This window comes from Anopheles ziemanni, chromosome X, assembly GCF_943734765.1.
Source record: "Anopheles ziemanni chromosome X, idAnoZiCoDA_A2_x.2, whole genome shotgun sequence".
NCBI classification, from domain to species: Eukaryota; Metazoa; Arthropoda; class Insecta; order Diptera; family Culicidae; genus Anopheles; species Anopheles ziemanni.
Window position 1 is genome coordinate 6,524,139 of NC_080707.1, and position 71,115 is coordinate 6,595,253.

General features: G+C 46.2%; 5 protein-coding genes across 5 annotated transcripts; 3 read left to right on the forward strand and 2 right to left on the reverse strand.

Moving 5' to 3' along the window:
* The first annotated feature begins 11,838 nt into the window (after positions 1–11,838).
* On the forward strand, positions 11,839–13,127 carry LOC131291364 (uncharacterized). The gene is made up of 3 exons (XM_058320564.1): positions 11,839–12,317; positions 12,387–12,575; positions 12,647–13,127. Exons 1-3 carry the CDS (start codon positions 11,839–11,841, stop codon positions 13,125–13,127), a joined length of 1,149 nt encoding a protein of 382 aa, XP_058176547.1.
* A 1,400-nt stretch (positions 13,128–14,527) lies between these two features.
* On the forward strand, positions 14,528–15,974 carry LOC131290644 (lysoplasmalogenase-like protein TMEM86A). Its single transcript, XM_058319807.1, has 6 exons — positions 14,528–14,554; positions 14,703–14,872; positions 14,931–15,121; positions 15,186–15,301; positions 15,375–15,476; positions 15,545–15,974. The coding sequence occupies exons 1-6, from the start codon at positions 14,528–14,530 to the stop codon at positions 15,683–15,685; spliced, it is 747 nt and encodes a 248-aa protein (XP_058175790.1). The 3' UTR covers positions 15,686–15,974.
* A 532-nt stretch (positions 15,975–16,506) lies between these two features.
* On the forward strand, positions 16,507–17,984 carry LOC131290626 (mitotic checkpoint protein BUB3). Its single transcript, XM_058319788.1, has 2 exons — positions 16,507–16,917; positions 16,996–17,984. Exons 1-2 carry the CDS (start codon positions 16,723–16,725, stop codon positions 17,782–17,784), a joined length of 984 nt encoding a protein of 327 aa, XP_058175771.1. The 5' UTR covers positions 16,507–16,722; the 3' UTR covers positions 17,785–17,984.
* An 11,469-nt stretch (positions 17,985–29,453) lies between these two features.
* On the reverse strand, positions 29,454–30,849 carry LOC131290646 (homeobox protein MOX-2-like). Its single transcript, XM_058319808.1, has 2 exons — positions 30,802–30,849; positions 29,454–30,053 (listed from the first exon to the last, which is right to left on the reverse strand). The coding sequence occupies exons 1-2, from the start codon at positions 30,847–30,849 to the stop codon at positions 29,454–29,456; spliced, it is 648 nt and encodes a 215-aa protein (XP_058175791.1).
* A 9,529-nt stretch (positions 30,850–40,378) lies between these two features.
* Positions 40,379–60,493, reverse strand: LOC131290942 (dopamine receptor 2). The gene is made up of 4 exons (XM_058320133.1): positions 59,559–60,493; positions 59,094–59,519; positions 55,689–55,773; positions 40,379–40,468 (listed from the first exon to the last, which is right to left on the reverse strand). The coding sequence occupies exons 1-4, from the start codon at positions 60,491–60,493 to the stop codon at positions 40,379–40,381; spliced, it is 1,536 nt and encodes a 511-aa protein (XP_058176116.1).
* Between the last annotated feature and the right edge of the window lie 10,622 nt (positions 60,494–71,115).

Here is a 71,115-nt window from a genome sequence, read left to right on the forward strand (position 1 = left end):
TTGTGTTGAGACGGTGACGGTTAGAACGTGTGAAATTATAGGTGACCACTCGTTTGCGTGTGTGTGTGTGTATGTGTGTGTGTTGATGGCTTACCAAGCCCGTTCGCCTCCGGTCGGTAAAGGTGATCACTGTTGGTTGAAATCGGTTGATGGACGCCTTTGACCCGCTCGAGGTTGCGTTGGCCCGTTCGACTGGTGGTGATGCTTTATGATGGCCCAATTTGGCTGCGGATTTGACACTTCACGCAACAGCCCAGGACGCCGCGTTCGGGAAAGGAAGCTGGGAATCACGACGGGATTAACGGGCGAGCGCCTGACCGGTCGACGAACACCAGCAAGCAAGCGAGCGAGCAAGGGACACCAACACACACTGCGCGTCGAACAGCTGACGCATGAATGAGGCGGCGGTCCGCGGCGCAGCGAAAGAAGATCGGACAAAAGCCACCGAAGCGAATGTCCTTCCGGGGCACCGGCGGATTCCGCACACCTGGCCCGCGACCCTGGCCCGCGAGTGGCACTTTCGGTGAAACCGCGATATGCAGCCCGAAACGGCTTCGAAAGGTGCAGCGAGGCCTTTAGCGAACGAGAAGCACATGTGTACACCGCACACCAGCTTGCCTGCCGCGTTTTGGCGGATACACACCACGAGCACCACGCGCGCGCCGTTCCCAGCGAACAGAACAACGCTCGCTCACACACCGTTAGCGACAAAGCGCGAGCACACTGTGCTCGCGGTGGCGGCGGCGGCTGCTGGTTGGCGTTGACCGCTCTTTTGTGTTCTTCTTCTGCCGGTTTCTGCCTTCTAATCCTCTAACATCCACACACACGGAACGCGGGGGGGACCTCTCGGCCGGACCAGTGAACGCATCCCGCGTACGGTGGTGTGCGCCGCACAACAGTCAAGCGCGCGCGTTCGAACACTTTCCGCTCGGTGGACGGCCACGACGGGCCGTAGGGGAAAGTGTGGCAAGCTGCCTCGTTGGGGCCAAATGTACCGCCACCTTTTAAACCGAATCAATTTCAAACTAAATGTAGTAATAGAATATCGTCACGGCTCTACAATTAGATTCAACGGAGTAAACATAAACTTTATCATGTTTATCATGTCATTAGACGTGTTAGAATAAAATATCACAATCACGCAGACATTAACCAAGTACCTCAATATGTTTCTTAACCAAAAATGGAACATTCTGATTGTGGAGTTAATAATCAAAACATCCTCATCAAAGAGGCAATATGCACCGGTTTACGTGAGGCAGAATGCACTGCTGTGAATGTTTCCAAACATATTTCCAAACATATTGAAATATATGATGTGAATGTCATTATATCTAAACAAATTTGGATACATTTTATTTTACGGAAGGAAAAAAGTACTATTAAAAATCCCTCTTTCGGTAACAATTGGTGAGTTGTACTATCAATTTACTGTTTTTCGGTAGTAAAAGAGAAAATACAGAATCGATGTGTGAAAGTTATAGTTTTTTTTTCTTGGATGGACTGCAAGAAATTAATATGGTTCGCTTAGGGTGTTGCATTTTGCCTCACATTACCTTATCCCCATTATGTACGAGACGCACCGAAACGATCGCGCTTTTGTAGCGCTCCACAGCGTGGTAATTCGGTATCAAATCGCGACACCACCATCATCATCATCATCATCATCACTACCAGCGTTGTACGTCGTTTCACCTTTTTTTTTCGGCAACGCAGCGTGCTGGGAGATTACTCTCGAGAGATCAGGTTTTTCAGTATCGTCGTAACTTTGTTCCCTTCCCGGATGGTTCTGCTGTTTGGGATACTTTTTTTGCTACATGCTTTATATGCATTCGCATCGAGGAGGACGGATATTGTGATGTGGCGATTTTCCTAACATGCTTTTCGAAAATTTACCTTATTAAAATTCGACTCAATGTGTGCTATAAAACACGCAGGTAAATATAACTTTTCCAAATGTGAATGATCAAGGAAACTGAAAATAGTTCGTCGTGATATTTAATGTTTCGTTCTACCTTTTTAGCCCACCGTCTACGGGATGAAAAGAGTGAGGAACACCCTTACGCCGGCCGTCTCACAGTAGGAGTCTTGCACCGATTTACGTTCTCCAATGACGGATTTCCCCAGCCGATGCGCTGGCTTTCGGTTGCATTTTGTTCTTTAGTGTAGGAACGAGAAAACCTGCCGGTTTGGACCGCGATTTTCGTTCTTTTGTACCCCGTGCTGAAAGAGACTTAAAGAGAAGCATGCACAGACAAGAAGGAACGTGATATTCATCGATGGTGGCTGGAAATAGTCCTTGTATTCGCCAAGGCACTGGAGCTCATAGCACAGAATAAAACGGTTGCCACTGTTTTGTACATTTTCCACATTCCTCGTCATGTTTTATCATTACAAGCGACTTAGAAGGACCAAGGTTGACATTTGGAAAGGTAAAAACATGGCAGAAACGCTGCGATTCTTACTTTGTCGCATGGATTTTAGCTATATGAAGTGCGGAGGTATTGTGGCAGTCACATCATATCCAAATGCAAAAAAAGAAGCCCGTTCTATTCTGAAACATCAGTATAAATCAAAGACAGGCGACATAAAAACAAAATCATGTCGTTCCACGTCATGAGCGTAAAATGATCACATTAGAACTACAAACAGTAGTGTCGACAGTTTCGGCGTGCAGTTGATATACCATTTTTTTACTTGCTTCCACAACACCATCTGATGATCTACGAATTTCCATTCGTTTCAGCCATTCGCTACACCGTGTTGCATAATTGAGCACAGCTACGGAGTGAAAAACTGCACGAAACTGGGAACCCCAGTACACAAAGTTACCCCGGAAGTTACAAGCCCAAATAGTAAAAACATAACCGAAACGGTGACTTTGAATTAGTTCACCTTTATGGTTTGCTAGTTTGATTCAAATTCTTTTTGGTTCTAGTTGGCGCATTTTTTTAAATGTTCCGTCCAATCGTCGAAAGTTAATTTTGTTTGTGATCTATGATTCAATTGTTATTGAAGTTTGCGAAAAAGAGGTTAAGGAGTTGAACATGCAAGTAAACATTCAACGTTGATGCCGGTCGGTATGTTCCACGTCACACAAATAGAACTCACGGTATTACGATACTTCCGGCTAGCAATATGTAGAACAACATTCGTTATATCTTATCAGCTTCCAAGAAGTACAGTTAGTGTCTGCCACACTCATTAATTTGTCGGGACAGCGCGCAAAATCCAGCCGGCTAATCGCATCCGATTGTTGGACAATGTCAATTACACCAGCATGACTCTTGTTTACTTCTTGAGCGTTTCGGCATGATATATGGGCGTTCAAGCGCCCCCGAGGCGTGGCGGCGTCGATTCTGCACGCATGCCGAATGTGATCGTGGATAGACACTGTTAGGAATTAGGGTAACCGAGCCGGGCCGGCGGTCAGCCGCTTATCGGCCAACGAGTTCATGCGATACCTTCTAATGGCGCAGGATGAACAAGGTAGTGTACGTATGCCCTTCAAAGGCACTGCCCAAAAGCGGATCTTATCAAGCAATTAGCGTTGCTAACGGACGTTGGTGACCCAGAGAAAAGTATCTGGCTTGTCATCGTCGGCAACTGGCAGGCTCGATTGGATGGGACGAGAGCAGAATACAAAGTTGCCAGTGCGCGCGCGCGTCTTTTATGCCCCGTTATCTAGCAAATGCACCGGCAAAAGTGCAGTTTTCAAGAAGCTGCTAGATATCATACTCCTGATACCGGTCGACCGCACGAGCCATTATCGAATTTTTGCAAGCTTAATGGCACGCGTTGTTGAAGAGGCCAAAGGTGATAAAAACGACACACTCCACGCGAGAGATAAAACTTACTAGGAGCCTCACCCAGCCTTCGCTACGTTTGTACAATTCCGGAACAGCAGCAACGAACGAGAATAAAAAAACAACGATTCAGAATAAAGAATCGACGGGGATGATCCCATCTTCCTTGACATCGTTGGATCGATGGTAGGATTATCTTGAATCACGCGGGAATCAGCAACAGGAAGAACACAAATCACTCAAAGCCCATATCACTTAAGCCGGCTCAGACCACGAGGGTGATTGCACTAAGCTGTAATTGAACACAAAAAAAAAGATATCCTAATGGGAACCTTAACCCTAACGCCACCCTTGCGACCTTGTGTATCAGATAAACGAAATCGTTAATTTATTGTGCATTTGTGTATCAGTACTTTCCGACCACCTCAGCCCCTGAGGCTTCCCTTTCTGGCTCTGCCCATCGGCGGTGGTCGGCGCCACACCCGAAACCCATCTGCTAGAGTCGCCGGTCGGCAAAAGAAAACACCGATACTCCAAGCCATCCCCCCGGGGGCACGGGGCGTGATTACTCGGAGCCGCGAGTGCTACTTCATGCAAGGGAAGCTTACCGGAAGGATTAGCGATACTCCAATCGCCCCCGGCTGCCGCACATCTCACGCCCGGTGTATCTGTAGGCGAACGAGAGGGTTACGGTTTCAGCCATAACTCGCTCGTACGCGGATATCGCAGTCGACATCGGTATCGACGCGCCTCATTGATTGCATTCCGCCAGATAAGAGATCTGTAAAATTGGTCACTCCGACCCGCGGTGTAAACTAGTCCCCGGAAACAATGTTTAGCCGGTTTCGCGAGTTCGATTGGATAAGAAGTCCAGCTATACAGGCCTACAACAGAGCCTCGCGATAATGAATACAAAGCCAACGCAAATGTCTGTGCAAAATGTCGATCTTCTTCAAATCTCCCGGTGCAATCCTGGCAGCCCACCAATTGAGATTGGCCAGCAGATTATGGATGGTCCAAATGTTGCGCCACAAGGTTCGCGTAGTGTAGTATGCTAGTCATCTCCGATTAGATCGCTATCATGCGGCACGGTGTCGGGCTGTAAATCTGTTGTGATCCAAAACAATCCTGGAAGGGGGCAATGGGGGGGTGTGTGTGATACCACCGTGTCGGTTTTTATTGCCCTTCCTTGGAGGATGGGTGCCTTGCTAGATCCAATATTGACCAGAATTTGCGACTTTGCTCGTACGGTGTTAAACCCTGCGAAGGCAAACCTCGAGGTATCGGGGAGTTAGATGGGACTATGCTAGTCTCCCCACACTGACCTACATAGGACGCAAGGGGGAAAACCCTCCGACGGCGAAAGGGGAATGGACGTAATTTGTTTTTAATTGAGTCCCAATCCCGCCCGTCCATTGGCGTGGGTCCAAGCATCGTGTCCTATAGCGCTTTCTCCACGGGTTCGTGAACGTGAGAGTTCGCTCTGTTTCTTCACACTACCACCAAGCAGAGGTAGGCTACAAAAGTCAAGAATCGAATAGAGAAAATCCTAACGCAAGACTTTCCTGTTCAAGGTCTTCAAGTCTCCGTGCGACAGTACACATTTTTGAGGATTGCTTCCGTCACCCAAGGAAAGAATGGAGCGTTTCCGTGTCCAATGGATCGAACCGATGGGGAAATGAAGGAGGAGACAATGGATGAATGAGAAAATTCGTGTGGAGAATTGGTGGCAGCGAACCTTTCTGGAACGTGCATCCCGACCACACACACTCTCTCAACCGTATCGTGCTACGCTAGAAACGGAGGATGGAAAATTGCATCACGTTGCGAAATCCTACCGGTGTCACCCAGACTGGTGCAATTTGAGTTTCGAAATTGAAATTATCCCTCCTTGTCCAACCGAGCACGGAGTTTGTGCCCTTGCGCTGGAAAATGGGGTTCACCCGGATGATTCATGGCATTTTACCTTCTCCACCTAGGGTTTTCCACGCCGGGTCGGGCAGGGAAGCGCACGGTAAAGTGCGACATTTATTAGATGGTTTTTTCCAACTTTTCCGCGAACCTAAAGGTCCTTGCTGCGACCTTGCTGGGGGGTTTTCCGTCCCAGGGTCAAGCGTGCAGGATGTAGCGTTCGATCCAGCACGCTGTTGCGCAACCCAAACCCCCCCTTTTGCGTTACCGACCGACCCGAGTTTTCATCGCCCGAGCGAAGGAACATAATGAAGGAAAGTTCCAGTTCGCCATCCTGCGCGAGGTGAAACCTGGACGCCTCAGTACACGATGTAGGAGCTACGTTCGCAGGTATGCCAACTTTAAAGCTATCGGCAACAACAACAGAACAGCCATTTTATGGATTCTTTAACGGCAATTCGCACCTTCCTGAACTGCATTCCCGGGTTCTGAGGGGGTTCGTCCAACCCGCTGCACCACGGTGGAACGCAGTAATTATAGGACTTTGTTGTCTCAGCCCCGGAAACCGAGTCGCAATGAGGCAAATAGGCTCCTGTTTCAAACATCGGCTCGAATTTCTCCGTGACGGTCCAAAATAAAAAAAGGTGCAGTGATGGCAAACCGGTCACAGACCAGAAGGTTTCTACTTCTCGCATTCTTCATTACCACATCTATAATTGGTTCTAAATTCATTCAGTTGTCACAGGAGTAGTAGGTCGCTTACATGAGGACAACAGTATTTAACATTTAATAAAGGCTATTTCGGAGCTATTCCTTCACAAAAAATCAATCTCGTTATAAGCAAACGCATACGGATTATTCTGAAAGGCTGTTTGTTATTTCTGCTGTTCTTCCAATACTGTAGATTCTGCTAAATGCACGACGACGTACAAGGTTCGCCTTCCCTGGCTAAGCCCTTCGGAATTGGGTTTCCGGCTGCAACGGTATCGGTCGAAGGACTTAGCACTCCCATTCTACACAGTTTTCTAGCTGCAGTGCTCTGACCATTCCTTGGAGACTGTTCGACGGAGTTTGCAAAGTCGACTCGTTATTTTAACTAACCACTTCATCCACCATTTCACTCGATTGTTGTTAGGTTGGGAAAGCTTAGCGGGAAAATTATTTTCCATTTTCTCACCCGATGGTGCCCGTTGGAGCTCGAGGTGGAGTGTTGCTTCTCCTAATAGTGAACTTTCAGTCGAAGAGATTGGTTACGCCTGGTCGCGGTCGGAAATAAGCAAAGTAAAACAATAACAAGGAAAGGCAGACTTGCAGACTGGCAGACCGACAACTGCATACAGAGTACATACACTCGAACACACGCACACATAGTAGCTACACCGACTAATTAAATGAACTGCAAGAAGGACTCTACGGGAGTGATGAAACGAGACGATGACGAACAGAAGTAAGCGATGAGCACTCATTATTGTTTGCTAGTTCTAAAACATCTAATGAGCAATGCAAAATGGTGATGAAAAGTATACTCGGGTAGCATAGCAACCGACACTGATTGGAAGTGAGCAGGACATAGCTAGCATCTACACCGGTCAGCAATCCAATGGTCGGCGTTCTATAATCTACAAAGCGACAACGAGAATCTTACGGAACAGGAAGGGTACAACCATTACAGCATACCAACGTAGGACTAGCATGCAAACGGAAGAAGCGAGGCGCACGTACGTCTCTACGCACCATTTCGAGCTTTTCCTTTTGGAGTACATTAGTCCGATTGGGAATGGGCGAGAGACCGCACTTAAAAGATATACGTCGAGGAACTAATTGCATCGAGCGAACTGAAAGTATGCCCCCGAATGAGCTTTAGAAGTGATTAATCCAATCGTTGATCAAATAAATACTCCAAGTGGTTGATCGATTAAACAAACGAAGATATTCAATTTTTATAAGATTTTGATTATCTCCAGGGAGCCTCCGGATGAATGCGACTGTACAGATACCGAACGAGTAACGAGAGTTTCTTGTTTAGCTTCTTAGTTCCATTAGTTCTAAATCGTGTTTGACCCATAAATAAATGAAAATACAACATAAAAACTGTAGTAATATTAAAAACAGGGTTTTTGGGAAGCTATGTCTTTGCTTGGCCTTCGAAACTGGTATTGGGATGAGCCGTGCAAGAAGAGGTGACATTTTAATCTCTAGTTATTTAACCATAGTGGTTGAGACTCGTCTCGTAACCCTTTCGCCTACAGTTGCATACATTCCGGTAGGTTTGCGAGTACGGAGTGACGTGCGTGCACCTCGCTGGTGACTCACAAAACGTGCACTCCCGGAAGGACACCCCTCCTCACCGTGTGTTCCACCGAAAGGCTTGGGAAATGGGTCCGTTTTAACATTGTGGTGGTGTTTTTCGTCAGCGGCCGAATGTGGAATCTGTGTGTCTAGTATCGATTGCGATCAGTGTGGCGAGCTGGTATGTTCCGGGTAACATAGAAGGGGTGGGGAGGGAGGGGGGGGGGGGGGAACCATAGAAACACACAGTGTAGCGACAGACTGAACACAGGTACAGAACATAGCGAGCTATAGGTGAGGAATGAAATGGGAGATTGCATATTCACCGAGCGTCGGCGGAGTCGCAGGCTTGGAGGCGCTGGCGGTTGCACCGCGGGACGGCGGGGTGAGCAGGGTGTAGTGGTGCAGGTGCAGGGCCACAATGGCGGTCCGGCACGGACGGGATGCCCAGTGGTCGCCGTGGCGTCGTGCCGCCGTCACGCGCCCGGACGGAAGGCACCAGGTGGGCGAGAGGGGTGACGACCGGGCGAACGACGACGGCGTGCTGCTGGCCGTGCCGGCGGAGATGAGCGGGCGAGTGGGCAGCTCTCCCGCGCCACCGACTCCTGCTCCCGCTCCCGCTCCCACTCCGTCGTCGTCCACGTGTTCCGCTGACGTACCGGATGCTGGATGCGCCACGTGCGTCACGTCAGTGTCCTCGCGGCAGCCGGCTACTCCCGAAAACTGCACTCTCTTGATCACGCTCTCGCTCTCGCGTATCCTTCCCACCGAGTCACTGTCACCCTCAATGGCGCCCCGGCTGGTTCCCGCCTCCTATCGACGCTTCTTGGTTGACGGTTCAGGTCACAGCCTTCGGTTCTAGGTTCGGAGAACCGGGATCGATAAGAAACTGCACGAAGAACAACTTCGAACCCGAAAAACCCTACTCAACAGCGAAGTCCTTGAATTCTGAGACCTCAAACTAGCTCCTGCGTGCGTCTGGCACTTTCATCCTAAGCTATTGCAACCCTACGGTAAGAGCGCGAGACATACGAGACAACCTTAGAACAGTGTCAGCCTTCCTCCCTTCCTCCGAAGAGTGCACGCGAATCGCATTGGAAACCGGAAACCGCGCGGCGCAGCCGAAGCCCTACGGCGAGGGGGTTGCATACAGCCACAGCCACAGCCGACGTCGCTGCCTCATACGACGGAAAAACCCGCGGCGAGATATATCGGCCGCATGGTGCGAGGATGACCTGTCAAAACCGAGTGCGCTCGGTTTATCTCTTTCGCGTCTCCTCGCTGTTACCTGGCCTTTCCCCGTCTGACTGCTGGCATCAGGACTGCTACACATTCTGTCTCTGTTCCTCTGCCCGACCTATGTCCTTTTTCGCATGGTACTAGAGTTTCGGGCACACACTGACAGGGGGGTCATGGCAGACGGACGCGAACCTGGACTGGCTTTGACAGCCGCTTGCTGTCACGTTACCCAAGAGGGATGGATAGAAAAGAATTTAGGTAACAAAAAAAAAAACAACAAACCTATACCTGAGCATCTTCCCTATCCGGCAGCGGCGCGGCGAAGGCCGTTGCTCCCATTTCCGCTTCGCTACTCTGACCACGTGCGTGATAAGCCACCAATCCTGCCACCAGGAGGAAGTGTTCCCCGGCGACGCACGAGCTTTGCGGAACCGAATTCACGATTCCTGTCGGCAACATCCGGACATTCCGGCGTGTATCTGCACTGGTGGTCTTGCACGACCTTGCAGTTATTATTGGTGGCATTACATAACGATTACTTGCGTCCGCTCGAGGAGAACGGACGCCTCGTTTGCGTCGGGAATTGGCGTGCGGTTGCCCGCGGCGTTGTCCTGTCCACCCAAAACTACTACACCTGGATTTCTGCAGGGCGGGGGTGGTTGGCGGTTTGGGTGGGGGAGGAACCGATATGCCTACCTTGTCAAGTACTGCCCCAGACGACGAGTTGATTGGAGAGCCGACCGTACAACGACGTCTGACGTGGTTCGGTTCAGTTGATCGCCGGACGTCCCGCGACACTGGATGGGTACACTATCACAGAGGAAGATGTTAACGGCGCGTGGCCAACTCCGGGCAGCACCCCCTTCCACAGCGGGCTGTAAACAAACTTCACTTCACGGATCGCGCGGGGTGGACAATCGTCCGGAATATTGATTTCCGCGTACCGGACGAAGGAATCGTGAGGAACTTTTGTAATATTGGGGGATCTTAGAGCTGCGGCCACGTCGGTGTGGCACCTGGGACTGTTTTGGCTAGGGGGAAAGAAAGACGGGTAAGGAGGCTGGGCGGGGGATCGGCAACCACGTCACACGGGACAGGCGACGGGTGGCTGAAGGTGGCGGGAAAATGTAGGGAGCGAGCGCGCGCACGACAACGGCACCACTTTTCCTTGACGCAGGAATTCGCAAGGGGGATCCGCTTTGTAGAACTGCGCTCCCGGTGTTGATTCGTTCACATTTTGATTCACTATGTGAGCACTGCACCCCGTACGAGCTGCCGAAAGGTCCTTGCACGCCAAAGGGCACCGTGTAGCTGGCCGTCGCACTCTCGCGAGCCCTTTGTTGGTTTCCGTTCTGCTGGACGTCTGTCTGCTGCCTCGCTCGATCTTGGTGCTAGTTTTCCCGCACGCAAGGTAACGGGTAGGAGCGGGACAACACCATCCCGATGGTGCGAGAATTTCAGACAGTCTCTGATGACAACGGTGGTAGCACGCGAATGTCGGGAATGTTTTGTCCTTGCGCATTGCGTATATTCTGCTTCTGCAATCTCTTCTTTATCCGCCCTGAGCTACAGCATTCACTGTTGACACCCGTTGCCAATAGAGGTCACTTCGCTTTGCTTGCACTGTTTGACGTACAGATGGCGCTTGCGTTGCATTTGAAGATTCAAACTCAAGCTACCGGACGGCTCTTGCAAAACGAAACGAAACAGTTTAATTAAAACATCATCCTGATGGTCCTAGAGAACGTTTTGGCAACACTTTTGCCACCCTCGTGCAAAAATATCAACCACTATACGCTGCCAAAGAAATCAAACATTGCCTGCTCTTTACTATAATTTGTAATTTATATCGAGCAACGGTATTTTGAACGCAAAGGATTGTGCAACTTCCAACGATAGTAATATTTCACGATTATCTGAATTGAATATACGTAGACGTTCTTATCAACGTACTGTGTGCGAAAATGTTATTAACGGATAATTCCACCCTCGAACTCTGCTGTTTTGCCCATTGATTGTTGTTAGTTCCTAAACTAACCATCTGCACTGCCAGTTGTATGTTGTATGTACGACTACACGAGCCCGAGGCGGTCGTTGACAAGCGTTCTAATATCTGATCTCCCCATTTTCCAACACGTGCGTCGAAAATCGGTGTGGGCCAAAATACCATACACACATTGATGTATCGACCGACAGGTGGCTTTTATCAGCGTCGCTGATAAGCGTAGAGCCCTGTCGATAGCGTTGAGTCATTGGCCAGGGTTTGTCGCAATACCTGAAAGACGCACGTCGATGGCCCCTAATCGGGGCCGGTTATTACACAGTGATCCCGACTCGGGCCTGGAGCAAACTTCAACCCGTGTGCTGATTTCGTTGGGTTATGGCAAAGTGTTCTGTTCAGTGATCCCGGTAGAGTTCTCGAGGATAGCATTTCTCCTTAGGAGAACGCTCACTTTCTTATGTGTGACAAGCCCGTGTCAGTGTGAATTCTTTTTTTTTTGCTTACAATCCTTCCAGCTTCAAGCAACTGTTGCCGCTCGGGTGTTACTTCAATCAAGCTGCGCTCGATAAGCGTTCAACCCTTTCAACAGTCATGCTACGCCAGCTGATAAACGTGGTGCGCTTCGTACTGCAAACGGTGCGGAAGTATATCAAGCCACTCATACTGATCGTCTCGTTCCTGACATTTATCTGGCTTATTGTGGATACAACGCACAGACCGGAGTTTGTACGCCACGCGTCCAAGCACAGTTTCCGGCGCAATCAAACTTCCGACCCGGAGGCCGATCGGTGGGACCAGCTATCGGTGCAGCGCTTTCTCGACCTGCTGGAAATCGATTTCAACGTGAGTGCACCCGATAGCCCCCAACAGGGACATCCCACGTCCTGCCAGCAAGACAACACCTTGCTGTTTACTGCCTTCGCAGGCAGCACCTTCGTAGAGCATATGTGGCATTACTTGTCCCTGATCGCCCTACAACGCAGTGTAATGCACACCGGAGCCGACCACTTCGATGTACGTACGATGCTGACTATTAGTGCAAGGGCCGAGTTGAGTCAACTGTTCGTAAGGTAGAATTCATAGACACTTACATTTAGCAACACGAATACAGTAGCTACGATGCGATGTCTCTTCTGCAGTTTATCGGATGATGTTATCGATCAGCAAAAGATCCAATGCTACGACGTGCCCACTGCTTACATCTTGAACGACGACACCACTGTTGAGGTGCCTGAATCCGGCAGTCAACTGTACATTCTAAATAACAACGCCAGGCGGCTTCGAGAAATTCTGCAAGTATCCTGGGAAGATGTAGCCATGTACTTCCAGTACGTTTCAAAACACGATCGCATAAAAAATTGCCTATTCTCTAAAATTACCTCCCACTGTCGCCCCACAGAATAGATCTGAACAGCAGGAAAATAGCAAACGACATATTGGTGAATCTTCGACAGCGTACCATACAGAATGAAGGTGAAGAAGTCGGTGCTAGCCTACAATTCGTTGGCTTGAAGGTAGATGATGGAGATGAGCTGCCGTTCGAGTATTACTATCGGGCAATCACTTTCCAGCGTAAAATGTACGACAATGGCCAGTTGTTGTTCGTTTTGCTGTGCAAAGACACGAAAGGGACGATCTGCAGTATGCTGAACGCGCAAAGCGAACACATTACCGTGTTGCAACAAAACATCGAACCGGCCATTGACTTTGCGTTAATGTCTCTGTGTAATCACACTATTGTTTCTCAGGAAGCAGACATCTTCCCACCGCTGCTCCGTGGCACTGGTAACACAGTTGTTTACGGTTATGAAGACGACTACAGTACAAACGTCGGACTTGAGCTCGCGAACTTTAAAGACCACTGGTACTCGATCGTTTAGTTGGTGCTGCATAAAGCCGCAAGCCGATGAAAGTGTCAAACGACACAAACTATTTTTAATCCAAGGGTAACAACTAATAAATAAGTTACGCAGGACATATTTAACTCATCCGAACGTTACAATAATAACAAAGTTTATACTGAACTACATTTTAATAAGGTGCAAATTTTATCAAATTAGTCATATATTAAGAGATACATAAATGTTTTACGCTCAATGCCAGTATGTGTTTTATGCTTGCCATCAACCGACATTTTAAAATCGAGCCACGTTATGTCAAAATATAATGCGTCAAACATGGCCGACAGGTAGGTAAACATTACCAGATTGTAAAAACACAAACAAATTTCTCCCTAAATCTACCTTCTGCATCAATAATTACGGATATGCTGCAGAAATATAGGAATTGGCCCGATACATTCATCCGTTTGCTTCGTGTTTCGTTCGACAATGGCTAGGAGTGTACTGGACAGTCGAAAGTTTATGTGCTTCAAACGAAAAAAAGTGAAAAGCAACTCGTACGGAAGACCACACGGATTCGCAGTTTCGTGACCGATTTCGGTGTGATCTGTTTACATTGATTTATAATATTGAGGACTTCCGTTCGCATTGAATATTCAAAATCAAGGTTTCATGGCAGAACCGTTGCGATCGAATGCTTAGATAAATAACTACTCGTTTTGCTATTGCCGTGGTCAGCATCGAAGCTACACATTGTAATGGTTAATCGCAAAGGTACAAAATTTCAATTAAGACTGTTATTTTACGCGTTACGATGGCAACCACGTACACTGCCACGAACTGTTTACATTTAATCTAGTAGACATGCACAAACGTCTTGCGTTCCTCTTTGAAATACCATTGCTCAGTATCGGAACAAGTGCTGTGTAGCGCGGTTGCGTACTTGACATCGTCTAGGTAAGTGACTTGCTGCCTCCCGCAAATTGATAGCCGTGTTGTTCATGATAGTTTGTTCTGCAGCCAGCCGTTTGACGGCGCTGCAAATTGGTTTAGACTTAATTCACACATCCCGAGAAGCATCTGTTCGCGGATTTGCAAGTGCTGGTCAAAGTTTATGCGCCCTCCGTCCAGCAGTTTACACAATTAACTACCCTCCGGCACATAAAGAGCAGAGTGATTGGGCCTACAAGTACTATTCTCATTTTCTATGCATGTTGCAATTCTCGTGTTGGCCGTTGCTTTGGGCAGATCGCTGTCCATTTCAGCATTATCCTGGTGGTCTTCGATGTTACTTGGATGTTCTTGGATGATAGAAATGTTACTTTACAATTGAGCAAAATTTGCCTAATCTTTTTTAGCATATCCTCCTTATTTGCAGATAGTGGAAAGAACTTATTGTTCGCCAGGCAATCAGCAACAACTCCGTACTCGAAGTAATCATGAGGCAAGGCGATATCAGCAAATCCGTAAGTGTTCGGGTCGCGCCTAATCTTGTTCATAATCCATGCTTTACTGCGATTAAAATTCGGTGGCTTTCCGGATAAGATAATACATCAAAACATATCAGGTCAAAAGTCTAACGACTTGTTTTTTCTTCTCTTATTTTATTTGCAGGAGAATTCTGTCGGATCGAAGCTGATACCGTTTATTACCACGACTGTGCTCTATTTTTCGCTTATTCAGCATACCGAGCGAAGCACCATTCCGTCAACTGTGCTGAAATGTATGCCGATATACAGTCTCCTGTTCTTTGTTATCCTGACTGATTTCAAACATGCCAAAGCGTGAGTTTTGTAATTCATATAAAATACTTTTAATCTAATGGTTTTCTATCGATTGTAGGAAACGATACAAAATGCGCATTTTGGGTGGACTTTTGTTCTCTTCGCTGGGAGATTTACTATTGAACTATGACTTATTCGAAGCAGGCATGGGCGCATTCGGTATCGCACAGGTGTTCTACATACTGGCGTTCGGTATGAAACCATTGAAAATATGGATCGGTGTGCTCCTGTACGCTTGTGGATTATTAGGTAAGTTATGCATTTCTAGCTGAGAGATTTTTAACTCAGGATTTCCTTTTTTTTTCCTCTAAAGCGACCTCACTCTTTTACGGAAATTTGAACTCAGTGATAAAAATGTGTCTTCCATTTTACGCAATACTACTGCTAACAATGTGCTGGCGATCGTTGGCAAGAGTCGAAGGCACTCGGGTATGTTTCCTCGTCGCCACTATCCTTTTTTAAAATATTGATTCTTTAACATCTCGGATGATCAAATCCACAGAACTATCTGCGCGTGATGTGCGGATTTTGCAGTGTACTGTTCGTGATATCTGATGGCATTATTGCTTTTGACAAGTTTTATGTGCCCATTAGTGCGGCTCAGGTTAGTATTTCACACGCAAAATGTGTGCTCCGGTGGTTCAACTAATGAAGATTCTTTTATTTTTTTAGACGTACATCATGGTCACTTATTATGTTGCTCAAGTCGGAATAACACTTAGCATAAATGACTACCAGACGGACGATTCACCAATCAAAACGCAACATTCAATCCATTCGCGTACGAAGATCCAGAAAACCAAGTCATCCTAAACTTTTGTACCCCGATGCACCGTCGTCGACAAGTCAAACCGTAAATTAATACTTAGTCTGTGATTCTAAATCTTCCTACTATTTGGAATATTCCTAGCCGATATCAGATATACATTCTTGTTAAAAAGAAATTAAATGGACTGGTAACGGGCATGTTCCATCGAATTTGGTCAGTAGATGTATGTTTAGACCGTTAATAACGCAACGGCTTCATGTTGAAAATAGCGGTGCATGGATATCATATGTTGTATTAAAGACTTCATTGAAAACTTGGTGCAGCTCATGAGTTAATAAACGCATATTCCAATATCAGTTTTATTTGTTTTTCATCCTCGGCACCAGAGAGAATTCATTCATTAGGGTATTGTAGTTTTTACGAAATGGACCAAAACAACTGGGATCAACTACAATGACGTACAATCTAATAGAAAAGAGAGAATAAGAAGTGTAAGATTTTCGTACTTGTATTAACTACCGAACATTGATTGGACTATGTTTGTTCTAGTTGTATAATAATAAAACATAATAGAGCAGGTACCATGTTTAGAATGACCGCGTGGAATCAACTTTTTCGGTTTCGGTTTTGGTAAAATTAATTTTGTATGAATTATTTAAAAAAAAAAAGATTTTAGAGGTGGTAATAATTCAATTACAATTTGAATTTGAAGACAACATGAAAGAATTTCTAAAAAAAACGAATATTTTTAAATTTATTTTTATGGTTCGCGTTTATAACGTCCTATAATATGTGACATTTGTAGCAATAACACAATCTATGTCAACAAGTTTTCGTTTAGGTAGCTGACGCTATGACGGTCGCAAGAAAATAATTTCACCTCATCGTTTGAATCTTGTGGTTACTATCTAGTCAATACAACGGATATAGGACAGAGTTGTATCATTTTACGTTAAACAATCTGTCGGGGTAACGCGAAAACAAGCACCGTACATGCTTTGTTCGCATCGTAACAGTTACAAGTAGCGGTACATAGATTGGTGGTTACGAAAATCAAACAGCGTCGGTATTCTATTACAAAATGTCACGGAAACCAGAAATGCAGATCCAAAACGCACCGGGGGATGTGATATCGGCTGTTAAATTTTCTCCCCAAGGAAACAAGTTTCTGCTCGTTGCTTCGTGGGATTCCTGTGTTCGCCTGTACGATGTGGTCACCAATTCCTTGCGACACAAATTTTACCATTCGTCACCAGTGCTGGACTGCGCATTTTTGGTATGTAGGATTCCCTTGCATAGCCTTTTTCTCAAAACATACTCGTCTTAGCAGTTTGTTTTCCTTTTTGTTGCACAGGACGCCATGAAGACGGTCAGCGGTGGCTTGGACAATATTGTTAAGATGTACGATCTCAATACTCACGCGGAAAACGTGCTCGGTAGTCACAATGCGGGTGTCAAGTGTGTCGAAAGCTGCAAAATGCTAAACGCAATTCTTACCGGCAGCTGGGATAAGTCGGTTAAGCTGTGGGACTTGCGCGAGAAAGAGTGTGTTGGCACGTATGAGCAGAGCAACGGCAAGGTGTACTCGATGAGCTGCATCGACGAGAAGCTGGTGGTAGCCACCTCCGAGCGCAAGGTGCTGATCTGGGATTTGCGCAACATGGTAAACTACCTCGAGCGTCGCGAATCGTCGCTCAAGTATCAGACGCGTTCCGTGCGCTGCTTCCCCAACAAAGAGGGCTACGTGATGAGCTCGATCGAGGGCCGGGTTGCGGTGGAGTACTTCGACCCGAACCCGGAGGTGCAAAAGAAGAAGTTTGCCTTCAAGTGCCACCGAGCGAAGGAAGGGGACATCGAACTCATCTATCCCGTCAATGCGATCAGTTTCCACAGCGTGTACAACACGTTTGCCACCGGCGGCTCGGACGGGTACGTCAACATCTGGGATGGGTTCAACAAGAAGCGGCTGTGTCAGTTTCATCTGTACGATAGCTCTATTTCGAGCCTCTGCTTTAGCGACGATGGAAGCACCCTAGCGATCGCCTGTTCGTACATGGACGAAGCGGAAACACCGCCAGATCCGTACCCCAAACCGACGCTCTACGTGCGTTACGTCAACGAGCAGGAAACACGTCCGAAGTAGAGCGTAGTCAGCACATACACGACCAATCAATGTAAGACTCAATGAATATATTATCACACACTTTACCGTTCCGTTCGCTAATCAATGTCGGATGGCTTTACGTTAAATGTTTGTGCTTTAGATTATATCACTCAGAGAAGATGATGAACATCCGACATATGATTTATATTAACGTATTATTTATCCTATCGCCCATTTGCCAGCGAGTTGAATTAAAACCAGATATCGCGATCTCTCTTTTAAAACATTTAAAAAAACTGAACTAGTGAACTGATCTAAAATACATTTAGACTTTAGCTAGATTACGTTGTTACTTACCACGTAATGTGACATGTGCGTGAATCTCAAACCCATGTAACAAAAAAGGAATAAACGATCAGACATATAAAATAATATGCTGTCCCTGCTCAGATCGTTTCAAGCGTTTATTTTGAAACTCTTTAAGATACCGCTCTTTTCGTGATAGCTGGATATAATGGCAACTTTTTAAAGCCTTTTACAACGAAATAACAACTCATGCACCGTCACGGGTGTTAAGTCATGGTATGCATGGTGCCATTTCTAGTCGGGTTTAGGAAGCTTGTCCCCTCTGTGTACGTTCAATGCTTACTTTGCGTTGACTTTTCGCACCGTTGGCCACGCTCAATCCGACTCGGTGATTGTGTGGCAATCGAATCAGTTGTTGCCGACGGAACCAAGAGATAGCTATATAGTGTGCGTCCTCGGGATGGAACGAGCAAATTTTCATATGTACTTCCTGGCGATTTTGTGGTAATGCGCTGGTGATGTTGGATTCCGGAGGCAAACGTAGACAGCACCGGCTGCACTCGGTTGTAAGGGCACGTAAGGCAGGCACCAAGGGGTGCAGAAAAAAAGGGGGATAAGCGAAAGACAAACGCCCGAGTCGAGCTCGCCAACCCTTTAGGACCGTGTCACCGTGCGTTGGAAGTCTGGATGGAAAAGTTTTCATTTTACCTAAATTCAATTTGGACTGCCGCGAGTCTCGTTTTTGGCTTGGAGTGCGCTTCCACCGCCAACTCCGCAACCAGCATCCCCCGTATCGTTCCCACTGGGTTCCGCCCGAGCCGGTCGGAAAACGAAATAAAACAAACCGTTACCGTTTGCCGGCGGCTTTCGGAAGGTAGCTAAATTGGGTTCGCCGTTCTCGCCGAAACGGTGTGCTTCTACTTTTTTTTTCCTTCTACCACTCCCCCACCCCTTCACGGTTGGGCTTTTCACGTTGACGGTTCTGATTCAATACACTAGTGATTGCAAATTGTGTACCTATCTTGAAGCTACTGCCGGCAACACCGGTAGGGTTGCCTGGCGTTCCTGGCAGAACCCGGCCGGTGGAAACCACCCCCCTCCTTCCTATCACCTCATCCTGTGAGTGTGTGTGTGTGTGTGTTGGTGTGTTACTTTACGTCACGTCAGCGTAGCAATCTGGGAGAAGAAGTAACTCGATGGTCGTCGGGGGTTCCCTTTCTTGTTGCAGACGAATAAATTTGCATACAAATTTGTGGTCCCGAGAAGGAAGAAGAGAAAAAAATAGAGCCAAACGAAGGAGGAGAGGTTTTAGTTCGCACGCAGCTGCTCGCCGGTCACACTTGGCATCATGTCATATCTTCGCATGATAGGGTTATTTTATTTTGCACATCGGACCATACCCGGGGTCCGGACCACGCACGGCCACGCAGCATTGAATATGTATTTCGGTTCGCAAAGAGTGGATAGTAGATATATATTTTTTCTAAATACCACCGGCAAGTGAACATGCTCGAGCTTATCGTCCGGGTCAGTGTCAACCGTCCTTGCCGGCATGCCCTCGCTAAGCCTGCCCCCGTGCGACGCTGGGCCGGACTGGGGAATATTTGATCAGTCGATGGTTTCGAAAAATAAAAGAAATGCACAACATTGGCATTTTTGCAACCCCGGGGAAGCTCAATTTGTTCCCCGTTCATGCTGCTCTCACCGGTCCTGGACACGATCCCGCACTAAAATATACATCGAGTGAACGCACGGAGCATACCTAAATCGCTCGTTTCGCACATAGTTTTCCTTCAACCTCGCCTAAGTCCAGTGGCCGTGCGTTTCTCCTCCGTAATGGTCTCGACAAAGCCGAAGGAAACCGTTTGAGCACTACAAAGTACCGTCACAACCGTTACAACCAAAACAGAAACCACCATCTTGGGCACCGTGCACGTAACATCCCAAAGGATGCTTACTGCTGGCTGTGATTACCGGAACCTAAATTGGCGGGACAAACGGGTAAGCCCGCTATTGAGTTTCCCGATTGCCCGACCATCAGCCCAAGTGGTTTCCCATTGTCAATGTTGCGAGGTGCCATGGGGCAATGATTTTCGAGAGCATTTTTCCCTTTTCCGGCGGCTTTCCGGTGGCAATCTTTGCGTTCGTTTACTGCTCCGGACGGCAAGAAAATACCGGGATGATCGGTAAGAGCATCAGATTGATTCGCAGATTGAGGCGGATTAGGTTCGGTCAGTAAAGGCGAAGTCAAACCTCTCTCCCACTTATCCATTCCGAGCGCATTTCGCTAAGCCCGTGTTTGTTAACGGAAATGAAATGGCTTGCTGCAGCCCGTGTCAAGCCGATCCGTGCCATGCCATCGTCAGTCGAGGACTGTCGCGTCTTTACCGACCGACAGGTAGTTCATTTGGGGTCTTATTCACGAGTTGTCGAATAGATCGGAACCTGCGAGTTACGAACTAGGGATGAACGGATGAACTAGGGCATGCGCCATTGGAAAAAGGATATTTTAGGTGTACTAAAAAGTTTCGTTTCGTTTCCCTCCTCTTGGCCACCTGACGTTAAGAAATAACAAGTACTTACCATTGCCTAAAAACATAATTCCAGAACAAATGACGCAGCATTGGCAGAAAACTGTGCTGAAGGATAGAGAATCTATAATGTACGAGTGGAATGTTTGCATTATCAGATTGGAATCCTGTAAATTTAAGGTTATAGAAGAGCGTAATTTACCTCGTCTCATGTGCTGAAGCCATACTACAAACATGTCAAAGAACTCAAAACTCAGCTTGGAGCAAAAACTTTGACATTATTAATCAAAACTGGGAGCATCAACATTATTTAAGTGTAGTTGATTGTTTTATTTAGTGTTTTTCTTCAATGTTTATCTCTTTTGACTTCATGTTGCGTAGTTGATTGTTTTATTGTGTGTTTTTCTTCAATGTTTATCTATTTTGGCTTTATGTTTTAAAGTCACGAGCTCAAGATACTTGTTACCTTTAATTTAATTTTCTATTCGAATCTTTCGAGTTTAACAAATTGAAAGAGAGATCACAGCACGCATACGACATGAGGATGAATCAGGTAACGATTTTAAACATAATGACCGAAGGCTTTTCTTGGCTAGGTTTCGGATCGGTTTCGGATGGAAGCACTATGGTGCTGCTAGATCTATTAACACTAGAACTACCGGACCTGTCATTTCGACTGGTCAGGTACTTTTTCAATCTCATTTGTTACTTAAAGTTGAACAATTCTACCAAATGTTAATTCATGACTTTCACATACCCAATGAAATCTTAATTTTTATGTATTCAAAAATAAAATTTTCTTTTTAATAATGAAGATAAATTACGGTAATGTTTGTAGCGTCAAAATCGCGGTAGTTCTAGTGTTAAGCAACCAGGTTTATTGTAAATTGTTCAATTAAAAATGTCTTTCAATTGAAGCACTGAACGTGTTATTGTAAACCTACACTGCATGGAAAGAAAACAAATAAAACGGAATATAAAATGGTAGATAGCCATTGAATTGATGATAAAACACACAAACTTTGTTATAGTTTGAAGAACACCTTTATATCAACCACTGAAAATTCTAAGGAGAATAATGTACACAACCAACGTTTGTTTCGTGTCAGTCAAGTCTTGAGTAGGTATTAAAAACGTAAGAACTTTAGTCCGCTAGCCTCAAGGTATATATATTAGATATTATCTTTAGTATATTAGATATATCTATATTAGCTATATCTCTATATTTATTCACCTTGCGCTAGCCTCGGTTTTCGTCGAGGTCTAAGTCCAGTTTGGTGACGAAAACCGAGGCGAGCCTGTAAATAAAATTTCTTAAATCGACTTCTTGCACACTTTATGGTGTTGCACTTGATGATTGTTGTTGAACATCTGTGACGATCCCGGGGGACCTTTTTTAATTATTTATTTTTATATTTATATATGTTTCAAATTTTGAAAAAACTTACTTTCACACCTAATGACACGACTCAAGCTTCGGCAAGTGGGGAAACTGGCATGAACTGGGGATGAACGTTGGCCCCGTCCGTAGCTAGTGTGTTCGGGCAGGCCAGAGTGTTTCGGAGTGCGCTAGCCGTAGCCGGAAGTGAACGGTTAGTGCAGCCAGAGCGTGCACCAAGCACCGTGCGTAGGTGTACGTTTCAGCCGGGGCTTTTTGGTGAAACTGCAGCTGGAATTAGAAATTGATTGTAAGCTCGATGCTGATGCACCGATTAGGTGGTAAATGTCGGTGCAATTTTGCACAATCCCCCTCCTCAACCAACTTACGCCTCGCTTGCGTCCAGCGTAATAACTGCACCAACATAATTTGCTGTCTGTCAGGATCGCCGTTCTCACGGCGACGCTTGCCATGGCATGGCACCATGGCAGATGCTAGCACCGGGCTGCACACAAATAAAGCGTACCGACCGATCAAATTAGGTTGCTTCGGTTGGAGAGAAAATCGAAAATGTCAGCGTTTGAATATATTTTCACGCGCGTGAACATTCGACGCCAGGAGACTGGTGGCGGGCAGAGTGAAAGTAAATAGCATAAATAAATAAATAAATAAATAAACACGACGAAGATCCTTTGGTACCATCGCCCCGCGCAGTTAAGACGTTCGGCGTTGGTTCCGCGGCGGCAAAAAGCGACCGGCTTCCACCCCTCACTGGCACGACCGGGGCCAACTAAATAAAGTGAAAATAAATAGCGAAAAGTGGGTAACACCTTTGATGGTGGCTTAGCAGAGGGAAACCCGGGTTCGTTCGCCGTAAGGAAAACCGTGGCGTGTGCCCGATGCACGCGTGCGAAGAAACGACGCATCCAGTGAGCACCTCCCGGTGGTATTTTTGCAACACTCCCCAGCGTGCTGATAAAATTGCTTGGAAGAAGAGGATGAAAGGGGGAAGGAGGTGGCAAATTTGTGACGTTATAATCGAAAAACGAACAAACGCGATTCGAACAAAAAAAAACTAATACGAAGCAAAAATGGTACGAAAATGTGGAACAACAAAACGAACACCAGCAAGCAGATGAAACACAATTTTCTTTTAAATAAAGTCGATTATTTTTTCGCCTGTTGTTCTGTTGTGGGAGTTGGAAAATAAAATAGAATTTTCATTTTGAAGAACTTAGGGCAGGGAGTAAAAGGGCACACACACACACACACGTCAGTGCAGCCACATTTTTGGACTGTATTCACGACGTGTGCGATACGTACGCAGTACGGGGAGCTATGCATGACTCCATTGTTGCAAGGACCAATAAACGAAGGGGAAAACAATAGGGCAATACAGGAAAACAAAAACAAAAAAACAACAGGCAAATAAAGCCTTAAAAAAAACTAGGGCTCTTTTCAAGGCCAAGAAGAGTACTTTCAAAGTTGATGTGAGTGGAAAACCCGACCAAAAAAAAAAAAAAAGAAAAGGAATCACGCCGGTTTTGCGTTTCTCTTCTGATGCCTGAACACATGCTTGATAGCATCCTTCCTATTGAATCGCGGAAGAATATGAAAGCCTCCCGCTAGGGGTGAATAGATCCTTGCTTTTTGAACACAATACAGCAAAAAGAATGAAGACTATAGAGAGAATGGGGCAGACGCTTCAGAAACAACATAAAAACAGCAGAAGTAAACATTCTTACAAAAATGAAAGAGTAGAGAAAATATTGCCCACAGTAAAAGAAGGAAAAGTGTGCTGGAACAGAGCCAAGAAAGTGAATGAAAAGCGCACAAAGAAGGAAACAAAGGGCGCATACAGTGAGTGATACTTTGCCCTGCCACCATGGGGCTTAAAACAATTTCGCTTGCGGGGGAAAGCACACTGCAACTGTTAAATGCTGCTGCTTTTTTTATATTTCTGCAACAGCGGGGCGTCACTTCATTGGATGTAAAGTAAGTAACCTCGAATTAGAGACCATTCCAGTGTTCCCTTCTTTTACTGTCGCAGTTAAATCGTTTTTTTAAAGAGTTCACTATGGCTCACTAGGGAAAGGATCGAATCTAACCGGCCATTTTGATCCAAAAGCAGTCTCCAATGACGTTTGTTTGTTGTTCCTATGTTCTGTTAAAATAGATTAACAGGTTGAAATCAACTCGAATATAGTTGTCTACTAAATTAGAAGTATGCTACATTAATTACTAACAAATATCCTTTGGGGAGTTTGGTCTTTGTTTGGTTTTCTACCATTTTTTTTTTCATTTAACTAAGTTTATAACCAACTTTGTCCGACTTGCCCTAACTCAATGAATGCGATTTTCATCTATCAACGATTAATTAAAGCTTAAAGATCGTCCTTTACCATTAAAGCGTGCGGAAAGCTTTGTAAATTGGTCCCAAATGATTTATCTACAGAAGACAACGTTTTTTTTTACACGAACAAAAACGAGTAAAAAAGAAATGCAAGTATGCGTGTCAGTGTACGCCCATCGTCATCTTCTTGGAAAACGCGCGGTTTTCTAATCGCCTCGAGATGGTTTCGCTCGTTTCGTGCGAAACCGAGCCCGAAAGCCTCCGCACGCGCTTGAGGTGGTAGCAATCCACTTTGGGTCATGATTGTGCATTTGGTTAATTGGAGTTTGTGTGCGTGGATGTGTGGGTACATTCTTTCTTTCTTTTTTTTTATTGCATTGTTGATATATTGAGAGTGATGGAACGTTCGACACAGTTATCAATCTGCCAGCCGGTGATTAATTTCTGCTCCTTTTTCGGTTTCGGGATACATCCAAACAACTCCGGGAAGAAACACACACACACACATTCGTATACCGTTTTCCTTTAGTTTATTATTCTTATACTCTTCGGCTTACATCTAGTTAACAATTATGATTGAACAGCTTGCTTTTGTTTTTTTTTGTTCTATGTTTATCACATAAAGAGACATATACAAAAATCTAACCCCCTCCCCCCCCGCCCCTCCCACCGCCCACTTGCCCCCTCCCTTCGCTTTGATGCGTGTCCTAGAGTACGTGTTTTAGAGCATATCTCTATATAGATACATATACGTATATATATACGCGTTGCGTTGAGAACAACAGTTCTCGCCCAATTAACAGTGTTCATCTATCGGTCGGCGGATTCGACCTCCATGCCCGGGTATTACATATTACCCCCCTTTCCTACGTACGTCGTTACGTTTTTTTTTTTTTTAGCGTAACGAGACATTTGTTTGCGTTCGGTTTTTGTTTTGCCATCTCGGTGCTTACGTGCTTGGAGGCGTAGGTTTGATTACACCTAATTTATGTACAGCATTTTATAGTCTTGTTTCTTGTTAATTTCGCTTGTTCCGTGCGCGTTCTCCTGCCCCCTTCCCCGTCTGTGATCTTCTCCTGCGTCAAGAGGGGGGTTTTTTCCCTCTCGATTTTTCCGACAACATTTTAAAGGAAGGTGATGGTCCTGGTAACCGATTGGTTTGTTGCTTCGATGCCATTTACAGAGACTGGTTGGGGATGCCCACCCCTCTTCCACACACACACACACATACACAATTTGAGACAAAACAAGATAAAAACGAAGAAGTAGTATTGGGAAATAGTCGAAAATGCACGGAATTACCCGGTGGGAAATGGTTCGAGTTGTTCCACCTTTTTCCCCCCCTTGGTCCGCATCCTAACCTCAATCAATTCACTTGTTCTCGGTGTCTGTGACCGACTCGTTATCGTATCGCCCGGTTCGAAATGAAGTGCAATGACGGTGGATAAAATCCCCCATTCCAATGGGAATGCTGTTGATACTTCAAGCGTACCCTCAACCGGGTGCACTCGCACTTGCGAACGAACGGCCAACGGTGACAAGTGTCCCCCACCCCCACCCTCCCTCCAAGCGCAACGATTGAAGAATTATAAATCCTTGCGGAAAGCACGTACTGTTTATACTTCCGCTCGTAACGGTCGCGCGCGGCAGAAGTGTTTTCCGGGAAAGTCCGCTTCTCGCCACCGTTTGCGTTCTTTTCCGTTCTGTTTGTTTGCCCGGAGTTTCGCATCTCTCACCTCCTACCGGGCAAACGGTCGACTGAAGTGGGGGAAAAAAAAACACAAATCATTAAAATACACAGCGTCGGACAGCACGTTAAGACCGTCAAGGAAGTTTCGAATCAAGCGTTTGTTAAGTTTTTGGGAGGTCACTTTGTGGATGGATAAGAAGGATATATGAAAGGTAAATTGAGTAGTTAAACAAACAGTCTCGAAACATCGAAGCTCTGATTAAAGTGCTTAAAAAGGGTTAAACAAATTAAATAAAGATGTCACGAAAAACCGTTGCCAAAAAATAATCTTTCAATAAGATAAAACGATTGAACATTACAATAAATCCTTTCCACATCTTGCCTTAGGTCTTACCGGTCCTACATTCGACATTCAAACACTCGAATGTTCGCCATCGGTTCCGTCACAGTGGAAAAACCCGCACCCCCACCCGGTACCAAACCAAGAGCAAAGTCAGAGAAAGAACGAAACAAGAAAAAACAAGCAAAACTCCATCGAAACTTATCGCAACGGGGCAGAAACTTTACTTTTCCGTACAACTTTAAAACTCCAAGGCCGGGGCTTTCTTTTCGTTTCCGTCGTCTCTGGTGTGCGAACATTGGCGACAAGGGGATAGGGTTAGGTAACACAATTAATATGGTAATTAGAGGAATTCAAATTTTCCTGGATTTCCCAACCCCCACCGCTCAGGGGAGGGGAAAAAAAGAGAATAAAACAGTGCTCGAACTTGCCCGTTTTGCTGTTTGGCCGGGGTTTGGATTGCCCGCTCCAAGGGGTCCAAGGTGAGGATGGATAGCTGCAGAAGGAAGGAGATCGAGAGTGAGGAAAACTCTAAATAGTTACGACCCCATTATACGCAGGTCGGGCGGAAAGCGAATCTTCCGAATGCGAGCAAGCACGGGCAAGGGATAGGAAAAAATAAAAATCAGTACGGAAATAACTTTGTTTGATTAAAATTTGATTGCAACCGAGCGGCCGGGGAACGCAATGATAACGTGCGACCTTTGCGAGGGGGGGAGTGCGTCGGTTCCGTCACTCCACACTTCCTCATTAGCACGTGGTCGTTTGATGGCCGGAGCAACCAATAGACATGCCAACAATGGCGACCAAAAGCGACCAGCAAAGCGGAAGCGACAAAGTGCTGTCGTCGACACTTGAAAGAGGTACTTTAAATGCGACGTTACCTGACACACCGCTTCGGTGGAAGTGGAGTTTTCCGTTGGGGTTAGTGTTGTGCCAAGTAGCTCTTTTCAGTGAGCAGAGAGCCTGCTTGCTCAATCAGATGAGCAGAGTGAGCCACCTAGCTCAGCTTGCTCACCTACTGAGCTTACTCACCAACTGAGCTTGCTCAATTACTGAGGTGGCTCACCTACTGAGCTGGCTCGCCTACTGAGCTTGCTCACCTACTGAGCTTACTCACCAACTGAGCTTGCTCAATTACTGAGGTGGCTCACCTACTGAGCTTGCTCGCCTACTGAGCTTGCTCACCTACTGAGCTTGCTCACCTACTGATCTTGCTCACCAACTGAGCTTGCTCACCTGCTGAGCTTACTCACCAACTGAGCTTGCTCAATTACTGAGGTGGCTCACCTACTGAGCTTGCTCGCCTACTGAGCTTGCTCACCAACTGATCTTGCTCACCTACTGAGGTGGCTGTCCAAACTCAGTTGTGCTGGTGGCTCTCTTTGGGACCCAATACTGACTGAAACCGTTTTGGCATCAATTCCACTAATTTGGTCATTAAAAACGGTATTCTGTTTTATGTACCCTGCGTCCGATGTTCAGTTCCCTGTTGTACCTTGGCATAGGTCGATCTCAAGTAAAGTTTAACATTTACCAACCGCATTAAACGAGCTAGTTTGTCCATCTAACCGATCAACTTTACGACCTAAGCTAAAGTTACTCAGTTGTCGGTTCAAGGAGATAAAACATACTGTGTTTACTGAGCCACCAGCACAGCTGAGTTTGCTGAGCTACCAGCACAAGTGAGTTTGCTGAGCCACCTCAGTAATTGAGCAAGCTCAGTAGAAGAGCTAGATCAGTAGGTGAGCCACCTCCGTTTTTGTATCAGGGAGGTAGCTCTCTGCTCAGTTAGGTGAGCACTCACTACACAACACTAGTTGGGGTCGTGGAGAAAAACCAGAAAAGCTAAAAAAAATAGGGGGAGGAAAAAACCCCCTCCGTGAATGTGTCCATCCGCGAACGGTGTTTATTGCGGTCGGGTCGAGTGTATTTTGTTGGCGTTCCCTCATCGTATCGTAATCACGTTTGAGTATTTTTTCCATTTTAACGTTTCGCGCGGGGGCCGCATGATTGACATTATAGCTCCCTTCCGGTTCTAAGCGGGAAAGGAAAGGAAAGGGAAGCAAAGACATAAAAGGAACCCACTGAGAAGGTGGAGAAAACGAGCCAGACAGCAAACGGGAGCGGGGAAGGGAGGGGTAGCATTTCTAATTGAGCTATCTAAACACGCTTAATTGAAAGGTACAGAGGAAGGAATGTTGTTGATGAAGCTTATTGCGGGGGGGGGGGGGCCTTCCCTCGTTGGGAAGGAAATTGAGCAGCGACGTTGCAGCGATTGCTTACCACTTTGGAGGCGAAGGTACGCAGGTTTCCCCGGCTCCAATTTGTTTTTTTTTTTTCTTTCTTTTTATTCCACGATGCTGTAATGCTTCGTTATTATTATTTGTCCTTTGTCTACTCTATTCTTGTCCGCACCTTTTTATCCTTCCGTAAACGCTAGAACCTCTGACTATAGACTCGCAATGTCACAGCGATATTTAGTTGTTAAAGCAAACCATTATGCGCCCGGCATCGTGAACTAAGTTTTTTTTCTGATATTTTCCACATGCTAGAAATGAATGTTAGGAAAATAAATGCTAGAACGTGGTAAAGAAGAGAGTACTAAGCTCCCGTAACGGTTCAGCGACGGTAGCATACATTCGGGCGCAATCAAAATCGTAACACAAGTGCCTCGGTTGTGTTCCCTGTTTCCCATTGGAGGACTTAAGTGGAGAAGACTCACGATCGTGTCGTACTGGACGCACCCAGCTCCTCAACACATCCTTCTACTCGTGCCCAACCGGAGGAGGATGGCTGATAGCATCTATTAATCCTAAGAATATGCATCTCAGTATACATACAAATATTGTACACCTGGAATAGATTGACAAGAAGCTCCTGTGCACTGCTCCACGAGGAACCTTTTTTTCTCTCTCTTTTCTAGTGATTCCAGCGAATGTCCGACCTTTGTTGTCGCCTCTTTTGCACGTTGCTCAATTGCTCTCGACCAGCCCGGTCACACCTTTTGTAAGCAAATTGGGTAGCGCCGCACTGGAGCGCGTAACGGCCCGTAACGGTCGTGACGATCCGAACGGGGAGGGTTTTTTTTTTGTTTGGTTCGAGTGTCCTTACGGTGGCGGTGGCGGTGGTAGCACTGGCTGGCGGGGTTGAGGACGCTCCTGCTCGGCAAACAACGCCACCGACGACGACTGGCGCCGGAGTCGGCGACCTTCGCTGCGCAGACCGGGCGCGGTTGGCACGCCACCGACCGAGGGGGCGAAGGTGCACCGCCGGACGGGGCCGGTACTGCTGGCCCGGCGGGCTCTCGCAAGCGAGGGCTGCTGGGAGGAGGAGCAGGAGGAGGAGGAGGAGGAGCCGATGCAGGACACCGGTACTGCCATCTTCCCATGGATGGTTGCGGTGTTGGCGTTGGTTATGGAGCCGCTAGTTGTCGGGGTGGTGGGCGAGGTGGTGGTAGTGGGGGTGATCGTGGTGGTTGGAGCTGGACAGCCGCCGCCAACGTCCGGTGACAGCAGCGAACCTAATCGGACCTCGCTCCGGCTGGCCGGACGCGACCGATGGTGATAGTAGTGGCTGTTGCAGTAATGCCGATGGTGGTGGTAGTGCTGGTGATGGTGGTGATGACCCGATCGCCCGTGCGGCCCTAGCAGCGACTGCTGCCGAGTGTTCCCCCGCCGGTAACCGTTATCGAACATGCTACTGCCGCTCTGCAATTATCCGCAAGAGAGATATTCAACAACATCAACAACACACAAATTGGAACTTCCAAAGGATCTGTCACAACTTAAGTTCTCAGTACAACGACACATAGGAAAAAGGTAATCAAGCAACTAAACAATAGCTTGAAGTGTACCAAAACATAAAGAAAACAAGCTAACAAAGGTATAAGAAAGAGATATATTCAAAAACATCAACAAAACACAAATTGGAAAAGCAAAAGGATCTGTCACAACTAAAATTCTCAGTACAACGATTGTTGAAAGCATATGGAAAAGGTACTGAAGCAACTAGACAATAGCTTGAAGTGTACCAAAATAAAAATTAAAGAAGCTAACAGAAGTATCACGAAGAGAGGTATACAAAAACATCAACAAAACACAAATTGGAATTACCAAAGGATCTGTCACAACTACTCTTCCCAATACAACGAGTTGAAAGCATAGGAAAAAGGTACTGAAGCAACTAAATAGTATTTTAAGTGTTCCAAAACATAAAGTAAACATGCTAAATCTGAAAGAGAGGTATACAAAAACATCAACAAAACACAAATTGGATTTACCAAAGGATCTGTTACAACTAATGTTCTCAGTACAACGATACTTGAAAGCATAGGATAAAGGTAATCAAGCAACTAAATAATTGCATTAAGTGTACCAAAATATAAAGTAAACAAGCAAACAGTTCAAACAAAAGACGTCAAACAAAACAGTGACACAAAGCAGTGGAAGAACATACCATCGTGTTGTGACTTACGGACGACGAAGAGGCTACGATGGCAGCCATGTGGCACTGCGCGGGGGAAGAGAAAAGAAAAGAAGAACGAGAGGATGAAACGAGATTGAAACGAGAAAGGGCCGGGGAAGATGAATTCTTTGCCGACAGTTACTTAGCGGCAGATTAGTAGCCGTCAACTGTCAGCTCGGTGTTCTGGTTTGACTTTTCTGCTGCTCTGCGATCGTACAACACTTTGCATCACCGTGAAGTCTTTCGCGTCCGTTAGCGCTGTGTCTATATTTTACATTTTATTTCTCCTATATAAAATTGTTTAATGTGGCACACACCATTTCCGTGCAATTGCCGTTGAACGGGAAAACACAATTTTCTTTTGCACCTTTGCGAAATGACAACATGTTTACGTGGCGAAAATAAGCTCACAGTACCTGTCAAACGGAAAGGTGTTTCCAGCCAAATAATCTACCGGCGAGATAATTTTCCGCCACGCAACAACTATTCCTTTCCCGGCAAGGAACCGGAAAAAGCGTGCCGAGCGGTGGAAAATGGTACGGAAAAACGACCAGCTTGAGCCAATGCTCGCTCCGCACTCGAGGTGTGGTGGAGTGCGCAACAGTTTGGCGCTGTGGGTGTCATCAGGCGAAGTAAGCGAACTACATCGAGAATGAAATTTTCCACCAAAAAAAAAAAAGCCGGAAAAACGTACATTCCAGCGGAATATCGATTACGTGCGTTCATCTAACTTTTGCCCGCGATTTCCCATCGCTGCGCTATAACTTTCACCTCTTTGTCGCTTTCCTTTTTTTCTTTTGCTCTTTCTCTCTCTTTTTATCGTTCGTTCACTATCCTACCCAACAACATTTTCCTCTCTGTTCATCCACCGTGTGGTTTTTTTTTTAACCCCCGTTAACCAACTTCTCGGGACGGGAAGTTTGTGTTCTTCAAAATTTTCAATTAAATGAATCCCACCGGCACACCGGCTTTCCCTGTCATCCCCGGGCCAAGCGCAGAGACAAATCCCTGACGATTTTTTGGGCAGCATTCCCGTTTTTTTGTTTTGCTTTGCCCCACCGAAAAGAAAAATGGACGCACAACACAATAGTGGACGGACAGGAGAATGCGGTGATAGCTTTTCCACCGCATCACTTCGGTCCATTTCAACGTCATAAGCTAATGAAAGAAGGTGTTTGGCGAGTTGCTGTAGAAAACTGACAAATACTTCTCAGCTTGCTTGCAAAAGAGCTTTTATTTAAAAACATTCGTTACACACAACACAAATGTAACAGTTTTGGAGCTTACCAACGTGGATGTATACGAAATATTAATTGAAAAGTGGATTTTAGAGAAGAAAACATGTGGCTGAAAGAGTGAAAAACAGGCCATTTTACCTATAACTATTGAAACACAAAGATAAATAAGTCTCGCAGTGTGAGTATACCCTGGCATGAGAAACGCAAACAAGTGTGTAATAAACAACAAGACAAATTAAGCCGCGGAGAAGCTTACAAAGTTAAAATAACTACCAAGGGTGTGACGCTTACTTCGGCAACAGTTTGAATGTTTTTTTTTTCTGCCCCAATTCTTGCGAAACAAGTTTCCAATATTTTTATTAACCTTTGAAAGTCTTAAGTAATAGTGTTTTCTAAACAAAACATTAGGAAAACAAAATTAGCACTATCTTGTCCCACTGCTTGTCACACTCACGATCACTGTGCGAGCGAAAAGCGCAGATCATTACACTCATCGCTAGCACAACGATTGCACTTTGCTGCCCCAATCCCCCCTCTCCCCCCCTGAACTGGAACATTTCAGGATTGCATCGCCGCAGCGAAAAGTTGCAATCTAATGCTGCTCGTCTCGGTTCAAGTGAAAACTCGTTGGAAAGACGGATTCATCCGAAATAGTTACCGAACGTTTGTACCGAAACTGCGAAACGAAAGTAGAGTAAGTTAATCTAAATCCTAACGCAACGTCTGTGAAGCAATTATGTGTGCGTTTGCGTGCATGAGTGCGTGTGTTTTATGCTTTATCGTGGGTAGAGAGAGAGAGAGAGAAAGAGCGAGTAGATGAAGCTGTCATCGTATGTTTTTATCCCAAGCATTTATGACCAACCAATCGGACCCTTTTGGACATTCGACCTTCTCCGCATCCGTGCGCCTTTAGGAAAATATCTATACATCTCTCCAATATCTTCCCCCCTTCCCCTTGCCCTTCTTTCACTCAGCCGCGGCGAGCGGCAATCAGGCGGGAAAACGAACCGGAAAATCAGCATCGGTCAAACGGAGGAGTCGCGCCGTTCGTTAGCAAAGCTTGACGCTTAATGAAAACTTCGTGAGTTGGTACAATTTTTCCTCGTCGCGCGTGCAGATTTTCCACCTAAGCGTGCGCGCGACCGAGCGGGACGGGGATTCAATTCTTCTCCCCCTGTCCCTTTCCCCCTTCCCCGTCGTCGCACTCGCACTCTTTTCGCCGCGTTTCCGTTATCTAATCTTGGAAAGGAAAAGTTGTTTATTGAGCTCGTTGGCGCGCGCGGAAAAGTCGCAATGGAAATGGACCTAAAGGCGGGCCCGAAGTTCGAAGGCCTCGGTCCCGGCCGATCAGTCGTACTTTCGCCTCCCCCCTCCCCCCATAGTCCCACTTTCTTCCACATTCGTGCGAGCGCATTCAATTTGGACGTAAAGTTGAAATTTGTTGTCGTCGTTAAGGCCATTAGACGAATGGGGGGTGGGGGGGGGGGGATAAAGTGCGCCGTAGTGTAAGTGTGTAAGCCGGAGTAAATAATCAGCGGAAGGAAAGGCCAAACAAACCAAACGAATGGCGTGCCGGTGGGGGGGGAAGGAGAAAAGAAACGAAAAGAGAAGGAAAAAAAACAGACCAAGGAGAAAAGACGACAGCCGTAGATGAATCGCGGATGAATGGAATGAAAGCGAAACCTCCTTGGCCACTTCTCGGTCCGTCACTCAAGTCGTGGCGGCCTTTTCCCTCGCCAGCAGCCGGCTCGGAGCCTGTCCGAGAGCAGAAAACCCGCCCCCGGCTGGGCACAAAAACATACAGTGACAGGCGGTGTTTCAACAGCGCGCCCTGCTCTGCCGAAAACTTATGCGTCCTATTATCCGGCGACCAGCGACGGCGAGAGATGTCTGACATGCTTTTAGCGTTGGCGACCGCTACCCTCTCCATTTCGTTCCTCCACCGACGGGGGAGAGAGGGCGCGAAAAGTTCACGGAGTGGGACGAAGCGAACGCAGGTAGCTTAGGGAACGATAGGAAATTATGAAAATATCGCAAAACCAAAACGAAAAACTGGTGGAGGAAATTTGCAGACGGCAGCAAAACGCTCGAATCGAACACAACACCGCCAACGTTGAATGTGCGAAACGAACAATGCTGATGAAAGCACGTGGAAAACCTGACGAAACAGCAGTAGCAGCAAGAACAACAACGGGAGGGAAGCAACCAAACTGCACCGACCAGCAGGCCGGATCCGAAAGATTAGGGGAAACTTTTCCAATATGCAGCGGCGGGGCTCAGAAGAAGCATTTGCAAATGAGAAACAATAGATAAAACGAAAGATTTAGTTTTGAAACTTGGCCTCAGCACAGGACTATCTAAGAGGATAAGATTTTTTGGGTTAAAATTTTTCTTTTTATAACATCTCCGAAAGGGCGAGTAATATATTCCCCACAAACAAAAAGGTTTATTGTGTTTACCAAAAGCTAGAAGCGAAATGTTTTGCTTTACTGTTTTCAACCGATAGGAAAAAGGTATGATACTTGGTAAGTGAACAAAAGTTCTAGTGTTGTACAGAAACTGCATTTTTAAAGTGTTCAGTTCAGGTCAAATCGATACAGAAACTCTAATCTTTAAAAAAGAGTTTCACAGTTTCATTCAATGAAATAGAGCACTCAAATGAACAATTGGACAACTGTGAGCAATCTAACGCAATCACTTTTTTTGTAGTAAATTATATACAAAAAATAGTACAATAGATGAACAAATAAATAAACAAACAAACAAATGGAAAGTGGAAAGCACCCCAAATAAATTCGTGGGATGATTCGCATGAAACATAAAACTAAATAAAAAACGTAAACAAAAAGAAAAAAATAAATGATTCGCATGAAACATAAAACTAAAGAAAAAACGTAAACAAAAAGAAAAACAAAGTTAAAATAGAACAAAAATTGCACTAGTGGATAATTCAATTCTGTGACAAATCCTAGAAAAGATAAAGTTTTCTGAAAAATACTATTTTCAACGCTCATGTCATTAAAAAAGAAGGACCTTTAAAACCCGAATGGGTTTAAATGTTGTTTTGGTATTTTGACAATGACACGCAGCATTTTGGCATTTGGATAGGATTTGACGTTTAAGAGAGCATTAAATGTTTACTTCCAACGAGTGCATTTTGGAACACACTCCCCGATGATCCTTTCCAATCCAAAACCATCATCCAATCTTCTTTCCTTTCCCCCACCCCCTCCCCTCCCATCACCGCCGAAGCAAGGTGGCACAACCTAAGGATGTTTTCCAGTTGGAGGGCGTGCGCCAACGTGTGCCTGCCGCATTCATAAGCATGATGACTTGTCAAATGGCGCACAACCTTCGATGATTCTGTGTGAAAGATCCTGTGCCCCTCAGCATCCCCCTCCCCCCTCCCTTGCCGGTCCGGGGTGGCGGGTTTGAGAGCGCTGGCGGTCGCGCAGTCAATCAAAGTGAAAAACAGGAACACAACACAAATTCGAGGGCTGAAGATGAGGGGTTGTAGAGAGGAGAGTTGAGAGAAAAAGAGGAAAAGAAGAAGAAGAAGAGACACACGCAATCTACGCAAATCTGATGCGAGTGATGACGCTGGCAGAAAAAAGAAGGGAGCAGAAGAAGAAAAAATAAGAGAGGGAAAGAGAAAAAGCAAGAAGAGCAAACGTTGGTTTGCAGCACGGGTGAAAAGCGAAAGGTGAGGAACGTTCACAATGCGAAAGTCGCGCGTGGAAATTTTCATCGCCCCCACCACCGCCCTCCCCCCGGTGTCGAAGAAGATTGTCGAGTGATGATGGCGAGAAAAATAGACTACGAGCTTTGAAAAAAAAAACCCCGACATCTCCCGGGTGCGAACTTACTCGAACTCCTCTCGCAGCCTGCGTGAACATTTCGCACGGGACACGTACATAAAACCCAGCGTTTGCTGTTTCTCTAGCGTCTGTTCTGGCCCGGTTTGGAAGCACAATTGCGGGAGGGGCAGATGATTCAGCAGCAAGCAGCTGAGACCAAATAAAAGAAGTGAAAATAAAAAGTACCCCCAATGAATGGCAATGCAGGAGGTCGGGGAGGAGGAGGGATAACCATCGACGTTTCCACAACGACGCTGGGAAAGGGGAACAAGGCGACGCTGGGTTCGTTGGCAAATTGGGTAGGCTTAAGCGTCTTCCAATGAGTCCAATCTGAGGGCGCGGGTTTGCCCTCAGTCACACAGATAAGCTTAGTTATTATGCCGACGCCAACGAACAGCCTCGAAGACCGACAGGCTGACCGCCGGAGAGATCTGGGAACTGGGCCGGACAACGCACCATTAATACGGCACTCGCATAAACATAACCCTACCGGTGGCGAGGTGGCGTTCGCGGGGAGTGAAGCAGGCAATAATAATAAGCAAAGAAAGCAAGCCAGACGCTACGCTATCTGCGACTGACTGTTCATACCGAATTGCAACCCGCATCGGACGTTCGACCCTCGGCTTCCCAATTTTCCATTCCCCGATCCCGTTTGATTTTCCCCGTCGTTCGGGTCAAACCCCCGAACGGCGTACGAGCTGTTAAAGGATAAGCTGGTCGAAATGGTGGTGTTATTTTCCTTTTCCGCCGGAATTAACAAACTCCCTTCCACCGTGAAGTCGATGTAACTGATTCTAAACGTTTCTGGCCAGAATAATTGAATTGCCTCCGCCGGATGAAGTCATATCTGCCAGCGAGGAGAGGACGAAAAAAAAGGTCGCCCCGACCAACGCAACTGCGATAAGTGTATTAATAATGTATCTAACAACATTTATGCTGTGGAAAAAAAAAGGAAATTGGTGTTCCCTCAAAAGATCCTAGCGAAACTTCACACTACGCAACTGTGCCCGTGAAAAAATGGCTTAGTTTGAGACTTGTCTAAACCTGGTGACCTTCTTAATAATGAATATAAAAATGTCTTTACCAACATGGACATGGTAAAATTATTCCCATGCAAAATAAAATTAAAGCCAAACTGATAACCCTCATTCAGTAAGATCGTATCTAGAGGTCAGCTTGATAAAACAAAAAAAGATTGTCCCACAAGCCAAGGGTTTTCCTCCCTTCCCTACGGTGCATTTTCCCTGCTGAGAGCAGCAAGTAGAAAAAAGTACCACAGAGGATTGCTGATGGACCAAGCTGGTCCATAAAATGGCAAGCTCTTGATGTAAACCCTTAAGCAGCGGTGATTTGGCAGCGACAGCGCCTTTGATTTACACGATTAAAACTTTTAAGAAGGCATCTATATATATCTATATTGTACTGAAAATATGAAGAACAAGAGTAGAATTAAAAACGGATTTCACATCACAAGCGCTTTTATCTAATTGTTTTCTAATTGTTTTTACTCTGTTTCCTTAGTTCTTACCTTCCATTCTTGTATATTTTTACTTTTGTTTACTTTTATGTTCTTTTCTCTTGTCTTGGAAGGTTATGAGGAGTTTATCCCGGTAGTAACATCACGTTTTATTTTATGTACACCACGAGTAACACTCAAATTAGCCCACATTAAATATTTCTCTAGATTTCTTCCACTTAATCTAATTGTTTTCTAATTGTTTTCGTTTTTTAAATTTCTGATTGCGGTTGTTTTCTTTCCTTAGTTCTTACCTTCGAAACTTGTGTATTTTTACTTTTGTTTGCGTTTTTGTTCGTTTCTCTTGTCTTGGCAGATTATAAGGATTATTTTCCCGGTGGTAATATCACGTTTTTGTTTTTGTACACCACCAGTAACACTCTAATTAGCCCCAATTAAATATTTCTCTAGATTTCTACGACTCGTTTTTCAGCAAGATAAGATATCCCACTCTTTCTCCGAGGGTTAAAAATTGTTCGCCCCAAATATATGTATGTATGCACGCTTATCAGCTTCTCGCATCGGTTATACTAAGCACCGGCCCGGTACGGTACGTCTCACCACGTCCTTCATGCTCTCGAGTGACGAGCGGTTTATGCGATCACTAAATCCGACGGTGGAACGACACACCATGTGACAACATTATCGTATCGGTTTGGGCAACCGAGATGAAATAGAAACGACGCACGCCAGACGGTTGCTTAATCTCCTCCCAAACCTCCCCCCCCCCCCGCCCCCTTCGATGCTGCTCGGGCCATAACGTGATTTTTGCAGTAACGAGATTGAGGACGTTATTGATTGGGAATTTTTTTTCTCGATTAGTTTTTTTTTATCGCTCATCCATCGCCGGGGTTGGTGCTGTGGTGACAGCACTGATTGCATTAAAACTTGCTTAATATTCCATCGAGAATCGATCGAGAATCGGGGAGGGTCCTTTGCAGTGGATGATGCGTTGTGTTGATGTCCCCGCCCCCTTTCGCGCCATATGATGTGTTGATGATGGTGCTTTGGTTGGAAGTTTTGCGAGCGAGACGAGAAAGTTTTGTACACGCGTGAGGGGGGAGCGGGGGGGGGGGGGGTTAAGGAGAAGGTTAGGGGAAACGAGTGAAGCGAACGAAAGCACCTGCAGCACACGCCCGGGCACGAACTGCAACGAAGTTTGGCGCTTTAATTTTGAACTTTCCGAACATCGAAATCGCACGGAAAGCAGGCAACCTTCGGGCGCACTTTAAACGCTATCACTTAACGCTGGGTGGGAAAGCGGGAGGAAGGGAAGGATACAAACCCCATCCTGTGTGTAAAAAGGGTGGTTGCCCGGGGAAAATGGCGGAAAATTAAACCCTGCTACAATCATAAATTGAAAAGCACCACGCGACCAGTGGGACGGTTCACGCAAATCAACGCTTCACAAACGCCGTGAATCATCGTCAAGCCATTGAGCAGGAGTCCGCCAACCCCCTTCCCATCACCCCTTTCCCCCCCCCCCATCCCTCGCTATCACTCTCTTTGGTCGAGAAATCCCACGCCGCGCCGGAAGAGCGCTCACAGGCAGCAAGCAAGCGTTCGGGCGCTCGGGCGGGTTTGGTTCGGTGGCGAATGGTTTTATTTTTAACACCACGGAGCTTTAATGTCTAAACCGCAACACGCTAAGTATGGGAATATTGCATTTCCAGCCGGGGTTTTCGGGCTTTGGCAGCGTCGATTGGAGGCGGTGAATCTCGAAACCCCGCTCGAACGTGGGATATGCCGTGGGTCACGCGGGATTTTCGAGCAATCTGTGCAATTTTAGTCTCTTGTTACACCATCCGCCCCACCCCGCAGCCACCGTCCCCTGGAAGCGCAACAGCCACCGCGCGCACTTGTTTCAAAATCCAATATTTCAATCACCTCCGTAATGAAGGCGTCAGCATTTTAATAAGGTAATGCCCCAGCGGCACCCCGGATGCAACGCCACGGCTCGTTACCGTGCTCCAATGTTTTTGTGTTGGTGTTTTTCTGCTTTTAATTGTTCGCCGGGTTTCTTTTCCCGTTGGTGGAGGCGCCCGGTAGTTGACTCCCTCGAATGGAGGCGCCCGGTACTTGACGGGAGAAATGAACGCAAATGGTGTAGCACATATCCGAAACCGAGGCGGAACCACCGGCACGCAAACGGAAAGCTGATAATTAGGAGGATAACGACCATTCCGTAGCGAATGATTGCCCCGTTGTTTTTGTACCGTTTCGTTTTGTTTCTGTTTCTTTTAATTGGAAAAATAATGAAGAATATTGGTGGAGGGGAGGAAGCGGGGGGGGGGGGGGGGGGGGGGGTGTAGGGGACGATCAGAGGTGCTTGAAGCACAGATACACGCACGAAGGCGGTAAGCCCGAGCACGTACCTTCTAGATAATAACTGAGCAACACCTGTAACGCTAATCCGCTACCATCGGTTTCGATCCTTTTGTTCTTAATGTTTTGTCTTGTGTCTGCGTGTGTGTTTATGCGTCCGAAGAGTAGCACTATCGTTGAAAACACCTTTACACACACGCATACGCATGCACACAGACACAGCACAGTTCAACGAAGTTATTTGTAAAGCAATATGGACTTGATTTAATGAACGTGAAATCGGGCTTCAGTGTAGGGTTCCTTTCCAGGCAGTGATCAGCTATTGTTCGTTCCCCGGTGCCTGTCTAGCTCGTGTACGATCCCCTACCCTTCCACCTCCGTTACCCACTCCATAGGTGGATTTCAGGGTGAAAGCTCGCGCAAAAGGGGGTAATAAAAACGCTGCTGGAAGCACTTGTTGACTTAGCCTCGACTCCTTGGCCCCCGTCCCACCCCTCTGGTGTATGTAGGTTAGTGTGTGTGTGTGTGTTTGTGTCTATTTAGGTGTACATATGTGGGCTGCACGCCGCGCAGTCGATCGCCTCATCGAACAAGTCGAGCGAACGAAACGAAACGAAAACCCACCCGGCACACTAAATGTACGTCTGTTCGCACGAGTTCTGCCGCACTTGCTGTATCCCGTGCAGCGAGCAGGTGGAGTAGCATCGTCTCGAGGCGAATCTCTGCGAAAGAAAAGGAGAAACAGAGAGGAGAGAAGAAGCAGAAAGAGAAAGAGCGCAAACGGGGGCGCACGATATTGGCACGGATATTGTCTGTGGGCGATAGTATTATTGCACACAAACACACTCACACACACACATGCACAGATGCACATGTATGTTGCGAATTGTGCTGCATAAGGTGTGATTTCGCGATATGGCTTTGGTTATTCTTCATCATCACAGGAGGTCTCGAATGCAGGGTGCAAGGAAAAGTGTAACTTTCAAATGCAGCACATCGAGATACACAACTAGAGGTATTGTTTTCGGAAGAAAAAGTACATGGAATAGACTAGATACCAAACACACACAAAGAGATATATAAAAAAGTTAGAAACAGAGAGCGAGACAAAGAGAAAGAGGTACAGAGTGAAAGGAAGGCCAGAGACCGGGCCGAACGAGGGAAGATAATGAAGACACAAGAAGGAGAAAAGCAAGTGAACAGTGGGACAGTCACATATTGGTTCGAGGCACGAGGGACGTGGGGACAAAGAAGAAGTAACACAAAGACACACAACAAACACACAAACGAGCGTGAGGTGCTACGAGGCGAAAATGGGTGGAAAATGGACTTAGCACTTGTCCCGGTTGACTTCGATAGCTGGAAGGTGTAATGGGATATTGATGCGATGTGGGATGTAAAGGGCAAATACAATGCCTCGGGTAGGGGTACGCAAACGAGCCGGGCAGAGATAGAGAGAGAGAGAGTGAATGACAAACTACAATAAACAGCCAACAACCGATCCATTATGCTAACAACCGATCATCCCACGATTATCATGACTTGTAAAAGGCGTAACAGCTTGTTTTGATTTAGTTTTGTCAGCAATAAAAGGAAAATCGTACCTAAAACTGTTTTTTACTAGTTTCTTTTACTAAAACCTCTTGAATATAAACGTTTAATAGATATTCAAATAATTAAGAGTTAAGATATTGAAAATTCAACAAATCTACCAGATTTCATCATGTAAGACAGCTTTTTCAGAAACTTTGACTCGAGTATAATGACCTATATTATATGACATTCACTGTTATTTTCCTCGTTTGCTTCTCTTCCAACAAGAGTTAACTTCTTGCATTATTTACTTTCATGTTTCATCTCATCTTGTAAAGGGTTCCCAGGTTTCTTTTGTTTATGATTTAAATATGTTGATGTTCGATTTAGTGACACGAAGGGCCGACTTGATTATCCGTCTCTGTATATACAGTGTTGTTTACTTTATGGCGCGAAAGAATATCACTGTACGCTCGTTTTGATACACAACGTTCTTCTGATCATTATTATAGTTGCATGACCTTGAATAAAAGGTACACAACCACTCGTTCTAAACCATCCCAAAAATGTACGATGAATGGTAGTGCAACCACGACTGTACCTTTACATCGAAACCCACAACCGTAAATGGTTGTTTTGAAGAGGCGCCTACGTTTCATTGCTCAAAAGCGTGCGGTTAACATGTTCGCAGTGAGTTTTGGCCAAATGTTTCGTGTTCACCTCAAATTTATTGTTGACCTTGGCGGTATGTTACTGTTTCTTTTGTTTTACATTTATATTTGGAAGGCCAGGCCGTATTGCACTTGATGTAATGTTACTGTTTCTATTGTGCAATGTTTTTAACTGCTTGCGCATGGAGACGCCTGGTGTCCCACTCAAAGATGGAGGCGCCTGGTGCCCCAACGCGGCATTCATACGGTTAAATTGTCACAAAATGGCCATTACACACTCAACGTGTTCGTTGTGAAATGTGTTTGAACCTCTGGGAAGCGAAGGTAAACAATGTGTTCATTGCAAACGGCTCCCGATCGCATGGCGCTCGGCTTATCACCATTATCGCAGCCATTTTCCTTCCCCCCCTGCATGCGTCACTGTCGATATCGGCTAACAGAATAACCATACGGTGCGAAGGATGCTGACTGATCTGATTTCAATCGAGATTTGCGTCCCGCAATATCGGATGAACTGATTACGCCACACAAGCCTGCTCGCTTTTCGCGTCCCCCACCCGGACCTTACACCCAACGTGACCTATCTCGACTGAGTGGCAGGGAGAGGGAGAGGAGAAGGGTTTCCATCCTCCCACGGGAGGTGGGAACATAAAATGCAGCAAAATACGCGTGGAAAACCCTTCCACCGTGCCATTAGGAGCGGAGTGAGGAGCAAAAATATCCAATGAAAATAAACGAGCGCACGTCAGGTGCGTGTCAGGGGCGCGTGTCAAATTTCCAGCAAATCCTAGATCACCCGCTGACGGTTGGGCAATTCGATTGCCAAGCGTGCCGTCGACGTTCGAACGGCGCTGGGAAAGCGGGAGAAACAAGCGACGGCGGAACACTCGATGAATGACAAAGCTCACGTGCCAGAATGGCTCGAGGTAATTGCCGCTTGCGGTTTACCACTCGGCGGAAGTCACAAAACGAACAAGATGGTACGCTTTTCCATAGCGATTTATCGTTACCTCCTTTTTCGCTTGTTTTTGTCCGTTCAGTTTCGTTGTTTAACGCTTTGTAATCGATTACTTTCCTTACGGTTTTTATTTTAAAGCATACATCAATCACGATCGGAACAAAGAACACTACTGATAATGGAGCAAGTGAAGCATAGACCAATCAGTAGGGAAAAAATTTTCAAATCCTTACAATACTGTACAAACAGAGAGGTAAAGTTCGAAGCCTGAAAATCAATAGTTGTTTCACAAAACTAGACTAAAGCTTCTCAAATGTCACACTTCAAGTAAAACCTAATGAAGACAAATGAAAACCATAAAATAAGGTGTGTAATCAAAATGGAAAGACCACAATTGTAGGACACATTTCATTATTCGCGTTTAATCAAAATGGGGCGATTATTTTTCACATCAGGTGAATTTATTGAAAATTAGCTTATCATCTTAACTGAACTCAGAATTAGTTGATATGATTGCTTAAAGAACGCAAAATGCGTCATGAAAAGTAGAAAACACACAAAAAACAATGGATAAAACACTAGTGTGTCATAAATTATGCATGAATGTCGTCGGCTGTTGGTGTGTTCGATTGAAAAGTGGAAATGTGCTCACGCGAAGGTTGCTTAAAAATGTATTTTACGCTTGGTTTTTGCTGCTTTGGACCTTGCGTTGTCGACCGGTGATAACGCAACTGGACGCACTGCGGGCATATTTGGCCTCCCGCCATCTCCGGGGGCTTTTTCTCCTCGCCAGTCGTTCCACTCTTCCCGCTTCCCAATCCCAACGCGTTTGTGAAGGTTTGTCAAAAACAAAAAAAAACCCGAAAAGAATAAACTGCTGGAGCAGCCTGGGGTTTGCTGCAGAAGCGACCATAATCCAGCAGCAGCGAGCATACCTCGGTGTGTGTATTAGCATAATATTAAATTCTCCTCCTGGTTCGGGAATGCTCGTCACCAGCGAAGCGGAAGCGGCGACGAACGGGGTTTGGCAAGCGTTTTATTTTTCCCCATCTTGTGCTGCGAGAATGTCAAACTCGATCCCCCCCTCTGTCCGTCCGCTGGCTCCCCTCGTCCGTCCGTTTATTGATCCATCGATTTGTCGCCCGGTTTTTGCGTGTACATTTATTTGTACGTTCACACCGACACACCTGCTGCGTGTCCTGCCAGCACGCAAAGCGCAATAGAGCGCTTCCGAAGTGCATTAAAATATGTATGCGAATATACATATGCGCTCACTCGGGGAGAAACGTCAACAACGAAAGCAAAACATCAACGAGGAAAGGCAGAAAAATGAAATCAAACGAGCATAGACAAAAATTTGTTCGTCGGCCATGACTTCCAGCTTGTTGGAGCCCCCAACAGAGACGGGCGAGGCCTCGCAAAGCCACTGCATTACGGATGTGGTTTTCATGCAACAACCGGTTTGCTGTTTTCTCTCCTTCCCCTGTTGGTTTTTTTACGAGTTCCAGTTTTTATTAGACTCCATCATGTGTCCATCCGTGCGGGGGGTTTTTTTTTGTCTGTTTTGTTTGTTGCGTTCTCTACTTTATCTACCACCTTTTCCCTTTTTCTTTGTTCCTGCCGCTAACTGTTCGGTTCTGCTTTCGGATTCGAACACGTTGACCGTCACGGCCATGAAATTGAGACCGAGCCGCCGGCGGTTAGATTATTCATAAAGACGTAAATAAATAGCAGAGCCCAGGATGCAGATTGAGTAAATGGGCCGAGGAAGGTGGAGGAGGGGGGGGGGGGGGGGGAGGGAATTCAAGGTGCATTCAGGCACGGGATGCATCCGAACTGAATCCCCCAAGGCTCTTGGGAAGACACCACGGTTCCACGGTCAAATACACTAACACACACACATTCATACTCCTGCCATCTGACAGATGCAGCTGCAGTGGTGTATCCCCTCGCCCCTCGCTTCACCGCGAGTAGAAAAAGAAAGCTGGATTCAGCCAAACGAAACCAAGTCACCAACCGAAAGGATGGGTTTTTTTTATTCTCTCTCTTTTTCAATGTAAGCCAGTGGGGGCAGAAAGGGAGGAGGAAACGAGATTGCGGGCAGGGAACTTTCTCCCAACGTTCATTGACGCACACACACGTACATTGACATTCACTATCCGAAAGTGTCCCAACGGAGCACGGGATAAGCGGCGGATGTATTTGCCAACCGGATTCGGCCCGAGAGCATGTGAAAAAAGTGAACGAGAGAGAGAAGAAAAAAGGGTCGGGGGAGGGGGGAATGAAACGAGACAGATCCGGAAACGGTGGCAATGCTGGGGGGGGGGGGGAGGAGAAAGAGAAGGAGGACGGATCCGGATGCAGGTGCATTCGCATTTTGCGGCCAAGCAAAATGAGCCCAACGCTTTTACCTCACAATCCGGAAGTGGTTAGTTGAAGCAGGTTCTTAAGCGACGGAGGGGCGGGGGGGGGGGGGAGAGAGGGTGCAGAGGGTGTTCGTGAGGGAAAAAAGAAATAATCTCACCCATTAAATCTCTTATAGCTCCTTCTTTCCCATCCAGTGAGTGACGGGTGGGGGTGGAAAAAAAAAGTGGGAAACGCTTCAACAGGCAAGTGCATCAGTGGAGGAGATCATGAACAGTTTTCCTCCCCCGCCCCCCTCACACTCACACACGTGGCGCGTAATGTGCATAGAGGAGCATTAATTCCACGGCAAACTAATACCATCCACGGCGCTCACACGCAGCACCAACGGCTTTGGCATATTTCAGTCTCCCGCTTTAACCCTTGAGTGCTCGAGTGGTGTCGAGACTAGTTTGAGAACTGTAAATCATATCATTTAGCCGTGGAAAACCGAAAAACATAAAAAATCGTCTCTAAAATGTATAACTCAAAAGAGTAAACAATCGAATTTATGTAGCATTTTCATTCGTCCACAATTTCTAATCCGTTTCAATGCGCTAGCTTTGATAATGTATTACATATTTTAGCATTTTCATGTATGGAGTTCAGTTTACACTAATAACTCGACCAATACTGAACCGAAATGTTGTTGAAGATTTGTTTGATCACAATTTTTTCTTAAATCGTTTAAATTTTACAATTGAAACTCAGTGTTTCTAACACAACTAAAACAAGCCTGTACACAAGGTGTATCTACCAAAGTTATACAACAAGGTTTATACAACACGGAGAAATCGATGAAATAACAACCATTTTAAAAATGCCGTTGTTGTAACTATTAAATTGAAACATAATACTCAAGCGAAGAGACGAATGAGTTAAACGGTCAAAGTCTCTCTAAGCAAAATAACAACAACATAATACTCAAGTAAAGAGTTAAAACCTTAATACTTTCCTCAATCCCTTCTTCACCAAGCTAGTGTAGTTTATAATTTAGTGATAAACAAAAAGAAAATAAATCATCGATTTGTTTTGATGTTAAACTTAGTTAATGTTAGCTTTATTTTACTTTGTCTCAACAAATTTTCCCTGCAAATGTGTTCTTCCATGCCATCAACTAATGTCAATTGATTTAAATTTGAAACATAAAAACTCGGCAGTGTGACAACCAAATTTTTGTGCCCTTTTATCTATCCACATTTTTGAGCAACTGTAGCTTATCCTTTTTTGGAGCGCTGGTTTTAATGGTTGAAGTTTTAATTTATTTATGCGTTTACGTTAAATTTAGTTCATGTCAGCTTTATATTACTTCAGAGACTCAGTAAATATTCCTAGCACAATGTTTTCTTCCATCCCATCAGCTAACATTCATGTTTTCGTTTTAACTCCTTTTAACGGTATGTTATTTTAAACTCCCCCGATTTGGTGCCCCGAAGGGTTCAGTTTTGACTTCACCGTTCGTGTTCACCGGGTTTTTGCTTGCGGGTTTTTTTTTTCCCTGTTTTGCTTTTCGTTTCTTTTTCTTTCCCGTCTCATCCGCTCATCGCTGACAAGTCCATCCTGCCCATTATTCGCAAATCGGGAAGTTCCCAAGTGGGGGGGTGGGGGTTTTGTGGTGGGTATATATTTTTAGATAAGAAGAGAATATTAGCTAGAAGTTGCTGATACGCGGTGTGCAGGCACACGCACACTAGGGCAAATGTAGAGCGACTGTAGGTGATTTAAGATTTATGCTCCTTCAAGCACCAAAGCTCGCTTTGCAAAACGGTTTGGTTGCTTTGGGTGAATCGTTGAGATGAAAACCAATTCCAACGGTTTGCCAACTTCCAGCATCAACGCTCGGCTGCAATCTCCGCCAGCTGGTGCAAGTGTTTACACCTTTACCGGCGCGTGCCATGAACCTTTGGCGGGCTGAAGTTTGAAATTACATGTCAATCTTGGGCTTACGTCCCGCAGACACCCCGCCGCCCAAACTGTCGCCTGGGGAAAGGGCTCGCCGTGGAACAGCGGGAAGTATCCATCTTTCCCCCCTTTTTTGTTTTCAACCCGCGGGAATGTGCGCGAGGATACCGAGGAAGGAAAAAAAACCGCAAACCACCCAAAAGCGCGAGAAACATAAAGAAAAAACAACCTCGGGGTCGACAAAAAAAAAGGGAACGCTCGAACGCTCGAAAACTGCAAACTCCTTCCGCGTTTCGCATCCGGCAAATGTGGCATCATCAATCAACAACATCCCCGGGAAAATATACCTCCATGCAAAGTTTGTGCGAGCTGCTCGACTCCGGCCCTTCCGCGACAATGGGAAAAGTGGAAAGTGAAAGCAAAGTGCGCTGCCACAGTTCGAACGGAGCATTATTTTCCATCCACAGCCCTTTTTGTTGCTGCTGTTGTTCTTCCTGCTGTGGGGTTATTGTTCTCTCCCGTAGCTTCATTTCCCACTTTGGCGCAGAACGTCCTCACTCGCAGCCAGCTTTCTTCGGGCGTAAAGTTTGCATGCATATTATTCCATAAGCTCACCTACAAAACTCGGAACCACTTTTGCGGAACATCCTCTGCACAGAAGGGAGTGTATCTGTTTGCTATCATCACCATCATCATCACCATCATCATCATCATCATCATCCTCCTCATCAATATTACAACAATGGTCAGTTTAGTGCGCTCCACCGGCGTTCGCCGCATGCGGGTGAGTGTTTGCCTTCGCAAAACTATCCAGGGGATGTGAAAAACCACCTCATTTAATGGACTCTCGTAACCATCCTGTATCATCGACCAGATAATCACGACCGATCCAATTCCCGCAGGATGCCGCAGTGCCACAGATTGATGGTATTTTGCTAGATAAGTTAACTGCTTTTTACGAGTTAGAAAAGAGTATTCCCTGTACGAAAGCGAGCGTTGTGTGACCTGTTTTGCTCCAATTGCATACATTAAGGCGTACAAAGTCTAACAAAAGTGCAAGTTGTTCCCTCATTACCTCGTTACGGTTTCTAGCAGTGATGAGCATAACAACTCTTTTTGGAGATTTGAATCAATCTGAACAATCTTCAACATGATTCGAATCTTTTAGTTGCTCTTTGGTGATTGAATCGTGCAAAGTGACTCACCACAGAGGTCTGAATCCTTAACAAGGATTCGAATCCCAAAAGAGTGAAAGAGTAAGTAAGAGAGTCACTAATCACCACAAAGATTTGAATCCCAAGATCCCAGATTGCAATCTGCAGAGTGTGTTGAATAGTTAGTAGTCGTCACAGAGATTAGAATCCGTGCATGGAATCGAACTCCAATCAGTGATTCAAATCCCAACCGGGCAATTGCATCTCCAAGAGGGATTCGACTCCATCGATCCGAACCAGAATCTTGATCAGGTATCTTAACACTTTGCCGTCCGAAGACCCCATACGGGGTCCAAAAACCGTATCAGTTTTCATCCGATCACATCATTTTGGTGTACTGCCAACGCTGTCAAACGACACCCGCCACATTTTACTGGATGTAAACAAACATTAAATAGAATGTAATAAACTTCGCAGAGCGTTTTCCTGTACATACGTATATTCTAATATAGAAAAAAAAGAAAGTGCATAGACAGGGTGGCAAGATGCGAACAAACTGGGGCAACCACGCCGATCTTAAAGCGTTTTGGCACCATGAATTGTGCGGATGTCGAAGTGTTAAGACATTGTTTTAGAATGGAAAATGCATGTCAAATAAGGAGATATGCATTATTGTACTTTCTCTTGGCGAAAACATCATGAACACACTCTCTTTCTAGTTTATTTACTCTTTTCTTTAGCTTATGTGAGCTTTATCCCTTGTTTGGGATTCCTAATTGGGATTGATTAGCAACCCTTTGACTCACTCACTCACTCTTTTGGAGTAACTCAAAATGGAGTTACAAAAATTGTTGGAGAAGAGTAATATGCATTAGATTAAATTAAGTGCGATTTAGCTCACTTATTCATTCTCACCCAGTACGCACATCACTAGTTTCTGGTTGTTTCACAAACCATTTTAGAAGTCTTATTTATTCTCAACTCATAAATCATTTACAATGAAATGTATGTTTCTTTTTTTTAGTCTTGAGTTTGGAAGTAGAATTGTTGTACTGCTCCTAATCAAGTTCTGTGTGGTTGTAGGAACAATATTTGTTTAATAGAAAAGTATGCCAGTGAATGTGGCAAAAGGTGTGTTTGTATTTCTTATCCAGCCGCTGATCGCTACTATTTACTGCTGTGGTGATGCAATCTATTTCCAAGCAGAAAGCGAATCAGGTTCAACACACCTCTTCCTTCTCCCCTTCCCCCATTTCCGGGAGTGTGGGGTAGAAAACCCCAAAACGGATGGTCATTTAATCAAAACTACCAAAAACCCAACGCACGGGGGGTGCCGGAGGGGGGGGGGGGGGGGGAATATTCTAATCGAGTCGAAACTAACTGCAAAACGCGAACACCGTGCGTGCCCCAGCTGCGTCCACCCGTGCGCCGTCGTCCATCAGTGCCAAGCGGCGCTCGCTCCGTGATTGATCGCGGTTTCTTCCGAGACTTTTCCGGGGCTAGGGCCGAGAAAAGCCACCAGCCGGCTAGAGCGCTCACCCACTTCACCCGCCAAATGGCCAACCGAAGTGGGTGGGTTGCATGTAAGAGAGGGCGGGGAAAAACTTTTCCCATTTCCAGCTCGAAGCTCCAAAGCCGGTCGGATGTTCGAAATCGTCCTCACCGCACACCGTACCATTCCTCACCGCGTGAAAAACTCCAAACCATACGGGAAAATTTGTGGGGTGTATGTTTGTACAAGGATGTGTGTGTGTGACCATTATTGGATAGATAGTTTTGGCAGCGTGGCAAATATGTTTGTTAAATGTTACACTCGCTTCGCCGACCGTAGAAGTTTTTCCCCGCGAGGCGAAGGAAAAGCAGACCGCCGCGAGTTCACGGAGCGATTTCTTGGCGCTTTCTTTTGTCGGGCGGGCGAACGACAACATGTTTCGGGCAAACTGTCAACCTGCTATCCGCGTCCGGCACTCACACAAAAGTCAATCCCTCCCAAAGCAATGTTGGAGCGATTTGTAAAGCTGAGTGCGAGTTTCCCGCGTAACGATGGAATTATACAACAGCACAAATCATCCGTCCGTGTTCGTACACCCATGGTTTCTCTGCCCCACATTTATCTTTTACAAACCACCCATTCCTCCCCCCCCCCCCCCCACCCCCCTCCTGTGGGGGGGAAATAGGAAAAGATAGCATTATTGATAAAAACAAAACAAAAACGGAACAACCATAGGCAGATTCGTACAAACGAATCTAAATATCCTGCCCGCTGCAAAAGCACCCGGGTTCGATGAAAATGAAACCCCCTTCGTGTGCTTGGTCACAACTCCCCCCCCCTCCCCCTCCCTCCCACCCCCCGCGACCATGGTTCACCGTGAGAGGCGGCAAAATAAAAGCCATTTCCGGCTCGTTTTATTCAAGATTTCACCTCGCTTCGGCACTTAATCGGAGTTAGCTCGGTCGCGCACCGGCTGCTGCTACCGTTCTCTCACCGGATGCCTTTTAATTGCTTTTCCCTTATTTATTCATTTCCTGCCACCGCTTCCAACCGGGTGGAAACGGGTGGGCAGGTAAACGGACAATCCGCGCCGAGGGCCGCGGAGGAAACTAATTGCAGTTCAATTGCACACGGGCAGGTCGCGATTGTGGATGGCAATACAAATACCGGGCAATGGTGGAAGCGCCAGCAAACAGCCTGAGGTTTTTTCTCTTTTTTTGCCGCAGGTCAGTTTCCACTTCCGGTGGTTGCATACGTCGATGATGTATCAGACGGAGGATATCAGGCGGGGCGAGAATTCTATCTCGATTTGGATGCAACACGGTGCTTGTTTCGCGTTTGGTGTGAACCGAAAGTATAAACATTAGGGCAAACTGGAGCAGAATCAGTCAGTTACATTTTGACGGATGCAACAGGAAAAAAACAATGAAATCGTCTGATCGTTTTGTGTCAAAAGATTTTGTTTACTTCCATTTGCTAAATCCATACGGCGAAGAAGCAAAAGATAAGCAACAAGTAAAAACGTCTCTGACAACTCTTATTTTATCAAGTTCAAACAGCAAAGTACTCAGGACGAACCCAAAACTGATTCCATTTTACTTTTTTAACAAGTTTCACTTGCTCTTTAGTGGTATAACTACAACACACTTCTTGTTCTAAAAGCTTTTCTTATTTATTTAATAGCTTTAAAACCTATTAGTTTTGTAATGAAAAGAGTTAAAATCATTTCGATTTTCGATTTTTATTTTGCTTCTCTTTTGTTCAAAATGATAACCCTTCATTACTTACAAATGAAATCGTGTTTTCCGTTTAACACGTTGACTGCCATGGTTATCAGTTTTGATAGCCAGCTGTCATTAGTTCTGAAAAGTTTTTGTCCCATAAATAAATGAAAATGTAACTTAAAAATTATAGGAGTATTTAATATCAATTCTTTGTGAAGCTAAATGTTTGTTTAGCCATCAAAAACTGTCGGTTTATTAAATGTTATAAACGAATTGTATTAAAAAAGATTGTACTAAAAAGTGTGCTAAAAACACTTGGCAGTCAACGTGTTAACAGTGAGTTTGTTTTTATTTGGAGCATATTTAAGGTGCCTCCGAAATATTACAAATGGCCAACAAGTTACGATAAATAAGCGGTAAACTATATCAGTGACTCTTTTCTTTTTGTCTAACGTTCTCCACCCAGTGCTCTCGCATGACACTACCCCACTTCACTCTACAGCATAACATTTCCCACCGATCATGTTCTGCTTGGCAACCGGGGACCTATTAATTATCTCTTCCCATTCCTTGTTGATTGTTTAGTTTTTCAGTTTTCGATTGATCTCGGGTAATGATACGGGAAAGCCTTAAGGGCATCGCCTCCGAACACCACGAACCAGCTGTTTGATTTTGAATACCAAGAAGAGGGTCCAGAGTTTACTCGTGTTGACCTCAGCACTTCCTTTAATCTTTAAAGCGAATAATAATCAGAAAAATGGCGGTGAAATTACTGTACTACACTCCTCATTCGCCGAAGCTCTACCCGTAGGCCACGATGGAGGCGCCCAGTACCAAGTCACGATGGAGGCGCCCAGTAGGTGGTAGACCTTATACTTCCCACATGAAGTATTAATTATGTTCCAATGTCGATTCTCAGAAAACTGGCTGCAAACTAGAATAATGAACACTAATAATTGTTATAACCAAAATTTCAAGAAATCTGGGCTGTGATAAACTCTAACTCATCCTATTTGTTTTGAGATAACAAATTTCCCTTTATGCCTACCGAAAGTTGTCTTTTCCAATGTGTTTCAATTAATTCCTCTGTTCCAAGGTTTAAACCTAGTTAATAAATAACTGACTTTTAGGGGTAGAAAACTGGTGTAACTTAAAACAGCAAACAATGTTGAACTCCTGCAGTACATCCTGCAGGAAAGAGAAAAATGCAACGCACCTATTTAACCTGATTTAGAATGTACCAAAGTGTCTAAAATAGGACCAAGCAAAAAAATGTTTCATTTTACTGTTGAATATATTTTTGAATGCAAATTGAAGGGGGGCATTTTTTCATTTTTCATTTCTTTACAGCGTTTAGTTAACTCCTTGCGCAATAAAAACCACACAGTGGGCGAAAGATTAATGGTGCAATTATTTGCAGGCGTGAGATGCAACAAGAATCTGTGCCAACGTCGGCTTGTTTTGAAGCTGTTGATTGCTGGTAGAATGTGAAATTCATACGCAACATGAGCAGTGTGGGATCTTTGATGCAGCCTTAGGAATGTCTCTTGCCCCCCCCCCCCCCCCCCCCCCCCCCCCCCCCCCCCCGTCAACCTGTTGCCGTGAATTAAAAACACATTAAAAGGCTTCTTCCCAATACCGGGGAATAAATGGGAACAATCACACGTCACCGGTTTGCTTCTTCTCGTGTGTGTGTGTGTGTGTGTGTCTCTTCGGTCAAATAGTACCCGAACCGACGAACAGGGGGGTATTCGGCTGGAACTGCCGGAAATCATATTCTTCCAAACTTTCCCCATCTTGTTAACGAGTGGCTCGTGACCGGGGCATAAAAAGGGACATATTCCTGTGTGCGTAGAGGGCCGGAGATAACGGGAAGGTGTGGGTCTGGCTGTGGTTTCGACGCTACTAGGGACGACGGAAGCACCTACCCCCATACACACACACATAGACACGGCCCAAGCCAGCCGGAAGCGCACACACATTCGGGCACGTGCGGTCCTTTGTTTAACCCGAGTGAAAGTGTTCCCGTGCGTGAGTGTGTGTGTGTGTGTGTGTGTGTGTATGCGAGTTCCCCCGCCCGCCAGGCAGGAGTGCTCGTAAATCGACACAGTGTGAATGGATGAAAGGTCATTGTGATAACAAATGAGTGCAATCATCAATCATAGCGCTTCTGGCACATGGTTTTTCTTTTCTGCCTCTCGCATTTGGCGCGGGACCTTCTTTGCCGCGCTCCGGGGTTTTGCACCTATTTTTCCCACTTTTACCCTCTCGACCCTCCCACTCGTCAATATGGTTTTCCTTCCGTTCGACTTTTCCACTTTGTTCATCGGCCGGCGCGTGCTTGTCTTGTCCAAGCCTTGCGGCTTCCGCTCTCTCTCTATATATATATATATACCTTGGATGGGTTTTCCCCCTCGTCGTTTCCTATTGTGCAACCAAACCCTCTCACTCACAGCACATATCATTCTTTCTTTCTTTCTTTTTTTTTCTTCTTTCGTTTTGGTCCTTCTTCCGCTTTCTATCACTCCTTCACTCCTTCGTCGTTAGTTGCTGTTGATTGGTTCAGGTTTTTTTTTTACGCAACAGATCGTGATGCCTCAAGACACACATCTAGACACACACACACCCACTTGGAGAAGATTGAGGCTAAACTCACGCACGGAATATGGACGAGTTTTCCCGCTCTCAATGCGCAAGGATTCCAATGGTTCTCTTTCTTTTTTTTTTAATGATCCACTTCGGGCGAATCCATTGTGAGGGTGATTGTCATCAGCTGAACCTCCCCAAACCACAACAATCCACCCCAAGATTTGTGTGGTTGCCTGACTACTCCACCCTCTCAGAACGAACCAGTTTGCCGGAATTTCCGGTTCCGTTGGAGGGGGGAGAGAGGGGGGGGGAGGTGCAAAGAGGAGGACGCAAGGGCAGGGCAAAGTCATGTCAATAGCTGTGTGACAGGCCGGATTGCGGGCGGCCCAAAAATTAGCCCGACGCCGCTTAAAAAGGATGGACCGGGCCATTAAAGGCGAGACACCTCGTCCTTCCGAAGCGGTGACGTTGGGAGAAGTAAGGGGGGGGGGAGGAGTGGGGCGAAAATAGGACCGTAAGCAGACGGACAGATTGCGGTACTACCGTTGCGGGCAACCGGTGGTGAACGGTGTGGTGAAAAATGGACGAGCGTAAGGATGACAGCCTCGGGGCCTCGGAAGCGATAATAGCACCGAGACACGGCAACGACGGATGAAAAATGTGCAGTGTTATTGTTGAATCACAGTAATTAACACCAGCCAGAACGGAAGACAATCGCAAGAGCCGAACCGTCCGATTCGTGACATAAATCCGTTGATCCCGCCCAGCGGAAACGCCCGAAGACGGATTGCGCGCCACATTTACGGGCATTTTCCGGCTGCTTGCGGCGCGTTTCGTGCTCGCCATTTCTTTTCAGAAGTTAAAAAATGTAAGAGAAAAAAGTAAAAGTACAAACGATGCAGATACAATTAAGAAAGATAGATAAACATTAGGTTAAATAGAAACATGACGGTGAAGTAAACAAGCCAACAGGATAATGGAAGCTCGCAAAGAAGGCGATCAGGGAGAATGATAGAGCAAAACCTCATCTTATCCTCTTTCACTATTTCACTTATTATATTCTATTTTTAACCAACAATACACTTGTCCGTTGCTGTACGAGAGTGTTATACTTTTTTTTACGTTGGCTTTCAACTTTCCGCTCCTCATCCTAGCGAAAACAACCACACACACACACACACACACACACACGGCTGGAAAACGCACATACAATCGGAAAGGGGTTCGCAGGTATTGGAAACATACGCACACGAACACACACACACACACATATTCAATACGGTCAACGGACAGAAAGGAAAACAGCCATGAAAAATAAATCAGTAAATATAGATTTATATATTTTAGATGAATAATACACACGAATGCTGGAAAAGGAGTGGTAGCAGGTGTGCGCGCGTAGGTTTTACTAGATGCTACGACACGGTGGGAAGGATAAAAATGTGTGAGAGATAGAGTAAGGGGGTATCGGGGGAGTAGAGGAAGGGGAGATAGGGGGTTTATTGTTCGTATTTACCTGCGACGCTTTCGAGCGCATGGTCGGCTGATACTTGCGTCTTATCTTCCTCGGACAGCACACGCACAGGATACGTACGAAAGCCCTGCAAAACGAAAACGGTGGGATTTTTTTAGTTCTCGAATGGTACTCGCCTGAAGAAAAAAACAATCGACCTGCAACGATCGAATATCGAATAACACGGGGAAAGCAAAACAACAGCACAACATCTGCAAAGTGACAGTACGCAGTTGACAGTACGCGTTTTTCATTAGAAAAAAAAACTTCCTGCCATCTTCCGCTCCCGTAGATTAGGAGCCGGTATGTTACCATGTAGAGAAATGTGGGGCAAAATGTCGCAAAAGTGTCGGAGGGGAGAATGCTCCTTAACGTGTTTACCAAAATTATACAATTTGTTTACTAAGGTGTTTTTATTTCAAAACTCATATGAAAATATGTTTAGCATGTTGACTGCCATGGCTATCATTTTTTAAAAGCCAGCTGTCATTAGTTCTAAAAAGTTTTTGCCCCATAAATGTATGAAAATGCAAGATGAAAATTATAGTATTATTTAATATCATTTCTTTGGGAAGCTAAGTTTTTGCTTAACCTATGAAACCATCGGTTTAACAAATGTTATAGACAAATTTTATTAGAAAAGATTATACTAAGAAACTGTGCTAAAAACGCTTGGCAGTAAACGTGTTAGAGAGAAAACAAGATGAAACAAATTAAGCACGGAATCAAGTACGTTTGGCTACCATTTTTCATAGTAAGGATTGCGAAAGTCCGACCGAGCTTTTATTTAGTAACACTTCTGGTTCAGCATCTGTCAAAATCCCTTGCAAAAAGTAAACAAGATACTGGAAAAAGCGAGAAAAGGACCTGCTGCGATCCGTCGAGAATGTAGGTGGATTGTTGTTTACTTTTTGTTTGGCATTTTGACAGCTCACGTAAAAAAAAACTGAGCTCACTGATCGCGTCGTTATCTCATCAAATATCGGTTCATTCTAGCAAGTGCGCTACTTTGTCACAACGCTGCGCTACAGGCCATCGATCCCTGAACGCTGTTGCCTGTCGGTAAGGGGGGTTTCTAGCAGCCGGTGGAGATGCGTATCTCGCCGTTGGCATCCAAAACTAGTACAGCGCAATACAACGGACAATAACACGGGCGATATGACGTGGTAGTAAAACGCAGCACCGATTCAGCTGCCGACGGAGGCAGTAAAATTTACATATATATATTTTATTGTGCGATACATATATATATTTTATTGTTAACTTTCCCTCTGCCTCTGCTAACCGTTTGTGTGTCATCGTGCGCTCGTAATTTTTTTTACGGCTTGTTCGGCGATTTGCTCCACAAAGGATGCTTAAACGCAACCCACACCAGAGCAATCCAGAGCGAGAGCTAATTACACGCGCCACTGCACCGAGCCAGCCATGGCGTTCCTTTCCCCACACTACTGGAAGGTTCGGAACAGTGTTGCGACCTGTTAGAAACTTTAATTACACCAGGCACCGGGTGGCTATTAATGCGCTCGCTGCATTCACCCTCTGTGCGCTTCCGGATCGTTATAAATATTCTATTTCCCTCCCGAAGCAGAGAGAGACGAGGCAGTCGCGCGGCGTTTTGCACGCCTTTGTACGAGACTGTGACGACGGGAGGAACATGAATAAATTAGGTTCGATACATCGCACCCTCGCGAGGGCCTACCACCTGATACGGGAGAATGGAAGCGAATCGCGGGGCGGATTATCGACACGGATTGATTAGTCCCTACAGCGCCGTTCCGTTCCAGTTCCGGAGCGGATCCTCGGGTGGATGATTGATCGTGAGGCGGCTGCGGGACGTGATGTCAGCCGAGCGAGAACTCACCGAGTGACAAAACAGTCACACACGTCGCCATTTGGAAAGCCATTCGTGTGGCATTGCTGCGATGCAAGAAAGCGCATCAAATCGAACGAAACAGATTGGCAGGCAGGGAGCGCAGGGTGAGAGAAGGTGTTCTATCTTTGCACACTCGGTTGACCACTGAGCTGTACGTACAGTTCCGGTTCGCATCGGCAATCAACACCGCGTGCCATTGCAGAATATCTTCTCCGACATTCGCAATCTTTTTACTTGCTCCCGAACCGACTAGAATAAGACGTTTTTCACCCTCTCTCTCTCTCTCTGTCTCTCAAAGCTCCCTGTACCCGAAAGCTGTTTGCTTTGGCAGCCATCACGACGGAAGTTGGTCGCTGTCAGATACCGGAGAGGGGGGTCCGTCTATTTCTATTTTATTGCGGTTACGACCGGCGTGCAGGGGCATTAATGCTCGGAAGATGAGTACGTGACATATCGTTTAATTGCACCGCCACCGGTGGAAGGCACTGAACAGGCGCGTCACTTGCAGCTGCACGGGGTTGCGTTCGGTTCTTTAGCTATATATAAATATCGCCACACTCGACACCTCGCGGTGCGCCACGAACCGTTTAACCCGTACGTTTCCTTTCGCTCGTCGCTCCATCGTCCTCTCGCTCTCTCTCTGCTCAAGGAGCTGCCGATCACGGAACCATACAGCGCATTCTTGCGTGCAATCTGCCATTCGGATGAAATTTATATCCCTTACGCTTGGCGATTCCTGAAGGAACGATACGATGCCGGGTTGTGCGATGGTGTCCAACAAGCAGGCCGCTATGGCGTCTTCGCTGTTCCCTTGCACGAGGATCAGAAATCAGCTGGACGACGGTGTCCAACATTTAGTCTTATGTGCGACATTCCAGGACTTGGTTGGGTGAAATTCCTTCATTCGATCCGGCTCCCCGGTCGAGCGCTGGAAAAGGGAATTCCTTCAAAGTGATATTCACTACCCGGCATGGCGCAGCAGGAGACATAAAATATATTCTCACAAATAAATTCATAGCTCGGCAGGATCTCAGGAGTGGTGCGCTTTGAGATGAGAAAACTCCCAAAATCCGAAAGCAGTGTAGATGATTTACTCCTAGCCAGAGATTAGATCCGATAAGAGGAGTCAATCCGCAATTGTACTCCAACCATCCGTATAAGTATCAGGCATGCTTGAAAGCATGTTGGATCAGATCAGATTGGAGATGGGTTATACGACTAAATGGTTTAGAGGGTTGCTGCTCTTAAAAGCTGGAAAGTAGTTCAGAGAGTAAGTAGCTCTTCCTTCTTCTAATCACTGACTTGCAGACTTGATACATAAGAATTCTGAGTCCTTTAGAGTACGAATACATCATAGGAAGCTCTTCTTTCTGCTCATAACTAATGCAGACATGAGATACCTAACCTTAAATAGTCCGCAAACACTTCCCTTCAGGATGAATGGGTCATTTGCGCTCATATTTTCGGATCAGATCAGATCATATAAGGTAGAGAGTAGATCAGATCACTGGAAGCTCTTCCTTCTGCTCACTCACCTTCGAAAGTCGCGACTCCAGCAGGCGTAGATGACCGGGTTCATGCTGGAGTTGATCCAGCCGAGCCAGGTGACGACGGCGGACACGATCTCCTCGTGCGCGATGCAGTGCATGCAGAACCCGGACAGCAGGTTGACGACGAAGAACGGCAGCCAGCAAACGATGAACACGCCCATCACGATGCCGAGCGTCTTGGCGGCCTTCTTCTCCTTGGCGAACTTGGCCAGCTTGCGCGACAGCGAGAAGTTCTTGCCCATGTGCGTCCGGTGCCGTCCGCCGAGCCCGTTGTTCTGCAGCGCCGACAGCGGCTCGTCGTCCGGATCTTCCGGCGTGGAGTTGGCCGTATGCTGTTGCTGGTGCTGTTGCTGCTGCTGCTGCTGCTGCTGCTGCTGCTGCTGATGGAGCTGGGACTGATGAGGCTGCTGGCTGCCACCGCCGCTGTTCCCACCGATCGGGGATTGCTGCTGAGGCTGTTTGTCTAGCTGTAGCTGCTGCTGCTGCTGCTGCTCGATCGCGGCAGATGGTAGCAATCGAGGGTGATTCGGGCGTTCGCGCGTGGTCCCGCCTCGGTGGATGCGCAGGGTGAGCTGCAGCTCGCCGGACGCCATCAGCACCTGCTTGGTGCCGAGCTTGAGCGACCGGGTCTGGATGGCGGCGGCCCGGTAGATGCGACAGTAGGTGAACACCATCACCAGCAGCGGCAGGTAGAAGGAGATGGTCGACGAGAACACCAGATAGCCGAGGTGTTCGGTGAACGTGCACTTGAACGGGGGCATGTCGCCCTCGCGGGCCGCCCTCCACCAGACGATCGCCGGGAAGCTGATGGCGCTCGAGCAGATCCAGACGGCCGCGATCAGCGCCACCGCCTTCCGGCGCGTCATCTTCATGGGGTAGGAGAACGGATCGGTGATCGCCCAGTACCGGTCGAGCGAGATCACGCACAGATTCAGGATGGAGGCGGTGCTGAAGAGCACGTCCAGCGAGCGCCAGATGTCGCACCAGTCGGTGCCGAAGAACCAGGTGTTCTGCAGCACCTCGTACAGCGCGGAGAACGGCATCACCACCAGCCCCACCAGGCAGTCGGCCACCGCGAGGCTCGTGACGAAGTAGTTGGTGGCCGTGTGCAGGTACCGCTCGCGGATCACCGCCAGGATCACCAGCGAGTTGCCGAACACGGTCGCGAACGAGAAGAGAAACAGGAACGCCAGCAGACCGGCCCGGTCGTTCGGCAGCGACTCCAGGTAGTTGGAGAAGTTCGGCTCGGTGGTGCAGCAGTTGACCGCCAGCGTCACCGTGCCGGTGGCGACGACGCCCTCGCTAGAGACATTGTAGAAGGTGAGATTCGACAGCCCAATCAATTGCGACAACTCCCAGTACAGCTCGCTTGCATTATTCATCATTCGCCCCCGATGTACTGTTCGATCTCGAGCTCCTCTGCAGCCTGCACACTTTAGCTGGAACCGAAAGGGGGAAACAGAAGCGAAGGAGAGATTTAGCAGGCATCAGGCGGAACTAAGAACTACATCAGAAGAGGTCGAAAGGAGGGCGTCAAGGTTTCATTTGGAGATGAATGATACTCAAAACTAGGTTCAGACTATACTATGTACATACTGCCACAGGTACTATGAACCGAACCTGCACGATATACACAGAGAGAGGAAGAGCACACTGTTTCACAGAGTGATCGTGAAGGATAGACAGAAATATACTGTGGTACGTTTTGATACTCACCGAATGAGTCGGTTACTCTTGCAGCTCGTCCTCGTAAGCGTTCCACTTCCCTGATAGCGACCGACTGGTCTCACAAGTTCACTGCAGCACCTGTGTGCCATCTAGCGTCCGTTGGGGCTACCGGTTCAATTCCACTCCACTAAAATACACTCTTCTCTTCCATCCTCGGTAAACCCGGCGCTGCCTGCTTTTTGGGAAACAATTTGGCTACTTTGCGCTACCAGAGCCCGAAACCCCCAGCCGAACACGCGGGGATCGCCCATGGGATTCCGGAGGCTCTACGCACACCACCGCACACGGCACGGATGCACACCACCTGAGCGTCCCATTGCCCTGGCCAGGGCACACTTGTTTACCTTTGTTACCCGAGTCCTAGCCAACCACGGACATCCTGTTGAGCAAAGTTTTACACACTGTACCTAAAAGTGAACGGCAACATACATTTATTTTTCAATCTTCAAATGAAAATCAAACCAATTTGTAGAACAACAACAAATGATGTAGAAGCACAAATAATTTCTGGAAGTATAACTTCACTTCCTTTAGACGCACATTTCGTGTTGATAACAGTTTACTCTGTTCTCCCATTCTTTTAGAAAGGCGTTAAAACAGCTGGAAGATAAACTTACAACAGGGGAGTGCATTAGAAACCCTACGCTTCACCTCAGTTCGGATGAACATAGCTTGAAACATACAAAAAGTAGCTTTATCTGAAGGTGTCAAAACGAATAATAAACATAAAATAGATCAATAGGTGAGAAGTCTAAACAAACCGGCAGTCAACACTATTTTCTGCACAAATAGCTACTGTTTAAGCAACTTGCTGAAAGAAGAGTGTCAAGTGTTACGGCTGCATCTTGGAAAAAGGTTTAAAAGAGTGAAGAATTCAATAACAACACACTATACATTTTAAAACCGGACGTGTAGTATAAAACACTTAAAACAGAATAAGAATGTACAAAACCTAATTAAGATGTATAAAAACCGTTTCCTGAGTGAAGAATAAGTGTGCGAGTGGAGAATAAAAATACCTTAAACAAACTTAAAATAGTTCAGAACAAAATACTGAAGCTTTAGCAATATAGATATTCAAGTAATCGCAAGTAATCGAACAACTCTTTTCACGAAATATACTCCAAATGCTCTGACCGACCATTGTCCACGTCGCCGGTTGCTTATTAAACCGTTTTCCGGCCAATCTGTCGAACGCTGCCGCCCCATTCAGTCATTCGATTCATTCGCCACTCAAAGCCCGATGCCGATGAAAAGATTCAACTACTGTAACTGTCGATATTAGAAAATCGATCCGCCTTGCCCCTGGGCCGAAGGGAGCGTCGGCGAGTCCAGGCATTGCAGGAGCGGATATTAAGTTTCACAGGAAAAAAAAACCCCATCCAACTGACCGCGCCGTTTGACGTTTTGTTTCGAACCGGTTCGAAACGGTTCGTTTGAAAAAAAAATCAAAACCAAGAAACAAGATAACGCAACTTCCCAATCGAAGGCAAAAGAACGAAATTAAATTAAAAAATAAGAAATGTATGCCTCGGTGGTGCACTAGGGGGTGGGGTTTGTTGAAAAAAACCTCTGTGTGTGTGTGTGTGTACAGTGAAAGAAACGCGAAAAATCGCTATCGGCAAATTATATTACAACTTCCCCTTCGAGCAATTTTTATCAAAACTAGTTAAAATAATCCAATAAGCCACAGCCAGCCGCACACCATCACTACCATCACCACCACTACCACCACCACCACCACCACCCTTATCCAAAGGGTCGCCCGAACGTCGTCGAATGGCGACAACAAACCCGGCGGTAATCTTTTTATCCGCCCCGGTTTGCCCGCACTGGTTGCCAAAACGGAAGGAAGTCCTTTCCCAGCACACACACACACACACACACACACACACACACCAACACCATAGGAAAACACGGAGAAGGGCTGGCGTGCGAAATCCGCGAAGGTCCAGAAGTCAGACATCGGAGGAAAAAGAAAACGATTCGAGCAATCGAATCGAAGGATCTCTATTTCGATGAAGTGCGGTGGGGATAAAGGGGGCAAGTGGGAAGGGAGCGGAGCGGTTCGTGTAATCGTGTTGTATCGCCAATCCAGCTGCAGCTAAGCCTTTGGCATCCTTAAATACATACCACTTTGGTTATGGGTGTTTTTCCCTTCCATTTTGTCTCGTTTGTGTTTTCTTTCTTTTTGGCGAAGATGTCCTTCGAGTGCGACTTTACCCGTTTCGGAACGGTTTTATTTCCCTACCATTGGGCATCTTGGTGTCCCCGGGCAAGTGCGAGAGCCGATTGCCATCGGGTTGGGATTAAGTCCCCCGAGCCTCCTTCCCCCCTCGAAACAGGAAGTGCGAGCAAATGCTGGTTGTTTGCACAAAACGTAGGAGGGCAGCGATCGCGACTCCACCTACGATGTACCGATGGTTCCGGCACCCTCCTCCCCCCCCCCCCCCCCTCTGCGTGTGAGACTCCGGGGTGAGTTGATAACGAATCGGGCGCACGTGCCGCCGACTTCCGGTTGCGGCTTGCGGGTAACCACCGATTTTGCCGATTCCGTTTCGCAGCAAAACAACCGATTATCCGTGCTCCGATTCGAAAGCTTCGATTCGAGGGGGGAGGGGGGGGGGGTGGAAAATGGGCTTCCACGGCAACCGGGATTAGCAGGCGGAACTTTTGCAATCAGCAGCGGCGCGGTCCACCGAAAGAAAAAAAAACCCACCCGGAACTGGAACCTCGAAAGCAATCGTATCTGTCACCGGCCGAAAGACAAACAAATGCAAACCCCCGGCACTAACCGGGATGCAGTTCCTGGATACCCCTCCCCCTCCCCCCTCCCTTTTCATTGTGCATTTCCCACGTGATGTGGTGGAGGGTGTTTGGAAATTTAATTTCCACCAGATTGGATTAGGCAACCTTCCTTTTTCCCGCCTTTTCGGTTGGATCTGCAAGCAAACCAAAGAGATCTATGCCGCGTAGGGGTGGGGAGGGGGGGGGGGGGCGGAAGGAAAGGAAACAAAGGGAAAGAACAACACATTTAGCGCGCGAGCTCCCAAAAGCCAGCAAGCCTGAGACAGCTGTAACACGTCCTCGGGGCAATATGTGACCGAGATTGGCAAAACTTTTGCCAAACAATCGGCGGAGTTTTTCTCTTTGCCACCGCAACACAATCCAACAACCCTTCCCTTTTCCCCCAGTACACACACACACAGCAAGCGCCGCCATAAAGGCTGGCCAATGCCTATAAGATGATATGATATCGCATTATACGACTTCCGCAATATATTGATGGATCTTCGCCCGTGATTCGCTTGGTGGTGTGGCCTTCAGGTGGGTTATGGGATGGGAGAGATGGGGGGGAGAAGGGTGGAATAGTTATCGTCATTGTGTGTCCCATGTGTGGGGCGCTGATTGAGGGATTTCCCGGGACGCGGCGGCGTGATCCCTGTGACGAAAACTCTTCGGCGCTTTTGTTTTTCGCCGCCTTCTGTGGCCACCCTCCCTTCCTTTCCCCCTGCACCCGCCCTCCACAAAATGGCTTTATACGATCCCTCCGCACTGGTTCCTGGACTCACTCGCAAGGAAAAACCCCGGCCAGCTTTCCCACGGCGGAGGAGGAAGAAAATGCGAAAGTTGGTCAATTCGACTCAGAGTGCATCTCAGATAGTCGCCCTAAGCACCAATCCCCCCTCATCCATTCTGCTTTCGGATGTTCAACACATTCCCTGCCACCCCCCCCCCCTGCCCCTCCACCATTGGTCGCTCATTCGAGACAGTCTTTTCGCCGTTTCGATGTTTGTCGATGTGCGAACCCGGTGCGAAGTTTTTGCCACGGGGTTTTCCTTGTTGGTTTTACGCAAGGGCTGTGGAAAGTTTCTCCCGCTTGTTTGCCGACCACCACCAGCCCACGGCCGCCCCCTCGCTCGTGGTGACGCGTGTTTAGTTTTAGCCGAAACCGAGCGAAAAGCAAATACGGTTGGGGAGGCGCAGCACTTCACTCAACGCGCATGGGAAGAAAACCATCAGGCACTCTAACTACATATTTCCAATGTCGACACGAGAGTCGATCCCATCCGTGCCTTGGGTAAGTTTATTTTAATGTCGCAAATGAAAACGGTGCTTCGGTCCAAGCGATGCCTAACTGTCAAATCGATGTTTCACTTCAAATTTGCATCGTTCACAAAACACTGAACAATTTGCAACAAATAGATGTAAAATCTTGTCAAAATATTTCAATGCAAGAGGAGAACAACCATGTTCCAACATAAAATGGGTAACAAGCACATTTAAAGTCTATTCTTATCACTAAATGTATGTAAACCAACCTTATTTTGATAAAATGTTCAAAGGAAAGAATAACATATTTTGAAACATTAGTATAAATATACAACATTTCAATATTGAAAGTTAAATTAAATAAACACTTTCGTATACAATATATTCTGATCCTTTTCAAAAATTAAAAGGAAACTGTGGTAAAAAGAAAACAAAACATAACAAAAAAAAACTAAGGCAACTGAAAAACCTCTCAACAGATTTAAAAGTGAGGAGACGAATCATGTTTTAAAATAAAATGGATAACATAAACATTTGAGGTCTGTTTTTATTACTGAATGTACACAAAACAACCTTGTTTTGAAAAAATATTCAATGAAAAAAATAACAGAATTTAAAACATTAGTATAAATATACAACATTTCAATAGTGAAAGTCTAATGAAATAAACCCTTTCGTATATAACTCCAGCTTAGACAATCAAAAAGTTTTACGGTATCTATACCCTACGGGTTCGGTACTTTTTCACAATCTGATCCTTTTCAAACACTAAAAAAAAATGTAGTAGAAAGAAAACAAAACATAACAAGAAAACTAAGGCAAATGAAAAACTTCTCAACTGATTTTAAAGCAGCAGCAGAGACCAAAAAATGTTTCAAAATAAAATGGGTTCCATAAACATATGAAGTCTGTTTTTATTAATGAATTTACTAAATGTTTTGATAAAATATTCAAAGAAGTTAATATGAATATACAATAATTCAATAGTGAAATTCAAATGAAATAAGCTGTCTTTTAACTTTTCTATATAATATTCTATTCTATTCTATAACGTTTTACTGTATTACCCCACGGTTTCAGTATTTTCCACAAACGAAAAGAAGACGTAATAAAAAGAAAACTAAACATGGGTTCAATGAATGAATCAAATTTCACGGTAATATAATATATGTTCATTATAACAATATTTGCATTCATTTGTTATTTGTGTATTTGTTTTGAATAGTTTTTCGATTATCTAGTTGGAGTTTTAGCCAACCTTCATGGATTGTTTGATGTTCACTTGTTTTTTTCAGTTTTTTCGACACCTTTACTAGTTAATCTAGTTGCAGTTGAAATTACTTAGGTAGGTTTATTAGTTTTAGGTAATCTTTATCTAGTATTACGTTACTACCATGTCCTTCGCCTTATCGTGATGCGACTCAGTTTAGCAAAAATGAACTATTCGACTCCTGGTGTTGTTTTCTGATGAATTTGTCACTACGGTCACACGGGAACGCTTTGCACGGTTTGTGCCAGATCCGCTGCACCTTATTGGATTTGCAACTTGGATTGCGATTGGACTTTGAGAGGATTTCAAGTGTAGATTCAATCAACTTTGGAAGTAATCTGCTCGCAAACCGCCCTGCCCACGGAATGGCGTCCATGGTGTATTTGTGGACCATCTCCGTTTCATCGACCGTTCGCACTAACAGGTTGCACTTCACCGCTAATATCTGCGCTTCCGTGGAACAACGACGCCGCGAGGCGGCCATATGAAGCGCATCGAAGGCTTCATTTTACCGCAAAACCCGATTACACCGTGCTGGCGAGGTACCCCTTTGCCACGGTTCGGGTAATAAGCACTTTGGTCTACACCTTTGGAGGACGTTGTGTGAGTGAGGGAGAGATCTCGACTGCCGGGCGCGCATAAACCCCCTGTAGAGGGTGGGTTTTCGTCTGAAGGAGTCTTAGCGAGTCCCTGTCGGTAATTAGTTGCCAACCGACGAGCTGCCTGCGGGCTCCCGGACCCAACTCCATGCCCTTATCCCTGCCATCCAGGCTGTGTGCAGACATCCTTTCCCCAGTTCACGATGGGTTGCGTTTCAGAACTTCGGAAATCGATACGCTGAGGTTAGGCTCCTCTCCAGTGACTCGCACACACCCACACACACACACACACACACATGGTAAATCGATAGGGATAAGGGGCATTCCTGAGTCCCATTTCCCGGGAGCTCCGTGTCCGTGTCCATGTCCTGCGAAACGGAACGGCACGCGAGTCTCACCAATGAGTCTGCCGGCTCAAAAGGCCCAGGTCCTCGCCACTATTGCAGTGATTACCCCCCCCCACTTCCTTCCCCCCCTTTCCACCTCCACTCGGTGACATAGAAACTGCTCGATTCCGCAGATCAGTTAGCGGGCGGGAATTTCTTCGGGAAGCTATTAATAAAATGGCCTCATAAACGTACAACCCTGCATATCTGTGGGCTGTATGTGTGTGTGTGTGCGTGTGTGTTTGCAGCAAGGTACCTTTGCCCTTCACTCAGCAAAGAGGTAGTTGAGGCACAGAACATCAAAGCGTCTTCCTGTGTTTTTTTTTCTCGCTGGCTGACCGCTCGCCGATTGCGAGTGTGCAAGTTCGCTCTGTGTATATATATATATGTGTGTGTATATGTGTCATAACCACTTAGGCTTGGAAATCGGAGGCAAAGCAACAACAAAAAAAAAACACGGGGTGGAAGCCCCCAGAGAAGGGTAATTTGTCATCCATGAGGACATCCGCAAGAGGGGGCGGGTTCGGAGACGAAACCACCATTTTGATTTTTTTTCCACCCCCCCCCCCCGGTTTGTGGCAAATAGATTGCCGATGACGGATGTTGCTGGTGTCGAGCCAGACAAACCGGATGTGGATGTTTGAAGGCAAGGAGGGCTTTGAAAAAAACCAATGCTTTACGAGCTTGTAAGGGAACTTGTCCTCGGACCTCCGCTCACAGCCACCGCAATAATGTTCCTTTTTCCCCCCTCCACCCTGCCATTCATTTGTTACGAGACAGAATCGGTCGTCCCGCAAAAAAAAAAAAATCGTCGCCGGCGGTTAAGCCTGAGGTCCGAAGCCGAGAGCGAAAGTACAGTGCATATATGCGATGGTTAACCTTTGCTTACACATCAAAAAGAGCGGGTAGGGAGGGGGGCGAGGGGGGGAAGAAGAGCCGGATATTATTTACCCGGATGTTCGGGTGGGCGGTCGCTCCGGGATTTCCGGACTTCCGTCTGGCGGGCAACGCGGCGAGCTGAAATTAGGTCATAATCGCTTCAAAGTACACACACACACACACATGCTGCATTCTATCGACCTTCGTGGTTAGCTTTCGCTGCACGTCCGGGTTGGAAGCGGGAAAGAAGACCGCTGGGAGGGAAAGCCCTTTTTTCCGTTGAAACCGAGAGTCGAGAGTCTGGTGGGGAGGGGGGGAAGAAGAAAAAAAACGTCGCTGAAGAGAAGGACGTCGTTCACCACCACGGTCGGGTTGTGAAGGATTAGTTGAAATGTCGCCGATGCGCTTTAAAAGCAATCGAAGGTGGGGGGGATGAGGGAGGATCTCTTCAAACAGGTTTAGAAGGTAAATAGATAAAGCTGCATGCAGGACGAGTGCACTGAACACAAACTCGAACCCAGTTTCGTTGGTCGGAAGAGGGGATTAGGAGGACGGTGGAGAGGACACACATTGATCGGATTTTTATGTTCAAAAACGTTGTTAGTAGAGCTGAAATCGCCCACTTACGATACTTTTATGCAACTTATTCATCTTATAAAGCTGGTCCAAAACCTCAAAAAGTCCCATTTTACATCAGTTGTATATTTAACGAAAGAAACTGAAGAAAGAAATATAATTCACAAGAGGAATATGAGATGATTATTAATAAAAAGAAAGCCACTACATTGGCCAACAAACTATAGATATTAGCAGCAAGAATGTTTAACACGTTTATATCAAATTCTTCGAGAAGCTAAATCTTTGTTTTGACATTCGAAAGCCGTCGGTTTGATTAATGTTATAAACAAATTATATCACCAAAGATTGTACTACAACAGTGTGCTACAAAAGTTTGTCAGTCAACATGCTAAAACATCAAATACAGACTATAAAGGAAAAGTTCACTGTTTCAAATAACACCTATCTAAAAAAAACCAATGGGTGTTTGAAGCTTGGATTAAAGGTTTTCGGAAAGTTCATAGTTTCATGCTAGATAGTAAACATAAAAACAGGTAAAACAAATGATACAAAACAACTGAAAAGCGACAATGGAAAACTCGACTGAAAGAGTAGTAAATATCTAGTTTATCTTTCCACACAAATCATAACACTAGAAATGAATGAACCATCCACTAAACAAATGAATGATTTCTTTAACGGAAAAAAGTTATTAAAAGTTAACAATCACTCCCAAAGATGTGACCAAGAAAAGAATTATCATTTGACCAAGAAATGCATTTTAACTGCTACAATTTTTGCTTCGGGAATTACATTTCCTTTTTCCTTATTTATTTTACATTAAACTAGCGTAAAGAATGAGCGATGGATAAAAGAAACCCCTTGTCTTTTTCTTCTTCTTCTTCTTCTTCTATTACTACTTCTTCTTCTTTACCTTAACGATTATTTTCGGTTGTCCCAAACCGTTAAAGCCTTACTAGGCCAGCGATTGCACAAAACATTTAATTTGAAATTTCCTCGTGAAGAACGGGCAGAAACGGTTAGCTCGTATCCACTTTACGGTAAGCCCTTTGCTTGCGCTTTCCCGAACGGCCCGACGAGGACGAAGGAAAAAGGGTAAACTACAACAATGGTAATCCCTTGCGTAACCCCTTTAACAGCCCATGTTCTGCCAGTTTATTTAACATCGCTCGTTGCTTATCCACCGACGGCTAGCCGGATGCGCACTGCACGCCACCGTCAAGTCTTCTAATTTATCGGCACATACACACACACACACACACACACACTGCAAGTAGTATTTGTCATTTCCACGTACTTATTATTAAATTGCTACTAAAGCGAAACCAGCACGGCATGGCAGGGGATGGCGGGTAAAAATTCGTACCGAAAGGCAAAACGGAAAAACAAAACTAAAGCACCAGGAGAGCGGGGAGAGGGGGAGAGGAAGCTTGGAAAAAAGGAAAACAACAACAAGGGAAGCTCGGTCCTATGCAAAATTCATAGCTTCGCTGGCACTGTCAGCAAAATAGCAACCGACATTACTCATCATCCGGCAGCTCAACCGCAGCAGCAGCAGCAGCAGCAGGAATCGAGGAAAACCCCGGTAACATGCACGTCAGTGTCGCGTGCTTTTCCCGCTGCTGGAGGAATTTCGCCAGCAGATTCTAATCCACTCGACTGTGTTTTCTTTTATTTCCCCCATTTTGCTTTTCATCCGCGGGGGAGTAAGTGTTCCCGACTCTGCTCTTGCTGGGTTTGCGCCTTCGCTAGCTTCCTGGTGGGGGGGCCGGGGGGGGGGGACTTCACTAGCGAAGGGTGGGGATTATGTGAGTGGGTGAAGATGTTGTTCATTCATGCGCAACACTCACAGGCCAACCCATCAGCCGGCGGCCGATGTCATACGAGCGTGCCGATGTCCTTGCCGAGCCACATCAAATCCTGCTACGAGTGGGGTCGACGAGGGGGGAGGAAGCGGGGGAGGACAAAAGGGAAGAGTTGTCCGCCCGGACTTTGCTGCGGAAAACCCCCCCGGTGCGGGGTTCCTCCTCGGGGAAAATTTAATAAATGAGGTTATAAATAAATAGTCGCAAGAACGCACTGCACTGCTCCGATGTGCACGCGTCAAGGAATGGCCTCCCCCCCCAACCCCACCCCCTCCCCCCCCGGGGCGTGGAAGATAAAGCACTCCAAAAACTCACCCCCACACACACACACACACACACACACACACACACTTGCAAGGTTACATTCGCCGGCGTTGTAAATGCGTTGATTTCGTTTTTGCAAGTGGTTGGTTTGGTTTGGTTTATTTCTTTTCTTCTCCCTTGTTTTTTTTTTTCACTCCCACATTGCCCCACATTTGAGTCGTTCGCCCGGAGGGGGGGTGGGCACGCGTTCCTTATCTAGCGTGAGTGCAACTTGAGCTCACCGTACAGCCATATCGTGTAAAATCCCTCGCTTTCAATGTCGTTGATTTTAAACAGATTTTAGGTTACAAATTGTACCGAAACGGCGAAATGTGCACACAAACG

Bases quoted from the DNA above. Each gene is read 5' to 3' on its own strand.
- LOC131291364 (XM_058320564.1), top strand. From the start codon at position 11,839: ATGCTACGCCAGCTGATAAACGTGGTGCGCTTCGTACTGCAAACGGTG. The intron at 12,318-12,386 runs GTAGAATTCATA...TCTCTTCTGCAG, and splicing joins TTGAGTCAACTGTTCGTAAG to TTTATCGGATGATGTTATCG. The intron at 12,576-12,646 runs GTACGTTTCAAA...GTCGCCCCACAG, and splicing joins GATGTAGCCATGTACTTCCA to AATAGATCTGAACAGCAGGA.
- LOC131290644 (XM_058319807.1), top strand. From the start codon at position 14,528: ATGAGGCAAGGCGATATCAGCAAATCC. The intron at 14,873-14,930 runs GTGAGTTTTGTA...TATCGATTGTAG, and splicing joins GATTTCAAACATGCCAAAGC to GAAACGATACAAAATGCGCA. The intron at 15,302-15,374 runs GTATGTTTCCTC...TCAAATCCACAG, and splicing joins CAAGAGTCGAAGGCACTCGG to AACTATCTGCGCGTGATGTG.
- LOC131290626 (XM_058319788.1), top strand. From the start codon at position 16,723: ATGTCACGGAAACCAGAAATGCAGATCCAAAACGCACCGGGGGATGTG. The intron at 16,918-16,995 runs GTATGTAGGATT...TTTGTTGCACAG, and splicing joins TGCTGGACTGCGCATTTTTG to GACGCCATGAAGACGGTCAG.
- LOC131290646 (XM_058319808.1), bottom strand. From the start codon at position 30,849: ATGGCTGCCATCGTAGCCTCTTCGTCGTCCGTAAGTCACAACACGATG. The intron at 30,054-30,801 runs GTATGTTCTTCC...GGATAATTGCAG, and splicing joins CCGTAAGTCACAACACGATG to AGCGGCAGTAGCATGTTCGA.
- LOC131290942 (XM_058320133.1), bottom strand. From the start codon at position 60,493: ATGATGAATAATGCAAGCGAGCTGTACTGGGAGTTGTCGCAATTGATT. The intron at 55,774-59,093 runs GTGAGTGAGCAG...TTCGTTTTGCAG, and splicing joins TGGAGTCGCGACTTTCGAAG to GGCTTTCGTACGTATCCTGT. The intron at 40,469-55,688 runs GTAAATACGAAC...TTTCTTTCGCAG, and splicing joins TGCGCTCGAAAGCGTCGCAG to AGATTCGCCTCGAGACGATG.